General features: G+C 40.6%; 1 long non-coding RNA gene across 1 annotated transcript; it reads left to right on the forward strand.

The window, feature by feature from the left end:
* The first annotated feature begins 22,477 nt into the window (after positions 1-22,477).
* Positions 22,478-51,129, forward strand: LOC121140266. Its single transcript, XR_005877057.1, has 6 exons — positions 22,478-22,564; positions 22,663-22,730; positions 25,080-25,127; positions 28,305-28,381; positions 49,759-49,901; positions 51,026-51,129. It is a non-coding gene; the product is annotated as an uncharacterized LOC121140266 (long non-coding RNA).
* The last annotated feature ends 20,960 nt before the right edge of the window (positions 51,130-72,089 follow it).

Consider the following 72,089-nt stretch of genomic DNA (forward strand, 5'->3'; position numbering starts at 1 on the left):
CATATATAAACATGAGATATGTAAGATAAACATATAAAGGAACTAAGTGTGGTAATAGCAAGCAGGCTGCTGAAGCTCGACCAGAGTATTGAAATCTCAGCATTGCTGTTTTCCAGCTCTGTAATTTAGGAAAAGTCACAATTGCCTCAGTGCTCACAGTTTTCATCATATAAATAATTATAATGCATTCTCCATAAATATTGTTTTCATTTTTTTTCGAGACAGGGTTTCTCTGTGTAGCTCTGGAGCCTGTCCTGGCACTTGCTCTGTAGACCAGGCTGGCCTTGAACTCACAGATATCCATCTGCCTCTGCCTCCCTAGTGCTGGGTTTAAAGGCATGTGCTACCACTTACTGGCTTTAAACACTATTTTCAATACATTAAAGCTTAATAGCTGTGAACACACAAAGTATCATACACATAACAATAGGATAAAGTTTGCTAGAATCCTAATTTTAAAACCCTTTGAGAGCTGTTAAGAGGGCTCAGTGGGTAAAGACTTTTGCTGTATAATTCCAGTGGTCTGAGCCCCATCCCTGGAATCCAAATAATGGTAGAAGAAGAGAACTGACCCACTAAGCTGTTCTCTCACATATATGCTGAGAAACACACATGAACCTACACGCACATTTTCACATATCCACACACACAATACTAATACAATTTTTTACAATCCTCTCTGTAGATGTACACAATCATGGCATGATGACAACCTGCCTGTCTCAATCACCTGCCTTCTTCAGTTGCTCATGTGCTGCTGATTCATACTTTGCTGTCCACAGACGCACTGAAGGACTTGTGAATTGTTGGAGGAAAGAGCACAGTCTAAACTGACTCATCTTCCCCAGCATCTGCAGGCAGAGCTCTCTGGGGACACTGCAGCATCTGAAAGTCTGATGTTACCAGTTAGGATCTAATTTCTGAGTCCTGTGAGATAAGGTCTAGTGACCCAGCCGTCATTTTCCTGGGGTTCTGGGTGTGCTGGCTCTATGAGCCTCTCAGTGGAACTCAGTTTAAGCAAAATGGAGCTTTCTGCATGATTTTCTAGTCTTACCTGGTATCAAGATGACACTTCTTGCTAAACAATGTGGCTGCTAATGCATTCATCTTTAGAAGCGTTTCTTCTCTTAAAGTGGCAAGCAACCAGAAGGCGTGGCTTCTAGAGGGATTTAGAAACTAGAAAAATAAGGTGGTGGATTTTCATGCCAAAGTCCAGGCACGCGATAATAAACGTTTGTGTCCAGATGAGAGGAGATACTCTATGCTGTTTTGAAGTAGACTTTTTCATGAGGGTGGGGGATCAGCTTTGGGGGCTTTACAGAGTTTATTGTGATAGCCAACCTAGGTTATAGATATGACTCTGTTTCTAAACCACAAGTGAACTGAGGGTGTCACCAACTCAACTGACTCCCTTTTTCTGATTTAAAAATAATATTTCTTTTTTATGGGTACATCAGTTTTACTTAAATGCCCTGATCAGAATTACAGAAAGTTGTGTTATGCCTTTTGGGTGCTGGGAATTGAACCCAGGTTCTATGGAAGAGCAGCTGAGCTGTCTATCCAGCTGCCCCTATCAACTGACTTTCAATTTCATATTTTTGAGGTATAAGTTATACATAGTAGCAATCTCTCCTTCTGGTTTGCAGTTCTGAGTTCTGATGCATGTGCATTGTCCTTCCTCTACCACAGTAAGACATAGAGCACCCCATCTTCCTGAAAGCTTTCTTGGATCCCAAGTATCCAGCTGTCTTCCCACACCCACCCCAAGCTGGTGACCATGGATGTGAGTTCCATATCTGTGGTTTTTCCTTTTCCAGGATGTTGCATACATAGAGACCTTAGGGTCTACAAACAAAATGGTCTAATAAATGGTGCATGCTGATGGTCATTGCTTTCTTAATTAAAATGTCTAATGGAGCAACATTGTGGGCTTTCTTAGCTTCAGCCCAAACTACCCTCCTGTGCTTCTGAGCGGTTCAAGCAGTAGTACCTAGTCATCTTGCACTCCTAAGCAGTTGATTCCTAATCTGTAAAATGGAGTGAAAACATGCATCTTTGGAAGTGAGCAGACAAACAGAAAGCCAAATCTAGGAACATAAATGCTGTATACTTTCTTTATGCTTAAGCTTCTCTGGTTGACAGCTGAACACTGGCCTTCAGTGACCCTGGACAGATGACTTAACTTCCTTGTGCCTCAAATTTTATCATATGAATTTGAGAGAAAGTGTATACATTTCTTTTATAAGATTATAATCATTAGATTCAACAAAACACACTCAATATGATGTCCTGTGAACAACCTGAAGTTCTTGTGAATAAAAACAACACAATGTGCCAACTTTAAAGTTTGTATTATACCTTTGATATTCATTTAGGAATGGTCCATTGTCATATTGTTGAATTATGCCAATTAACTGCTATATCTTTTAAATTAATTTTTATTTATATATTTTTGTTTAATTGTGCTTTATTTGAAATTTCTTAAAATTAATCGTTTAAAGTATGAATGAAATGACAATCTATGGACACCCCCATGGAGGGCCTCACCCTCCCTGGGGAAATAAGGGAATAATGGGGGAGTTGGAGGGAGGGCACCGGAGGAGGGGAGGGAAAGGGAGAGGGACCTGGAACTGACTTGTGAACGAACCATGTTTCTAATCTAAATTTAAACTTAAAAAAATTTAATAATAGCCGGGCATTGGTGGCACATGCCTTTAATCCCAGCACTTGGGAGGCAGAGGCAGGTGGATCTCTGTGAGTTCGAGGCCAGCCTGGTCTACAAGAGCTAGTTCCAGGACAGCCTCCAAAGCCACAGAGAAACCCTGTCTCAAAAAACCAAAAAAAATTTAATAATAAAAAAAAGAAAGTGTAATCATTCCTATTTAGAGTGACTGCTGATAAGGTGAGATTTACTTCCTGTCCTTTTATTCCTCTACAAATCTGTTGCTAACTTCTTCTAAATTAAGTAAATACTATCATATGCAATTTTAATTGTCTTGTCAGTTTCCTGTGAATTGATCTTTTAACGGTTCCACCAAGAACTACCATTAACACCTAATTTTATAAAGATATAGCTAGATTAATACCTCTTCATTGTCATAATCATCATCTTGATTATTAAACTAAGGCCTCAGGCATGCTAGGCATGTTCTCTATCACTCAAGCATAATACCAACTCAATTTCAAGTATATTAAAACTTCACTAATTTAATTTTGTAGGGCTGAGGATTGAACCAGGATGTTATGCAAACTAGGCAAGCTCTCTACCTCTAAGCTATATTTCCTGGCACAACTTTATTTTTACATTGCTCCATTATTTTGTGTTCCTTCTCCTAAACTGTGCTATTACTATAATGTAAATTACAGCATTTTATGCTATAAGATTTTTACCATGGTTTTGTAATAGCTGTCATATGTATTTGTATTTTAAATCTAATATGAAAAGGTATCATAAGCATAGTTATTTTTGAATTGTAATATTTACCTGATTTAGCCAATAGCTGTGTGCTGCTTTTCTTCATATAGATTTTAGTTACTTCCAGGTTAATTTAACTTCAGCATAAGGATATATATTTGTTTGTTTACTTTTCTTATAAGATTGATCTGTTGTGATTCTTCTGTTTTTAAAATAAATATGGCCATATCAACTTCTCACTCATCTTTTAAGGACAGTTTTCCTATGTGTAAAATTCATGGCAGACATGATTATATTTTCTGTATTCTGAGCACTATGAAAATGTCATTTAACTGCTGTGTAGCTTCCATGGTTTCTGTTCTGAATTCAGTTCAGACTCTTATCCAGGGTCCCTGTCTATAAGGAGTCATTTTTATCCTTTGATTTTGAGTTTCTCTGTCTTGGAACAACTTGATTTTTTTTTCTGCAGTGCTCTCCTCAGGCATGGGGCTGTGGTTTCATATCCTTATTCTGGAAATGCAGTCCTTATTGTATTCTATTTGCATACATTGCAGAATGGCTTCCAGTTCCTAAGCTTCTTTTGTTTGGGGCAAGAGTAGAGAGACAATTATGGCACCATTTGAATTAAAATGAAATCAAAGAACAATGATACATTTTTACTTTTATTTGTTCATGTCATCCAAGGAGTAAAACAGGAGATTTTTTTTGTAGCCTTGTTTTCAGAACAGGACATATATCACTTTAGAGCTAAATAAAGGGCTAAGTAGGCAGCAAAGTTGATAAAGTACTTGCCATACCAGCACAAGGACAAGATTTTAATGCACATAATCCATGTTAGAAAAAACAAATACAAAATCCCTCACCAGATATGTTGGCATGTATTTGCAATCCCAGAGCTGATATCATGGAGACAGATAGACCCATGTATCTCTCTACCCAGCCAGAAAGAAAACTTATTTGTTGAGTTCCAGGTCAGCAAGAGATCTTGCCCAGAAAAATAAAGGTAGAGATCATCTGAGGAAAGGCCCCAAGCTGTCCTTGTTCTCCACTCCGCCACAGACATGTGTACTTGTATATATGTATGCGCACGTGCATGGACACACATACAACACACACACACACACACACACACACACACACACACACACACACCAAAATAAAAGATGAAGTGAGGAGGAAGGCAATTGGAATGATTGAGATGATTTGCTGTCAATCCTGGCTACCTGGTTGCAATCCCTAGAACCTAATTTGTAAAAGGATAGAACCTACTACTGAAAGCTGTCCTCTGACCTCCATGTTCATGCCATGCACAGAACACCCACATACATATATACAAATGTTAAAAACTTAAATAAAAAGAGAAATATTTTGTCATTAAACTATGATAATTGTGTGTTGGTCAAGATACCTACCTACAAATTCCTGGCACAGTTGAGTCTTAGGAAAAGGGCCTGTGGGAAAAAAATGACTGTTTTTGAAAGACTATCCTTCTTGAGGCATCCTTCCCTTTTCTACAGTTCTTTAACATGAATTCTCTAAAGACAAAAATCCTTTAGTTCAGAGCCTATTCCTATTTGTACATAAAATACCATTCCATTTAAAAAATTGCATAGACACACATGAGGTAATAGAATGAAACATGGTTTGTATAATGAAAAATGCACCAATGGAGGCTTCTGCCCACCTGGGGCCTAATTTTCTATGTAGCCTTTCAGTGACCAGTTGTAATTTTGGGTTCTAAGTATCCATTCCAATTACTTTTATCAGCATGAGACAGTCAATAACCCGACATTTCCCTAAAAATGACTTTAGATAGATTTAAGGGAGTCTCTTCAGTTATTGCGACTTTGTGACCTATAACCAGGACATACTATGCAAAGAAACTGTAACAAAACTATATATTTCTATAGATGAAAGTTATGGAGCAAGTAATGGAGAAATAGCTATTGCTACATAACACATGTTCAGGCTCCTAAATATTTTTTGAGTGTCAGAACGCCCCCAGAGACTTCTCAGACTGATGCCCTTCACCAGAGTATGGAAGGATCCAAAATGCTCACCTTCCACCAATTCTTGGATATGCTGCTTGTCTAGCCACACATTTTAACAGTTAGTAATGACATATGCTGTTTGGTCACCAAGTAACTTGGAAAACCCTTCTGCCATTTACTCATTACTCAGTGTGAATCTGCATGAGAACATAGATTAGATCCAAAATCCTACCATGTCCATGGATTTCCTCTACAATTGTCCCCCTGTCAGGAAATGATCATGAATTCTAAGCTGGATGAATTGTAGGGTATACTTATGAGCAGCTCAACAGATGTTGCAAGCAGGCAGATGGGATTATACCACCCATTATGAATTATTCCTGGACTAGTTCTGCCAGAGGAGATTTTTGCCTGAGTCAAAGGAGCCAGTAGCTAATAATTCACCTTGAATTTGCATTCTTCTAAGGTTTCAACATGTAAATGGAGTCACTGAGGTGTGAGACTGGTTTTCATGGGCTACCAAACTGATACATGGACAAATAAAAATGTGTCTACATGTGATTTACATCTCCAAGAACTAGAGAATAACTGGTTTAAGATGACAAGAAAAATTATCCACCAGACACTTCTTAAGAATGACTAAGAGTATATTGTTGTTATTTTTCTGAGAATAATGTCATAGGGAAAAGTAATTGAACTCAACACTGAATAGAACAGGGACACACAGAAATTTATATCAAGGAGCAGGGAAGGATCAGGGTGGAAACTTGCTTAGATGTTAATGTTGGCAGATTCTTGCTCCTACATTTGCAAATCAAAGGAATTAAATAGCAAGGGCGAACAGTGAGGAATTTGATCAGATATCAAAGGGTCAAATATTCTTAATAAAATAACAATAGCAGAAGAGACTTCTTTGCCAAAACAATATTGAAACGAAGGCTTTGTTCAGAAGGGGCCTCCAAGAAGTATAAGGATTCTTTGTAAGGGTTAAAAAACTGTGTACATATATATTTTGACAAATATGGAACCTTATCAACAACTTTCAATCCTAAGTTTATGAAATTACAGGAAACGTTAAATTATCTAAAGGAATATTTAAAAATTTGATCAAGATTAAATCTAATTTGCCTGCAACAAAAAATGTGAAAACTACATTTTTCTAGATAAATTTTTTGAGATTGATGACAGATATAGTTAAATCAACTCAATGACAGCATATTAAAATTCCAAGAAAAATTTGAAATTAGCAAGTAACAATGTGACTTGAATTATACTGAGCATTCTCAAGTGGATATTAACCCTTTGAGACACTGCAACACATTAGATTGGCTCCAGGGTGTTTTCTGTGCAGCTATAAATGTGTACTTATGAACAGTCTGAGCAACAAAGTAGAAATTGCCTTATGAAATTTTAGAGAGAAGCAATTTGGTCATGATGACTGGCCCTTTGGAGAATGGAGCTGGCTTTTACAAGGCCCAAGTGAGGCAGTCATACAGAGTATAGATTTTTTAAAAAGGCTATGTAATGGACTAAGCATGGAGGATTCCCCTTGGTAGACAATAATAAGTCCAAAAATGATATTTTGGTAACAATGAGTCTGCTGTTCCTAAAAGAAAAGATCTGTGGAACAAAGCAGGTCACAGAAATTTCTGAAATTTGGAGTTGTTAGAACTCCACCATGTGATGATAAAGATTATTTAAGTTGGGGTACTGTGGAGAAGAGAGGAAGTGTAGGGGAATCATCGTCACTCACACTGAAATTTCCAGGCTCAGCATCTGCTCTGTATTCTGCTTCCCCTTGTCCTAGACAAGGGATATCAACATTGTTGCTGTCTTTATTGCAGCCGTGAAGGAATGCCAAGACTGATTCACCTGAAGTGATAAGAAGGAAGCTGGACTGACTGAATAGAAGTAGAATCTGAAGCCACAGGACACACTAGAGCTACACAGACCCTTTATAGACATGGCAGACAGGGTTACCAGACTGAGCTTATACACCCCTGGATCACTGAGTCCTTGCAGTGGCAAGGCCTCCATACCTACCCACCACTAAACCTTTGGGTGTGAGCTGTGAAAAAGCCTGGCTGTCTTTACAGAGTCTGGCTCCCTACCACCAGCTCCCAGTGGGTAGTACCCTCCTTTGATATGTATCTGGCAATACATCTCAGTGGCAACACCAGGGTTCAAATTCTTCCACTTTTGAAGTCACATTGAGCTCTCAGCACTTCTAAGTGCTGCTGCACCCCAGGCATCTCAGTTTGATGCCAGTTGTGTCTGATTTACTCATTTAATCATTTTGTGAATTGGTCTTGGTCTCTCTGTTTAATTATGTTTTCTTCTTTTGTTAGTTTCTTTTTACTAGACAATCTGTCTTCTGAGTGTGTGTGTGTGTGTGTGTGTGTGTGTGTGTGTGTAGGTGAGAGGTCAATCTCAGATATCACAGCTCAGGTACTGCCAACCAAGCTGTTTGTTGTTTGTTTGTGTTTAAGACAAACAAACTTACTTGGCCCGTAATTCATCAATTAGGCTGACTGGCAAATGGGCCCCAAGAAGTTACCTATTTCCACCTCCCCTATGCTGAGATTACAAATGTATGTTACTACATCTGTCTGTTTTTCATGGATGCTAAGGATCCAATTCAAGTCCTCACTCTTACAACATAAGCCATTCATCAACTGAGCTTTGTCCCAAGCCCTCAGACTCTCCACCTTTTAAGAACCTAGCTGTGCTTTCAACTGTGATTCTATCCATCAATGCAGTTCTGTGTGGTGTAGGGTTTACTCCATTAAATATTTACCCTGGCATCTACTTTGCCATCCCCATTCCCCACCACAGTGGGGGAGAGAAGGTGATACATTAAAGCTGAGCAGATTGGCAGGTAATGGATGTGGCAGATGTCCCTGTGAAACAGGTTGCTCAGCTCAGCTAAGAAATAGATGGCTGCTAAAATAACACTAGCTTCTCCTGCGATTTCTTGCTCTGGAGAACATTTTATCAGTATCTAAGATAGACCTGCATAACAGGCAGGAAGATATGATTAATAAGTCACATGAAGCCAAAACAATGAACACTGATTGCAGGCCTGTCTTGTCTCTGGATTTGAGGAAGATGAAGCTCTCCAAGTTCTCTCTAAGTGTGCACTTCAGCACACGGCTTGATAGGGTCATGCTATGACAGGTGATGATGAGCTGCCCAGCTGGGATTTTTCAGACAGCTTCTTAGACAAGTAATATCTCTTTCCAGAGCCAAGGAAATAATTCTTTTCCAATGCCTTTTGCTACAGTAAAGGGGCTTTGGGCATCTATTTTGCATTTTTCATATATTTTTAAGGTTTGGAAATATTTTAATTCTTGGTAACATGAAATTTATATAAATCGGGACAGAGAATGACAGATTCCTACATCTCCTCCCTGGGATGTGCTCTGTCCTAGGACTGCTTCATGCTTTCTAAGACGCTTGCCCTGTGAAGTTTAAGGGCCTCCGTGTTCTGTGGTTATTATCTTTCATACTGACTGAGGGCTATGATTACATGATATTCAAAGTCCTGTATAGTACTGATGCTCCACAGTTCTCTCATTGTCATCCTTTCCTACTCTTAACTATATTAGACATGTACAGAGCACTTGATATTTGCTGCTACAGTATGACCCAGAGTACTCATTTTGGAAGAGTATTCTGTATTCCAATGAATACAGCAAACCTAGCTTAAAAGAGTAGCCCCTGTCTTGCTTCTACCTTCCCTCTACTGCCAAGTGTGTACATCTGCACACATAAAACTTCTTACTTGCTCACATCAAAAGATGATATTCATGACATGGGGAATACACAAATTCCTCTGACTGCAGGCTTCTGGCCCATGCTGATGGGGCTAGGGGAGACACAAGAGATTTTTCATTGTCGTTTACTGAGGATGAGACTGGTTTCTCATGAGTGATACTTCCCTGTGTGGCTGCAAGAACCAGTACCTACCTGCCATCAATTCTCGTAAGCCTTCCTATTCCTGGACTGAGGGACCAGTTAAATATCCATTAGGCACTCATGATTCAAAAGTTGGTAGCTTGTGGCCCATTCAATTATAGAAAACTCTGCAATTTGGCATCTATTAAACAGAACTTTCTGTTAATGAAGTCTTCTGCTTAGCAACCAAGGAAGGATAATTGATGTTTAAATGATAACCCAGAGGGCTAGGGAACTCTGAAGAGCCTTCTAAATTATCAAAGTGAGATTAATATTCCTATAGTGTCCCGAAATGCATTTTTGCAGAACAACACAAAGAATAGAGAATAAAAATAAGTGTAAAAATGCTTAGGAAACAAAGATGATGTTAGTTATTAGATTCAGAGCTCTAGAGATACAGTAGAGGCTTGGAAAGCAATATATAGAATTTCAGAGGAGAGACAGTGACTCGTCATTTGCACAGAAAATAAAGCCAAGTTATGAGCCCCTGGTTCCCATTTCTTCTCAACTACTGACCATGAATGTCATCTAATTCACTCTTCAGGGAAAAGTTAAGAGACAGTATAATAAGTCTGTGGCATATCTTGAGTTCTCTTCTTTCATTTATGTTTCCTGTTAGCTATGGTCCCATTAGGATAGAAACTCTGACTGTAGAGCCATGATATCATGGTATCTGTGACACAGAACATGATGTTGGAGGGCCCAGGCCCAGGCCCCAGATTCTCGGCTCTCTATCTATGGGAAATAGAGTAAGTTTATGGACTTCACTGGGTCTTGAGAGTTCTTCGAAACATGAGAAAACTAGGTCTTTGCAAAGTGACTAAAGCAGGACATGGGGTAGGGAATATTTGATAAGTGTTAATTTGTAAAGAAGTCTTCAGTGGAGTTCTCTCCAACTGTTAGAGAGGAGATGAGGAAGTTTTGTTGTGGCAGAAGCATTATCTTTCCTGCAGCCCTTTACCTTCCTGGAGATTGCATAGGCCTCCAATCTTGGGCCCATGCTTCACTACTCATCCAGTCTCATGCCCTACAGCAGATGACTCAGGCTCCAATTCTAAGGGAAAGCTCCATCTTTCCAATGAGGACAGCCTCAAATTATTGATTGGAGAGAGACGTAGGAAACTTTAGTAAAAAGGAATAAATGTTTTAGAGGAGGGCCCTTTAGGATTGTTCAATAACCCAGGTCTTTGGAGAATGTAAGTCAGACTCTCTTCTGCCTTTGACAGTTCCTTTAAGTTGTGATGCTACATCAGCATGCAACATGTCCTTCCAGGACCCAGTAAGCTGGGCCCTTCTTCTGTGTAAGGGAAACTCTCCAACCCACAGATAGATGACAGCCACAGTTCGCCCTACTCTGCAAATAAGGACTCTGCAACTTGTCAAGTATTTAGGACTTTGTGTCATAATGCCATTGTTTTTATTTTTACATTATTGCATATTTTATAGAAAATTGTCTCAAAATCTTGCAACTTGGTGAATCTACCAGTTGCTTACTCCATGAGGAACAGAACAAATACATTTTAGAAAAGGGTTTTTCTAAATGACTACTCTTGAGACAACATTAAGACCAGAAATTCTGTAGTGCAGTCACTTTGTCAGACAGAAATACCTCCTTTTTACACTGTTTCTGCACAAAAAATGTGCTTGCAAGGTAGGTCTTCACATCTAGTGAATTTCCCATATTCCTTCTACTTATTCTTCTAATTAATAAGTAATTTCTTGTAATTACTGAGTAGTGATGCATTTGTTTGATGTTTCATTGTCAGTGCTTTGTTGTACAGTAAGCACAGGCAGATAAACCCAGTAAGCAAACAAAATGGGTTTTTGGAGTGTTCAGTGAACTTTCAAATAACACTAGCTCTGGATTCTTGCCAATGGAAAGATTGTCCTAATTTTTTTGTAAATACAGCCTGGTTCATAAGTCTGAGAACATCATGTCAATGCCACTGAATTTCTTCATTTCTCGGCTCCACTCTTTCCCATCTCTGTTTATTAATGAAATGTACTCTCAGTGCAAAAGAATCCATGACTGATATTGACAATGTAACAATGGCCTAGGTTTATTAATTTTTTTCCTAAAGGACATCACAATGCTGCATAGGTACTGACCATTCCAATTATCCAACAGTATTTAGGCAAGGATTAATTGGGATAAAACTCACTTTGCCAAGGTTCTGGTGAAGACAGAGCTTTGTTCACAGTCGGGGCTGGATGGCTGGAGAGTTCTTAGATGAAGGTCTTGGAGCATCAGACTGAGGGGATGCTGTGAATCAGTGAACCAGTCAGGGCAGTGTGCCCTGTCCTCAGTTTCTCTAGCTGGACACTCATTCCTGGTAGTCACAAGGAGGAATGTTTCTGCTTTAGTTGAGTTGCAGTAGAAAGATGGTTTGGTTTTGTGTCTTGTGTGGTGATTTTCTTGCTGTAACTTCTGTTAGGAGGTAGTTCCTTCCTAGTTAGAACTATCAAGTGTCTGACAAAAGAAATGAACCATTCCACTCTTGTGTTTCAAAACTCATTATCAAGCCAGACAGGGAGCAGACAATATGATCTGTACAGCTGTGCTGCTGGGAGGCATCACACCTTATCCCAGACTCCTAGATGGTTGCACTAGCCCATTGCTCTGCAGAGTGCACTTGAGCAAATGCAGATATCATTGTTATACTTCCCTGAGTGAAGTTCTTCAGGACTATTCACTATTACAAGATAACAGTCTAACACCCTGAAATTGTTACCCCAATTTCACCAGGTACAATTTTTTACCAACATTGTGCCTCCAACTACCCCTCAGATGATATTAAAATTGTGACTACTGTTTCTTCTCTACTGGAATATGTAGGCTGTCTTCAGATTTCTACATTTTGGTATTTTGTTTTGACTTTTGGAGTTTATGCTATCAGATTTATTCATTGCCCTTAAGAAAATGTTTTTGTTCAGCAAAGTAATTTCCACTCTTACACTTCCCCTTGCTCCCTGTATTTGTACTGAGGATGCACATTCAGTGCTCAGAAGTACCTTACATACAGCTTGCATGTTAGGTAGTGGGCACGAAAAGTTGCATAGACTCTGACTACCTACTAGTTGCTGGTCCCAAATCATGCTCATGGCCCTTTGCTTCTCAGTACTGAACTTGAATATTTGTCCAATTGTAGATATCACTCAGAAGTTAGCACATTTATCGGTCACTGTGCCCCACACTGGAGTCAGCAGCAAAATTTCCAGAGCTTGGGTTTCTGATGTATTTCACTTGGTCCTGAAGCTGCTGTGTTTTGTGAGCCATGGTTCCTTTCTCATACAAGGGGGAAAATAATGCCACCTTACAGTATTTTATAAAAGTATGGTGAAGCTCTGTTTGCAGTGATAGTCTAGAGTGATTTTCAAAAGATTTATGTTATTATTTATATGATTGTGTGACTCTCTGTGGGTTCATGTGGGTACAGTAAGGAGGAAGAAGAAGGCATTGATTCCCCTGAGGCTCAAGTTACAGGTACCCTGCTGAAAGATACCCTATGTGGGTATTGGAGATCAAATTCTGGTCTGAAAGCTCTCTTGGCCACTTAACCCTACTTCCAGTCCCTACAGTAAGTTCTGACTGTTAGTTTCACATCTCAATCAAGTTTATTCTTTCTTATATTTTCCAACATTAATATGTCTTCATCTTTAACCATCCTTTACCATCCATACAGCACCAATTTATAGCCACTCATTTAACAAAGCATCCCTCCTCCCATCCATCCATCATCTATACAAGCTGTTTATGTACCATGTAATCACTTACTCATCCAGGTTGGATCCTTGGCAGTGCACAAGGCACTAAAAGATAGATGAACAACTCAGGATAAATAAAGTGAAGTCTGAGTCTCTGGAGTAAATAGGAAGGAAAATATGGAATTGAAGCAGATGAACAGCCTTATTTTCTATGCTATGTAAAGTGAGCATCATTGTAAAAACCAATATAAGCCACCGGATACTAAACTGATTTGACTGTTGATGCGATGCTTACAGACAACATATTTGTGAAATGGCTGTTTCATCATTAATTGGGCAAAGGAGAACCCATTTGACAGATTATATCAGAATAGACACCCAAAGTCAAAGAATATGCAAGCAGGAAGACTGACTTCTTGAATCATACTCATAGAGATTGGTACTGATGTAAGAAAGGAAATGCAATGGGGACAATGATGGAAAGTCACAATATTCGATATGAGAATGGAGAAATGGAAATGACTATGCAAGAGCTGTACAAGAGATCAGGTGTGAGTAGGTTAGTTGCATGCCTATCAGTCAGTAGTTGCCTGGATGACGCATGGCAGTTACTCAAACCCACTGTGTTTTGGCCACCCATCTTGTAGTAAGCAGTCTCTATGTCTGGGCCTGGTACCTTTTAAGCCTTCCATAGAGCTAACCAAATTAACAGCAGTCGTCACTTAATGAGAGCAATGCATTCTGAAAAAGTGCATTATTTACTGATTCTGTAGTTTTATAAACACAACGCAATGAATTTAAACCAAGATGCTACAATGACTCTAGACTATAAGATAATATGGGACTACTGCTATATATGTGTCTATCACCAAGCTGCCAGTATTCAACCCATAAATCTCTCTTACTAACTATCTATAAATGAGAAAGAGGGGATGTTAGCCAGCTCCAAATGGCAAAGGTTTATGGCTTCAATGATACTGGATAAAATGTGAACTCCAGAATAATCAAGAGCTGTCTTATGTATGACTGGGTGAGTCAGTTAAAAGAGAGTCTTGGAGTTTGGAGATCCCCTGTGTATTCTGCTCATGTTTAGGTATTTGACTGGATTCTAAGTCAAATATGATCTGGTATGGGATCCAGACAAAAAACAATGGGTTAGATCTATATATTATAACTTGGAATAGATGGATGGGTGGATGGATGAATAAATGTGTAGGTAAGAGGAGGAATGGATAGGTGAAAGGAACAATAGGTGGTTAGATGAAGAGAAGGATGGGTGGATAGATCATTAGTCATACTAAATGGATGCTGTGCCATAACTGGTACTTGTGTTCATTATGATATTATTTATTAAATAATCTGTTACATAAAGCCATTCTAAGGTTGGTGTATTATTATTACCTTGTAGAGAAACAGAGGCACAAGTGGGTGTTGTCAGTAAATTAGCACTGGGACAATCAACAGAACTTACCTCAATTTCATAATTTTTACATGTTCATTTGTACATATGAATGTTGGATTATAGTTCTTTGCAAATTAACCACATATGTAAACATCACAGCAATCAAGACACTTAATTAGATAGCCACACCATGGATCCCGAGCCCATCCCTATACTAATCTCTCTAAGTCTCCAATATATTATTTAAGATTCAAAGTAATATTATTTCTCAAATCCTACATAAATGGAATCATATCTCACTGTTATTTTCAAGTTATCTTTTCCCCTTCATTTCATTTCTGTAACACTCACCCCAAGTTTAGATGTATTAGTTTTCCCTAGTATGACACACAAACTTTTTAAAACATTTATTGACCATTACAGCAGAATTTACATAGTTTTCTTTTTTTACACTTTTCATTATATATTTAAATTAGAAACAAGCTTGCTTCCCATGTCAGTACCAGCTCCTTCTCCCTCCCCTCCATGCCCACTCCCTCCCCTCAGTCCCCCCCCCAATCCCCACTCCATTCCACAGGGAGGGTAAGGCCCACCATGGTAGATCTCTAGAGTCGGTCATTTCTGTTCCAGGGAGGGCCCAGGCCCTCCCCCAAAATGTCCAGATTGAGAAGGCATGCCTCATTATGGGATGGGTCCCCAAAGTCCATTTGTGTGCTGATCTACTGCCCCAAAACCCCATAGATTGCCTGAGTCTCCTCACTGACACCCACATTCGGGGGTCTGGATCAGTCCCATGCTGGCCTCTCAGCCATCAGTCTAGGGTCCAATATCTCCCCCTTGTTCAAGTTAGCTGTTTCTCTGGGATTCACAAGCCTAGTCTTGACCCCTTTGCTCATCACTCCTCCCTCTCTGTCACTGGGTTCCAGGAGTTCAGTTCAGTATTTAGCTGTGGGTGTCTGCCTCTGCTTCTGTCTGTCACTGGATGGAGGTTCCAGGATGTAAGATAGTCATCAAAATCATTATTAGGGATGGGCATCTAAAATAGTCTCTCCTCTACTGCTTAGTTTGCCAGTTGATGTCATCCTTGTACATCTCTGGAATTCTCACTAGTGCCAGATCTATCCTGCTCTCCTCTATTCTTCCCCCCAACTCAACTTTCCTGCTCCCCCATGTCCTCCTATCCCTTCCTCTTGTCTCCCTCTCTTTTTCCTGGCTCCCTTTCCCCCTCCCCAACCCTGTGCTCACAATCTGCTCAGGAGATCTTTCCTCATTCCACCTTCTCTGGGGTACCATGTATATCTCTCTTAGGCCCTTCCTGTTTCCCTGCCTCTCTGGCAGTGGGATTGTAGACTGGCACTCCCCTGATTCATGTCCAAAATCCATATATGAGTGAGTACCTACTATGTTTGTCTTTTTGTGACTGGGTAACCTTACTCAGGATGGTTTCTTCTAGTGCCATCCATTTGCCTGCAAATTTCAAGATTCCACTTTTTTCCACTGAGTAGTATGACATCGTGTAAATGTATCACATTTTCTCTATCCACTCTTCAGTTGAGGGGCATCTAGGTTGCTTCCAGGTTCTGGCTATTACAAATAGTGCTACTATAAACATAGTGGAACAGATGTCCTTGTTGTATGAATGTGCATCTTTTGGGTATATGCCTAATAGTGGCATTGCTGGGTCTTGTGGTAGACTGATTCCCATTTTCCTGAGGAATCTCCATACGGATCTCCAAAGTGGCTGTACAAGTTGGCACTCCCACCAGCAGTGGAGGAGTGTTCCCCTTTCTCCACATCCTCTCCAGCATAAACTGTCATTGGTGTTTTTGATTTTAGCCATTCTTACAGGAGTAAGATAGTATTTCAGAGTTGTTTTGATTTGCATTTCCCTGATTGCTAGGGATGCTGAGAACTTTCTTAAGTGTCTCTCAGCCATTTTAGTCTCCTCTATTGAGAATTCTCTATTTAGTTCTGTAGCCTACTTTTTAATTGGATCCTTTGGTGCTTTGTAGACTTGCTTCTTGAGCTCTTTGTAGATTTTGGAGATCAGCCCTCTGTCAGATGTGGGATTAGTGAATATCTTTTCCCATTCTATGGGCTGCCTTTTTGTCTTGTTGACTGTGCCCTTTGCCTTGCACAAGCTTCTCAGCTTTAGCAGGTCCCATTTATTAATTGTCTATCTCAGTATCTGTGCTACTGGTGTTATACTCAGGAAGCAGTCCCTGGTACTAATTTATTCAAAGATACCTCCCACTTTCTCTTATAATAGGTTCAGTTATTAATCTCTCTTTTAAAAATGTGGATGCCTTTGTATTTGGGGCATAGATGTTCAGAATTAAGACTTCATCTTGGTGGATTTCTCCTGTGATGAATATGAAATGACCTTCTTCATCTCTTTTGATTGATTTCAGTTTAAAGTATAGTTTGTTAGATACTAGGATTGCTACCCCTGCTTGTTTCTTGGCTCCATTTGATTGGAAAATCTTTTCCCAACCCTTAACTCTGAGGTAACATCTGTCCTTGAAGCTGAGGTGTGCTTCTTGCATGCAGCAGAAGGATGGATTCTGTCTTTGAATCTATTCTGTTAGCCTGTGCCTTTTTATGGGCATGTTAAGACCATTAATAATGAGGGATATTAATGACCTTTGATTGCTCATTTTTGTTTGTTTTGGAATGGTTGATGGTGGTGGAATTATGTGTAGATTTCCACTCCTTTTCTCTTTTGGCTGTTGGTAAAGTGGGATTATCTATTACCTATGTTTGTCTCATTGTAGCTAACTTCCTTGGATTGGAGTTTTCCTTCTAGAACTTTCTGTAGGGCTGGGTTAGTGGATATGTATTGTTTAAATCTAGTTTCGTCATGGAATATCTTGTTTTCTCCATCTATAGTGATTGAGAGCTTTGCCGGGTATAGTAGTCTGGGCTGGCATCCATGGTCTCTTAGTGTTGGTAGAATATCTATCCAGGACCTTCTGGCTTTCAGAGTTTCCATGGAGAAGTCAGGTGTAGTTCTGATAGGTTTGCCTTTATATGTTATTTGGCTTTTTTTCTTAGCTGCTCTAAGTATTCTTTCTTTATTCTGTATGCTTTGGGTTTTGATTATTATGTGGCGAGGGGACTTTTTTGTGGTCCACTCTATTTGTTGTTTTGTAAGCTTCTTGTGCCTTCATTGGCATGTCTTTCTTTAGGTTGGGAAAGTTTTCTTCTATGATTTTGTTGAATATGTTTCCTGACCCTTTGAGTTGGGTTTCTTCACCTTCTTCTGTACCTATTACTCTTAGATTTGGTCTTTTCACAGTGTCCCATATTTCTTGGATGTTTTGTGTTAGGGATTTGTTAGACTTAAGACTTTCTTTGGTTGATGAATCTATTTCTCCTAGTGTGTCTTCAACACCTGAGATTGTCTCTTCCTTCTCTTGTATTCTGTTGGTTATGCTCTCATCTGTAGTACCTGACTGTTTCCCCAGTTTTTCTATTTCCAGTATTCCTTCAGACTGTGTTTTTTAAATTGTCTCCATGTCAGCTCTCAACCCTTTCACTGTTTGAATTGTTTCTTGTAATTTTTGCTTCCTGTTTTCCTCCCTTTCTTGCATTTGTTGGATTTTTTTTGTTTTTTTCCTTCCATTTCTTTAAGGAATTTTTCTTATATCCTCTTTGAGGGCCTATATCATTTTCATTAAGGTATTTTAAGGTCATTCCCTTCTGCTTCATCTGCACTGGGTTGTTCCGGTCTTGCTGATGTCTAGATGCTAGTGGTGCCTATTTGTTTTTCTGTTGCTGAGTGTGTTCTTATATTGCCTCTTTACCATCACTTCTTCCATTGGGGGTAGTAAGATCCTCTTCCTCTCCTGGTGGGTAGGCAACCAGGATTCCCTTTCAGTGGGTGCAAGCAAATCCAATACTCTCTGGCCTTTGTTCCTCTGCTCTCTGTCCACTGTCCTGTGTCCTGAGTGTAGGCAAGAGTGAACTGGCTCTCTCTGCAGGCTCCTGGTAGCTTGGTCTTCAGTCCAGGGGGCAAGTTGACCTGGCTGCAGTCCCCAGGTCAGGAGATCTGAGAGAGGGCAAGTGGGAGGAATTAGGGTCTAAGATGGGGATCCAGAGCTCACCTCTGTCCTCTGCCCTGAGTGTGGGGGGAAGTCTACATAGTTTTCTATAGCCTCATATGTACTTGACTTGAGCCAAAACTCCAAAGTTCATAAAATGTTGAAGTAATCAATCAGAATTGCACAAGTGATTTCTTTTTAATGTTCAGTGCTTGTTCTCACTTAGGTACCCAGACCTGACAAGAAGGACATGCTCACTGGCACAGACAAATAAATGAGACTGTGAGTTTCAGAGTTTTTATTACACATGTGACAGAATGGGGAGCCTGTCCCAATAATTTAGTGTTGGCTTCAACGGACGCTGTAACGATACGCGACACACAATTACTGAAAGTAACGCTAAGTATTTTATGTAGAAAATTGCTCACAAGTTACCAAACCCAGAGAAGCCCAGCAGATCTCAGCTAGCGACTGGACCGGAAGCCGAACTCCAGGAAAAGAGAGCGAGACTTCCTGTGCGCGGTCTTTTATGCCTTCCCCCGTAACGCCCCTAGCCATGCCCAAAAGTGGGCCTGGCTAGTGACGTAGTTCCGCCTACGTACGTATACGTCTTTACGTCCAGCCGTATACGTCTTTAGTCCTGCCTAAAGTGGGTGTGGTTAGCGGTGTGGTAAACCGCCCTTTTATTACCTCATCTGTATGCGCCTCTAGTAAGTCACATGTTTAATGGCGGCATCAGACTTCCTCCTACAATTTAGAGTGGGGGAGTAAACACAGCTGGGTGACTGGAAACATAATTATTCATGCCAGTGATGGATGGAAACATTTGTGCTTAGTTTCCAGACTTTTTGGACATTAGAGGACCTATGTAAACTAAATATGCAAGCAACAAAAATTAAAGCCAAAATCAGATAGTCAGGCCATCGGTTGAAAAATAAAGGACAGTCTATTAGAGGGCACAGGTCCAGTTTTTACTCAGAAAAATAGTTGACAAATGTTAACAAGGCTACTGTGGGTAGTCACGTTTGTCATGGAGGAACTATGACTGTAAGGGATAGTATGGAGTCCTCAATGTGGATTACATAGACTATAGTGTCAGCAATTGCTCCAAGTAAGACAGAAGCCTGATACCACAGCCCCATCAAAAAAGAATTGATTTTATAGCAAGATTTCTGTAAGTTAAAAGGAAGACAAACTAAAAAGTCAACGGAGAATGTCAGTTGGCATCAAACAGGGAATAACTGTCAAGTAAGGGAACTCTGGGATAATGACAACTCACCTTTACATGAGTGGGGTGGACCAGTTTAAGGGTGATTTGGGGTTTGTTGGTTCTCTAGATATCCTGTTCTAGGAATAGGACAAATTCTACATTAAACTGGTTCAGGAATCTGGAAAGGAGAGAGAGTGTAGCCTGTAAGTTAAAGTACTGTTTGAATCTACTACTGGGACTTGTTGCAGGAAATGGCATGACCCCTACTATTTCAGAAAACGTTGAGATAAGAGAAAAAAGGGTATCTGTCTGGTCTTGTAACTAATCCTCAAATACACTGAAAAGTCTGGAAACTCAACATCACATCATTAATTTTATTTGTGGCACCAAAAATTTTTCATATGCACACATACACAAAACAAACAAACATTTCAATGGTTAACCATGGTTGTGAACCAAGCTTAGAGAACCAAGATGTTCTCCTATAGGAAATTAGTAAAGAGATCTTCATAGCTATGAGTGTATTTGGATATTATAAAAAATTTGGAAATTTCAGAGCAGCTTTATCAGTAGCTAAAGCAAAGAAATTCTAAAGACTTCCTTTCTGGTTCTCACATCCCCAAGTTTATAACCATCCACTCCTCTATTGTCTTTTCTGGTGATTGTGCAAGGTGGTGGGAAAGATACTGGGAAATTTAAAGCAAATGCCAACAACATTCTAAGGAGTTTTTCTTTCTCTTCCAGCTTTGGATTCTGTTTATAACTGAATTAGAGTTAGTTTCCATGTCTTTGCATCTAATTCATGAAGCTCATTAGGTCCAGTTCCTTGTGTGACAACTCCTGCTCTAGGTAAAACCACCTGTGATCTTTGATTCTACCATCCACTTTGGTAGCCAGAGGAACGTGTTTTATAGGTGTGTCTTCTTTTATTGCAGTACCTGTGTGTGTACAAGTCATGTGGGACATTATGAAAATGATACTATTTTTGACCAAATCCATGCACTGGGTCCCCATGGAGCAGGCTAAAATCTATAATGATCTCATTCACAGAAAATCAACAGATTCAAAATGAATAATCTATTGGCCATTAGAGAAACCAGGACAAAATGTCGACTTTCCTAAACAAACCAGTTTCAATAGCATGATGATGAAGCATGTGTTCTTATCCTTATATAAAGTAACCTGAAGGAATCTGACAAGCCACGATTATCTTCCCAGTGCTCTGTCTATTTTTACCTTAAGAGGCAAGTTACTTGAAAGTGGTGAGCCTCTGTTCCTGTTTCCATCTAGAGCTTCCCTGTCTGTAAAGAAAACTCCCTGGCTCTGCCAATGGAAAAGTGTTCTGCTTTGTGACACAGTGGTTCTAGACTCTAAAAGCATAAAAGTAGCTAATTAAAGTCTTTGACTAAATTATAAAAGTAGCTACTTAAGGTCTTTGACTAAATTTGTTGTAATTTTGCCTTTTATTAAAACAAAAATACTTTGTGAGATGACAGTAAATCAAAGTTTGTCTATTTTTCAATTTCTTTGCAGATCTGGGACTGAAACCCAGGTCTTCGCATGTGCAAGGCAAGTTTAGTTAATTTTTTTGTCTTTGTCATACCAAGAAAGAAAGCAAAGACATTGGAGCTATTGTGGTTATTAGATAAAAATGTAGGTCCCAATGATGGTCAGGAGACATCGCATACTGAGTATATTTTAAAACCAGGCCCGAAAGTTGAAGCCTTGGCCTCTCTTTTTTAGTCACCATGTCCTCAACAGTCTTTGTTCTAAACCTAGACTCATCCTTATTCCCACAGTTATGCACAATTCCTACTCCTCATCACCTGAGCTCTAGCAAGGACACTGTCACCAGCTCACACATCCACTGACACATTACTTTCATGAGATGCTGCTTACAGGTTCCTTGATCTATGATCAGTTCAGTCCTCTGGTGGCTGTTTTGGGGTACATTTTAAGCTTGTGAGCAAAGGAATTAAAGCACTTGTTTCTATCCCCTCTCTATCCATGTGACTGTTCATTTCCTTATGAGCACTGCAAACTCTAGCTGCACTAAACAAAAAGCTGCCTACAGTTTTCCCCTAGTATTTATCCTCTTCCTCCTAGAGTTCTTTCCAGTGATCATCATGTTAACTTTCATAACTTTACTCCAGAATATCCTTTCAGACCTAGAAGACTGAATTTTTCCTTGATCTCTTTCCAGTGTAGTCTTTACTATAATACATCCTCCCAGCACAGTTGGACTCAGTTGAGGAAGTCTGCTTCCCCAGCTAGAAGGAATATTTGAGGACATAAATCAGTACCCATGCACAACCAAGAGCTCCACTCTCACCTGGAATGCAAGTACCCTGAAAACACATCTGTCTGTGGAGCTAATGAACACCTGGGTCCACTGGTAGAAATGTGCTCTTAGGGTTTCAGTGATCTCTTGTGTCAAATCAGGGAGAGATTCTTTGCTAAACTTGAGTTTCTTCAGAAACCAGCAGCATCACACCGCCAAGGGCCAGGCTCAGAAAGTGGAGGCACTAAAGCTGACAGAAACCTCGGGTCATTCCATTTCCCCAGGTGAATTAATTTTGAAGCAAAACTACTTTACCCTCCTGCTTGTAAACAAACATTCTGAATTCTCCATTGTACACCCTCACCTACTTCTAGCTGTGGAGTTTGGTGTGTTTTGTCATAAAGGAAATGGCAGTGATGACTGAACTATTATAAAGCATCTACAGTGTTCCCATGGCAGCATCTGTGGTGCATGGGATATCTCGCCCAGCCCAGCATTCTTTCTAAGTGGATCAGAATACCAGAGCCAGAAATCTGTATTTCCTGAAATCCTTCTATGTGGTAAAAGATTATTAAATTCTTAGTACTCAGGGCCTGATATTCTGTTATACATTGATTATTGCTGCTTGAAAGTTTCCCTCCTCTTTCCCCCTACCTAGAGTATCTTTTCTATTGGTCTTTGCCAAGATCACAGATGTTCTTCATTCATTAGCGTAAAGTGTCCAAGGTGAGTCAATTGTATGCTATGAACTGTGGGGCATATTGGCTTGACTTCTTTGGGGTCCTTGGAATGTCCCATCATCCTATAGAATACCAAGCCATGATCCTTCCCAAAATGATGGTGTCAGAGGTGTGAGATTGGGACAATGGGAGCTGTCCGAACACTCCCTAGCCTATAACATATTTTCTTATGCTGTATGAAATCCAGGAAGGCCAAGGCTTAAAGACAGGAAAAGATGGCTCATTTCTTGCAGAAGAAAGGTCAAGATCACCTTGCAGAGTGGAAAACGTCCACAGGTGCCTGTAGTGAATGATGTATTATAACACATTTGCTGGAACCTGAGAGGGAATTAGAGATATCCATGAAGCCACACTTAACAGGAGTGGTAGCTGCTATAGTTTCAATGTTGCTTTTTTCTGTGAACTCATACCAAAATCTAATTTCCAAGGCTGTATACTAATTTTATTGAGAGAGTGTAAAGTTAATTCCCCTGTGTTACTCTGGTGTGGGGGAGACTTGAAAAATGATTAGGATTATGTCTTCAAGTGGAAACCCATGATTGAAGCCTGGTAGTTCTTTGAGGACAGTAATCATACACACACACAAGCACACACACACACACACACACACACACACACATCCTTACAAAATTCCTATTTCTTTCTATATGATTGCATGTGCTACTTAAGGACTTTGCCAGACAAAAGGCCATCAATATCCACAGTTGTCATGGAGGGACAGAACCTCTCTGTCTGTCATGGCATGGGGCCACTGGACAGGAGACTAAAACACCTGTACCATTCATGACATTATGTAGGAGTGAACCCCACAAAGCTATCTGTCCATGAGGGCGGGGACAAGTAAATTAACACAGGTAGATATAAAAGGAAGTGAAAGGAAAAGGACCCTTCCCTTTTCTCTTGGAAGCCAGTCACGCTTCTATCTTCTAGCTTGTGCGACTCTCTCTCTGGTATATAAATATATTGTTTTCCCTATAGCATTGACTATCATCTATATCTGGTGGTAGCGGTGGGATATGAACCCATGCCCCCGAAGAGACTTGTAAATAAATATATTGTTTTCCCTATAGCATTGACTATCATCTATAACATTATATATTTTGTATTGGGGTAGGAAAAAGAGGCAGTGGATAATGTCTTCCATGAAATAGGACACAATGAAAGACCCATTTGCAAAATCATAGAATGACTATGGTGGCTACATACAACATGTATGAATCTAAAAAAATATTATTTGGAGTGAAAGAAGTCAGATATGAATATGCATACTGTGTGACTCTACTTATATAAAGTTCTAAAATGCAAACCCAGATTATAGTACTCAAGAAGATACATAGTGACCCACAGAGTGAGCACACGTGTGTGTGTGTGTGTGTGTGTGTGTGTGTGTGTGTGTGTGTGTGTGATGATAAAGATCCTGGAAACTTGTATATTAAAACCCATGAAATTGTGCCCTTAAAATTGACATAGTTTGTTGTATGTATATCTTTCCTCAGTAAAGTGGAATTTTAAAGTTCCCTAAAATCTGTTGGAAAATTAATTCTTGTTAGGCAAAACATATAAAGTCATTGGTGTCTCTGTAGTGCAGAGCTCTGATCAATTGGTGAGAGCAAGGGGTGTGGCTCTGCAGCTCTGTCTCCACTTTTCTTAATTAGGCATGGAGCTTCTCTCTGCCTCTATTTCATCTCGGTTTCCCATTCCTCTCAGGCAGAAAGCACTTTACTAATGGGATTAGATCTTCTCTGTTAGATGTCAGTGTGATCAAATAATTCCTCCACGATTAAATCAGACATAGTCTCATCCTGAGTTGAAATATTGATTGCTGCCAAGTTCACTTCTGCTCAGTCCCCAGAAGGCACTGTTCCTAACAAGAAAACACCACTGGCATTTCTTTACTCTGTGTCAACCCAAAGACAGGGAGACTTTTCCTCAAAATTACTAAAAGCAGTGTCATCTATACTGCATGTTTAGAGATTAGCCACCTATACAGTTAATCTGGGCTGGAGCAATCTGTCAGCCATATTAGTGGGGCTGAACATGGTACTTGCTAAGCAATGATTTTGCAAACAGTAGGTGGTTCTCCAATACTCTCTCAGTTAGGCATAAAGACAAAAGTCTGTCTTCTTTACTGCACCAGCTGAAAAAGTAAGGAAGAAGTGTTGTGAAATTGAAATGGACACTTTGGGTCACGATGAAGTAATAGTACACTATCACAAGGAAAATCACTTTCCCAAGAAAAGTTTATATTCTGCACCACAATTGATACTTCCAGTGGTGCCTCCTATAATGAAGTCATTTCTGCCCATAAAGAGCAACTTATTAACTTTCATCGCAGGTGGACCCATCCTGAACAAGGCACAGGGGAAGTTTCATCTCTTCAGAGGTAAAGTTGACTGTCTCTTTCACTCGAACCACTTCGTCCAAAGCAACCCATTTTTCCCCCCACAGGATGTAAGAAAGGTCAGGTTCATATCACAGTGAGGACTTTTTCAAAATGGACGGTGTACTTTTGTCCCCCTCTGAGTCTGGTGGCAAGTGGCACTAAGTTGTCAATTTCCAGGTGCAGAAATTGAGTTCCCCCAGCAGGCATTTCTTGCAAAAGCACCAATCAATAAGAGGGAAAGAAGGCCCTGCAGCTAGCAGGTGAGGACTGCGGGCTCTCACTGCCCTGGACCTCAGTCCACCTTGGATCATGTCAGACAAAGGATGGAGGACTGACAATGCCAAGCGTCAGCAGTCTGCGTTTCCATTAGATGGAATCCTATGGTTTTGGCTTTTTGATTATTACTTTCCAAGCTGGAAGAGCAAAAATACCAGCCAGTATCCTGCTCTGATACTTTCTCCTCTGACATGGAATAGTAATTTGTGTGCTGATAGGTGAGAAGACCCTCACTTTCAGGTGTGGAGACTCTGCACTGTGTATGCCTCATTCTCTGACACTTCAATTTTCTTGCAGAAGACAGAGTGTGGGAAGAACTTGAGTTCATTCATCACAAATTTCTATAGTGTCTAAAGTGTAGACATCAGACTAGTTGCATATGTGACCACACTGACCTGATTGACAGGTCATAGCCAGGGCACCTCCAAGTCTGTGACTTTTTACCAGATTCATGTTTTTTTCTCAATATGTGTTTTTATTTAAATTAGAAACATAAATGCTTCACATGTTAATCCCAGCTCCCTCTCCCACCCCTCCTCCCTTGCCCCTTCACCAGCCCCCCCATCCTCCACCCCATCCCCACATCATTCCCCAGGGAGGGTGAGGCCCTCCTTGGGGAGGGGGATCTCCAAAGTCTGTCATTTCATCCAGATCAGGACCTAGGCCCTTCCCCATGTGTCCAGGCTGAGAGAGCATCCCTCTGTTTGGAATGGGCTCCCAAAGATCATTCATGCACCCATGGTAAACACTGATCTACTACCCAAGGCCCCAGAGATTTCTGAGGCCTCCTCACTGACACTACTTTCATGGAGTCTAGATCAGTTCCCTGTTGGCTTCTCAGCCATCAGTCTGGGATTCAAGAGCTCCCTCTTATCCGGTCAGCTGTCTTTGTGGGTTTCACCATCATGGTCTTGACCCCTTTGCTCATCACTCCTCCATCTCTGTCACTAGGTTCCAGGAGTTCAGTTCAGTGTTTAGATGTGGGTATCTACCATATTCATGTTTTATGACAGAGAAAACAATCTTTCTAAGGAGTTAGTTCTGGTAGGTTCACAATTTAGACTGGCCCAGGAGCTAGGGAGACAATCATCCAATAAGATAGCTTGTTACAAGGGTGCTGTCCACAATATTTGAATGGTGAACCAGAGGTGTGCTTTCAGAGTGGGTGGATTCAGGGCAGAGACATGAGCAAGAAGCAGAAGTAGAGAAAGGAGAATTAGGTGGAAAGCAAGAGGTGCAGGTAGGGGTGGTTCTAAACCATCCCATGCCATCCACTTGTCGAAAGCTTCCTTTAAGAAAACCCTAACAGACTCTCAAAAGGGAGAGAACCAAACTGCCACTCTTTGGTGATACTGTTGTTTATGAAGAAAAGTCAAGAATTCTACAGGCAAGTTACAAGAAACAACATGACCTAAAGTCACTCAACACAAGGTCTTTAGAGTGACATTTATGGCCTTCTGTAGTTGAACAGCCTTTAGGAATGGTTCACAAAGTATCTTATTTAAAACAGCTCACAAACTCAAGAAACCCAGAGATAAAGCTTTAACTGTGGAATCTTTGTTTTTCTTTAATTGAGCCAATTCATGAGATTTTTTAAGAAACTATTTCATTTTACATATCAGTCCTCCCATTCCCTCACCCTTCCATCCTTCCATGCTTCAAACCGAGCCCCCCCCAACCCACCTCCTTCAGCTCCTCAAGGATAGTGAGGTCCTCCACAGGGAGCCACCAAAGTCTGGCACATCATTTGGGGCCGGGCCTAGGCCCTCTTCTGTGTATTTGGGCTGCAATAGGATCCCTCCATAGATAATGGGCTCCTTTGATGTCCTTCCCCTATAATGAGATTGATGACTACCTTGGTTGCCATTCCTAGAGCCTTTATCCAGTATTTGATCAAAGCAGAAATAGGCACCTACAGCTAAATACTGAGCCATACTCCTGGAATCCAGTTGTGAAGAGGGAGGAGGGATGAGCAAAGGAGCCAAGTCCATGTTGGAAAAACTCACAAAAACGGTTGATCTGACCTAGTGAGAGCATGGAGACCCTAGTTGTAAAGCTGGGGAGCCAGCATTGGACTGAACCAAGTACTCTGAATGTGGGTGCCAGCTGGGAGGCCTGGAGCCAGTGTTTATCCTTAGTGCACAAATGGACTTTGGGAGCCCATTCCCTATGAAGAGATACTATTATAACTGTGGAATCTTAATGTAAAAGAATATGACAGTTTATTGACAAGTTGAGAGAGACACTATATTTGTGAACAGAAACAATCAATGTTCTAGAACTGTTGACTGTCTCCATATTGAATACTCACCTTAGGAGAATTTTAGCAAGTTAACCATTGTTCTTCAGGGTCTTGGTATATGTGGGGTTTAGTGTGTGTAGAAGGGTAAGAGATGGGAAAAGAGGGTTCCTCTCTGATTCTCCTCAGTAAGGGCAAACTGCAACCACCAGAAGGCCTTTTATGGGTGTGTTGATGGAAAACACCCTTATATCTCCACCCCCAGAGGTATTACAGGGCTGCAAGGAAGCTTGACTTCCAGGCTAGTTACACTGAAGCACATGTATCAGATACTAATAATCCTCCATCCCGCTCCTCAGGCCACAGGGCTGTGCTTCCAGGGCCAATACTTCTTTGACATAGCTGATAGTAGATTGGTCTCCTCTGTGCTCAGCCTTAGCCAGAACATTCTCTAAGAACAGGGGTGTCAAGAGAGCCTTTATGATCACTTTGCTGCAATGCCCACTGTGAAAAAGTTTGGGCCATAGCTGGACTCTTGGGGCATGTTGCTTATCTCCTCCTGCTCAGTGCCACTCTGTTGTGCTATGAAATGAAACAAAGTATGGGGGACAAGTTCTTGAGAAATCTGGGGTCACAATATTTTTCCCTTGACCTTCCTACAGGCCTTTCTTCACCATTTGGCATATTTACCAGATACTCACCAAACTGCAGCCTATGGAGTCTACCACACAGACATGTGGTAAGAAACCTAGGAAGTTACTGGGCCTGCCCAACATAGAGCTAACCCTTCTGTTTGGAAAGATCTGTCCTTCATAGCCCCTTGTCTGACTCCCTGGTGTTAACAGAGACTGCACACTTGTTGAGAGTCCACCTGCTTCACATATGGAGAAACTAACACTCAGACAAGGGGTCAGATGGATGCATTTCTGTGACACAGAATATTAGAACTCTTTGAGTATGTACCTTAGAGATTACCTGATCCTATAGTATGGGCATCTGACTCTGTTGCCAGGACACCAACCTCCAACAGAGCAGGAAGCCACCTGTTATTACCAAGCCTAAGGGTCTATCCTATGAGGACATTTAATGGTGACCCCTAGAGACAAGGCAACAAACCTTGGCATTGTTTATTCATGTGTGTACTTTTCTTCTCTTTATTCTTCAGCATTTCAGTAGAATTTCCCTCTCTCAGTCACCATTTCTTGGGCCCATTTGCCTTCTAAGTGTCTTCAGTAGGATCCTGAAATTCCTGTCTACAAGAAGTTCCGTGAATGCTTATTGTTAATCAGAGTAACAAGTTTCCAGTCCACATGGCCAACAGATTTGCTGGTAGAAGTAACCAGCAGCAAATTGCCCGATGGGCTCAAAACACTGAAGGTCAGCCTAATTAAAGTGTGGGCAAACATGGATTGAGGGAAGGAGAAGGCTGTCACAGAGAAGGATGCTGGGGAGTAAATCAAACAGCTTGGAGACAGCCTTGTCAAGAACATATGACTCATTTGTGACTTGATATTCCACCCTGACCCAGCAGGAGCTCAAAAGATGTGATTTCAGAATGGATGTTGAGGGAGCTGCAGCACAAAACTAAGCTGCTAAGGCAAAGAAAGGGGGAGAGAAAAAAGTATAGAAATAAGGAGTGAAAGGGGAAAAGGGGAGAGAGACAGACAGAAAGAGACAGAGACACAGAGAGAGAGAGAGAGACAGACAGACACACACACACACACACACACACACACACAGAGAGAGAGAGAGAGAGAGAGAGAGAGAGAGAGAGAGAGAGAGAGAGAGAGAGAGAATATGCTACACCCTACCTCCTAACACAAGTCACCCAAGTCTGCATACCCAACATTGCCTGGATAACCAGGAAGTGGTGACTGAAGAGCACACCGACCTAGGAGAGGAAAAAAAATCAATAAAATGATTCCTAGTGGTATTGTGCTATAATCATAGAGTGGTGCCTAGCCCACCTGTCATCAGAGATGGCAGCTGATGGGAGCAGATGCCAAGACTCACAGCCAAACACTAGGTGGAGAAAGAGCTTAAATTGGAGATCTCCATCAGGTCCATTCAATTGGAATTCAGGAAACACCATGAAGAGGAGCAATTGTAGGAGCCAGAAGATTGAGGACAGCAGGAGAACAGGACCCACAGAATCAACTAAGCAGGGCTCACAGAGGCTTTTGAAACCTGAAGCAGCAAACGGGGAGTCTGGATGGGTCTGAGCCAGGTTCTTCCTCTGTACATATGTTGTTTGTTAGCTTGGTGTTTTTGTGGGACTCCTAAACGTGGAAGGGGGTGTCTTTGACTCTTTTGCCTTCTCTTCAAATCCTTTTCCTCCTACTGGCTTGCCTTACCCAGCCTTGATATGAGGGTTTGTGCCTAGTCTTTTTTTTTTTTTTACGAGACAGGGTTTCTCTGTATTGTTTTGGAGGTGGTTGGACCAGCCCAGGCTCAAACTCACAGAGATCCGCCTGCCTCTGCCTCCCAAGTGCTGGGATTAAAGGCATGCGCCACCACCGCCCGGCTGTGCCTAGTCTTATAGTATCTTGTTATCCCTTGTTCAGTTGACATGCCTAGGCAACCTGCTGTTTTCTAAAGGGAACGGGTGAACTGGGGAAGAGGAAAAGTGGGGACAGGAATTGGGAGGAGTGGAGGGAGGGGAAACTGCAGTTGGATTATATCATATAAGAGAATACATTTTTTATAAAGAAAAATAAGTGAATAATAGTAAAAAATATTTAAGAAACCTTAAAAAAAAAAAGAAAAAAAGAGCAGGCTGAGCAAGCCTTACGAAGCAATGCAGTAAGTAGTACTCCTCCATAGCCTGTCAGTCAGCTCTTACCTCCCAGTTTCTGCCCCGTTTGAGTTCCAGTCCCAACTTCCTTCAGTGATGAACAGCAATGCTGAAGTATAAGCCAAATAAACACTTTCCTCCCAAAGTTGGTGTTTCATTGAAGCCATAGAAACTTTAAGACAAGGAGGAAGTGCCTTCTGGTCTGACTATCAGAATTTAAGCCATGGCAATCTGAATCAGGAAAGATCTTCTTTTCTGCCTTCAATCAATCAGCCTGGTTCCTGGGTCTCACTTGAAGAGACCAGGAGCCTGGCATCATAGGCAAAGAACCAGAAGTCAAAACCAGGAGGACTGGGTTCTAGTTCCCTCTCCATGATAACTTGCTGTTCAGTTTTGTTCAAGACACTCACTTCATTACTAAAACTCTACTAATTGATTTGAAAAAAAAATCACTTGAAGCAAACCAATGACTGGAATTGTATATTCACTATGGAGTAAAGACAGTGACTCAGAGTTGAGTAAGCCTGGGCAGGAGAGAGCCCTTATGTCCTAGGATAGGGGCCAGTCTCTGAGGGTATTATTGACACCACTCATTAATGGTTTTCTTCCTTCAGACTCTAGGCTGGAACATTACAAACTGGACTTGTTTATTGAAGACTTTGGGTCGATACTTTACAGGTTGATTATCCCTAATCCAATATGTTCCAAAATCTGTAACTTTCTCAGTACCAACATGATGCCACAAGTGGAAAATTCCAATCATGAAGCTGTTTTGCTAATAGAATTATTTAAAATATTGTGTAAATTTACATTCAGAATGTGAGTATGAGCCAAATATGAATCTCAAATGATTTTTATGCTGAATTGGCTCCCCCATATGCATACAAATAAAAATACATACACATACATACATACATACATACACACTTCTGATTCCAAGATTTTCAGATAAGTGATTTCTAGATTTCCTATGTAATCCTCAGAATATAACAGTAATTCCCAGACCAGAAGAAGAACTGATGATATTGCTGGAAAGAACATTTCAAGCTGTTCTCTTAGAGGTTTTGGTGGTTCTCATGCCACTCAAGCTGAAGAGACAGACACATGGGCCATTGCTGGGACTGACTAATTCACTTGTTCAGATGCTTCAAACCCACATGGCAGGGAGGAAGGGAATAGTTGATGGTTACTATTAATGATTTGGGTCGCCATGAATGAAACTCTCCTATAGACCCTAGCATATATCAATGTGGAGACTCTTGGAGCCAACTCTTTGCTGTAGTTGGTTGTTTTTACTCTTTTCTCTTTGGGGGCCCACTACCCAGCTCCTAAATACACAGGGAGGCTTATTGTTTGTAAATGCCTGGCCTTAGCTTAGTTTGTTTCTTGCCAGCTTTTCTTAATTTAATTTATCCCATCTACCTCTTACCTCTGAGCTTTTACCTTTCTCTGTTTCTGTATATTTTGTATTTCCTTCTCATTCTGTGTCTGGCTGTGTGACTGGCTGGTTGTCCCCTTCTTTTCTCTTTGATCTTCTCTCCAAGATCTCTCCTCCTATTTATTCTCTCTGCCTGCAAACCCCACTTATTCTTTCTCCTGCCTTGCTATTGGCTGTTCAGCTCTTTATTAGACCAATCAGGTGTTTTAAACAGACAAATGAACACAGCTTCAGAGTTAAACAAATACAAAATAAAAGAATGTAGCACATTTTTACATCATTAAATATTCCACAGCATAAATAAATGTAACCATCTTAGAATAACATTCTACAACACTTTGGAATCATTTTCACAGTCACGAGTTCTAGAGCTCAGAGCCAGTTTCTCAAATGCATTTTGTTAAGTAGAAATTTGACTCAAGCGAATCATGGTTTTATTTCTGTTCTGTCCAACTGTTTCCTCTATGCATGTGGTTTTCCCAAAGGATTTGGAATCAACTTGGACTTCTGCCAGTCTCAATATTTTTTATCCTAATATGGATAAGTAGGAAGATTTAAGATCATGTGTTGGACTACTGCAAAGATTAGACTTGGTGTGTGATTGGAACCTAATAGAAGCTTACCTAATAGAAGGACTAACTCTGAAATATGTCACTTGTGTCAAAATCAAGGTAAAAAGCATTAATTTTTGGAAAATGTTAACTTTTTTCCTGGAACAAGATGGGGGATATTTTAGTGATCCAAAAGACTCTATTGATTTCTTTGATGTTGGAGGGAGATTAGATGAAAGGAGGAAACTGTCACAACTGTCTACATTTAGCAAACTCAATTTGTTAATGCAGTTTAGGATTGCTTCAGGTAGGGTTGGGGAAAGCAAAAATGCATGTGCTCTCTGTTTTCACCCCCAACCCTTACCTGCCACTACAGGATGATCAGAATTGTCCTCCAAAGACCCATTTGTTGAAGGTTAAGTCTCCAGCCTGTGGAACAATTGCAAAGTAATTGAAGCTTAAGGGCGTTAAGTTTCATGAGAGAAAGATAGGTTAGTAGGGGAAGGCTCTTGAAAGAGTACCAAGACCCTGACCCATTCTTGCTCTGTTTGTGCTTCCTAGCTGCTTGAAATAAGCAGATTTACCCCATCACATGCTGCCTACCATAATATTCAGACTCAGCACGGGCCCAGACACAGTGGAGCTAAAGGACCATGGACAGAAACCATGAGCCAAAATAAGACTTTCCCTCTTTAAGTTGTCTCAGGAATTTTCTAACACTGATGCAAAGTTAACTAAAACACACCCACTTCCATGTTCGTGGAGTCTGTCTGTGTGTACACACCACATGTACATGTACATTCACATGTACATATATGAACATCACATCTTCTTTGGCCTCCTTTCAGACCTTCAGTTGGAATGAAGCAAAATAACATTGTAAGAAAGGTCAGAAAATAGTTTAAATTTTTATAATAAAACATGACTTCTGCATTAAGTCATGGAAACTATATTTAATTTTTCTAGTGTACTCTTTCCATTTGTGGTATAGTCATATGGTTTACATTAATAATACCTCATTAGTAGCATCCATACATGTGGCTTGTGTTGGGGCCATAAGACTCTCCTTAAATTGAATATAGGATAAAATGAGACTATGCAACAGAGTTCTGTGGTGAAGACACAGCCCACAGGCACAGGAGGAAGGCTGTATTCACAAAATTCCATGTTTCAAGGCATCTATTCTTCCAAGGTTGTTAGAATATATATATGGAAGTTTAGTCCTTTTTATACACCTTTAATTTCTTTTCATTCTTCCCTTACCTGCTGGAACTCTTCTCATCAAATTCCCCTCCTATGTTCATACCTTAGTTTAATTTCTGGTCCAATGGGTCTAACTAGAGTTTCTTGATCAAACATGGGATGCTGTTTAGGGGAGGAAGTACTACTTATCAGTAGATACAGTACTGGGGCAGGATGGGGCTGAGTGTCCCTTACCTATCCATGCTGAAATGTTGACAGGCTGAATGCTGCACCGATCTTTTATCCTTTATAAATGTTTTAATTTTTTTGAGAATTTCATATACACATAAAATATATTTTAATCTTATTCACCCTTTCTATTCCTTCTCCTAATGTGTCCTATATCTACTCCCCTTTCTGAACTTCATGTTCTCTTTTTATTTTTATAACCTACTGAGTTCAATATTTGCTCCCATATACACTGAAGAGTGGACATGGGACCATCTACTAGCGTATGAAGACCTATAAGAAGACATTCCCTTAAAGGAAATTGACTTCCTTGGCAGCTCTCATCAACAGCTTCTCAGCTCTCCTCCACAACTCCCCAGGTCTCATCAACAGCTCCTCAGTTAGGTGTGGGTGTTCATGAGACCCTTCCCTCCCCCATGCTGGAATATTTACTGATTTGATCATGTTTGGGTTTAAGCTGGCAGCCTCAGATGCTATGAGTTTATGAGTGCATCACTCCTGCCTGAAAAACACTGTTTTACTCTGATTCTTTCAAACCTGTGGTTCTAATTACCTTTCCACACCCTCTTCTGTCATGTTTCCCTAAGCCTTGGGGACTATAATGTAGGAGTTACATTTATGGCTGAGTACTCCACAGACACTTAAGTCTCTACACTTGAACAGGTTGTGAGTTCCTGTGTTAACCTCTCACCACTATACAAAGCAACCTCTCTAATGAGATATGACAGTTGCACTAATCTATAGGTACAGAAATACAAACTTAGTTTGGCACTATATCAGGCTAAAAAATATAGTAGTAGAGGGTTTATCCCTGTAAGTTTCCAATCATTGAGTTTTGGCCAGATACACTGTACCAAGTGGGTATTCTTTCCTATGTATCAGACCTTAAATCCAATTAGAAAGTAGTTGGTTATCTCATAACATTCATGCTACTATACCAACAGGCATATCTTACTAGCTGGCCATTATTGTAATTCAAAGGATTTATAGCTGGGCAAGACTTTTCATCCCAAATAGAAACACTTTTTGGTACTATGAAATTTAGTCAGCAAGGAGGAAACTTCCTACTCAATTTCTTGAAATCCTGTAATCAAAGTATGTGGTGTCTTCAGCAATAGGGTCTTATCAGATTCCGGTAGACAACCAAGAATAATGCTGATAGCCTTTATTTAGGAGGGAGTCTTCAGGACATTCCTGAAGGGAGGCATCTCACACCTGACACTGTGCTTTGTTGTTGTTTTCTTGCTGACCTATGGTTCCTCCTAAGAGCATTACCCTTTATACAGGTAACTCCAATTAAACGTGTGTGTGTGTGTGTGTGTGTGTGTGTGTGTGTGTGTGTGTGTGTGTATAGTAGGTTCCCATACTGCTTTTCAAGTGACCTTAGCTAGTGATCCTTCCTCCCTTGTCATTATTTTTAATTACATGACATGAAATTTGCTGGAAGTATGCCTGTTTCAGTTTTGGTTCTGAGTTAGTGTTCTGCTTCAGCCTACTTTTTATACTCTCCTTTTCTATTCTGTGGCCTTCATGATGCTTCCAGCTATGAAAGTACAGGATATATATTGATTCTAGCAGCATCAAACTCCTAAGGTTGTGGGTAAAGGGGGGGAGTGAGCACCCACTGCTGGGAACCCCTGTGTGCAGGGTTATTAACAGTTGAACAGCCACTTGTAAGTTCTTTGCAGTTCCATTCCTCTCTCCCTCCATAGCTGCCTGACGGAGGTTCTCAGACAAAAATAAGGATTAGTTTGGGAACCCATGTATGCTCTTGCTTTTGCCATTCACTAGTTAGTGTTGTAGCCTTGGGGACTGGAATTAATCCTTCTGAGGTTTGCTTTCTCCTAAGAGAGAAGAGAGAGAGAGAGAGAGAGAGAGAGAGAGAGAGAGAGAGAGAGAGAGAGAGAGAGAGAGAGAGACTGTGATTTACATTTCTGACATCCCAAGAAGGTAAAATAGAACACACAGTTCTCACTTAACCCTTTGTCTTGTCAGAAGAAGTTCATCTCCACCCAACATAAGCAACCTTTGAAGAAGTAGAAAGCTCTTTCTGCTTTCCTGGTCTTTTCCTGTAACCCATAACACTACCAGCCAAGTTCAGATGGTATTAGAATCCCTGAATCTTTGAATTCCCAGCCAATCTGTTCTTTAACCTATTAGCAGTACAGTGGGTGAAATTACTGGATGAGGACACAGTGTGTTCTCTTCTGCCTTTTCACTTCCAAATAGTGATGACCTGTTAAAAAATGAGTCTGAATGGGGGGAGTCCTCAGGAAAATGACCACATACCTCTAAGCACTTCAGCAAAGCAAATTTACTTCCTTAGAAGAGTGCCTTAGCTGCAATTCAATCAGGCAGGCATACCTAGTGAGAGTCCCACTGGGCTTTTATTCCTAATACAAAGGGGTCCTGTCCTCACCCTGGGTGATCAGACCTGAGCCTCACATGCAACATAATCTTATGACAAAACACATTTTTTTAAAAAGCCAAGAACACTTAAAAGCAGAACAATTAATGAGCAAAATGTAACTTTAAGGACAGGATACAATTTTGAACACATCCTTTAATCTTAGGTTATGAGCCTACAGTCCCCTGCTGAGAAGAATAAATCTGAGATAAAGGAGATGCAGGTAGCTACTGATTCTGGAAAAAGGCTAGTTTCCAGCCTGGCCCTAGCTCCTTTCTCAGCTCAACACTAATCTTGGGGGAAACTCAAGTGGAAACCAGTGGAACCTTTTGCTTATTGGGTGAAATCCAGTTGTCTCAAAATGGTTCCTCAACGTGGTACTTACAATTCACATGTGTCCTTTTATCAGTTGTGGTTGCTCAGCATGTCACCTATTTCTGTGGCTGCACAGAAGCCTCTAAATTAAACAAATAGAAGAAATTACCAACCACAGAATTTTTATTTCATGGGCTGCTGGCTAAGATAATTACAGGCAGGTGTGTAGAGTGTGAACTTTATTTATGTGTAAGTCTGTTGTTTATTTCCAGAACTTCGATTTTTGATTGATTGTGCCTAACAGGCATCTGCCTCTTTGTACAGTTTGAATTCTCATTAAAATCACAGACAAGAGCTGCGCATGCTTCCTCTCCTATTGACATCTTACTTCGATGCTGTCTAGATTTGGCATTGAGGTGACCTTGTGAACTAATTGAAATAGTGACTAAAGCACATGTTTTACTTCTCCAGTGTACCAGGTATTGAGATAAGTGATGGAGGGTCAGAAATAAAATGAGTATGATGCTTGTTGGTGAGGACTTCCATAGGCAGAGTGGAGCAGATGTGCAGGCAGAGGCTGAGTGCTATCTGTAAAGGGCCAAGTGCTGTGGCAGGAAGAAGCACAGAAGTATGGGGCCCACATGCCTCATGTGAGGTCCCTTGACTAGCTGCATCAATCTCCCTAGGTATTATTTAAAGAGCAGAAGTCTGGACCTGGAAATCTGTAAGTCAGAATCTATATCTTACAAACTGCCTAGGTAATCCATGTGCCCATTAAAGGTTGAGAAACCATGATTTTGATATTAGTGAGCCCAAAGTCAACATTTATAAGATGATTGCAACTGATGTCTCTAGAAGGTGAGGTCGGCAGTACAGTAACCACTGAGCTGGAGAAGTAGGCATTTACCAAGCCCAGAAGGAAGATAACACCATATCGAAAAAGTAAAGATGATAATGAAGAGCCTTGGACTTCCTGGGAGAATTAAATGAATTTGAGGCAACAGAACAGAGCTAGTTTTATAGTGAGTGATATCCTGAGAAAGGAAAATGAGTAGGTCGTACCTGGTCCTCACTGTGTGTAACCTGTGCTGATGTGAGGAAGTGCCTTTTGGTTGGGGCAGAAGCTCTGCAGCCAGACTGCCTATTGCCCTGCTCTGAGGCTGCAACACTGGTCATGTAAAATGTGCAATATATGAAGCCTTAATTTCCTCTGATGTAAAAATGATGGTCATAGCCACCTGCCCAGAGAGATTGTTGGGAATTCAGAGATTTACATAGAAACCTTGCACATGGTAAACGCTAAACATATGACCAGTTCTATTAGGGATGGCTAGTGGTTACTATGTCATGAACATGTGGGGATCTTTGACTGTGTTCTTCTTTGTGTTTCTTTGCAAAGGGAGTTCCAGTAGTAATAAAGATAAAGGGGAAAAGGTTAAAGATATAAATATGGTTGAGTAAGAAATGAAGCAGACAGTAACCAGTGATAGGTCCATCCTGGCATTCCATTTATGAAAGAAGGGGGCCTTGCAGTCCTGACCACCTGTCTAGAATAAAGAATGAGTGACAATATTTCTAGTAGCGGCTTTTTCCAAACTCCTCCAAAATGTCAGCAGATATTGGACCATTGTGAAAAGGGATCTTAAAAGAGAATGCCAGGTCTGAGTACAGCAGGACAGAGTTGAGAGCTGTGTCACTGGATGGGATGACAAAGGATCCTGAAACTAGCTGCATTTCATTTTTTACTGTGATCATTATGATAGAATGCTGAAAGGACAAGTGCTGAATAATTATATATAACAGCTACAAATGGTGCTGGCTTGGACTAGTATGGTAGAGTTAAAAGTTTAAGAAGGAGAATGGATAGAGGAAATGCAAAGATATAATCACAAAATCTAGTATGAGGTCAGTTGGCACTGGAGATGACAAAGAAGGATTTGGGGTGAATATTTATACCATTTGGTTAAAGATAAGTGCTTTAGGTAGGGAATAATGTATTATCAGTTATGGTGAACTTGAACTATGGGATGGGATAATCCATCAGGGGGACTAGGGGCTTAGTAATTATAATAGTTGACACAACTTGGAATCATCTGCAAAAGGAGTCTCAACAAACAACTGCCTACATTGTGATGACCTGTGGACATGTCTGTGAGGGATTATGGTCTTTGATGTATAAAGACTTAGCACACTGTGAACAGTATTTCTTTCTAGTTAGGGGAATCTGAACTATCTAAAAATGAAAAAAAAAGAGCTCAACACAAACAAGCAAGCAAGTGAATACACATATATTTATTTCTCTTCCCCTAATTATGGATATGGTACGACTAGCTGTTTGAAGTTCCTACCCTGAATTCCCCCACAGTGATGGACTGTAACTTAGTATGCTGTAAGAAATTATGCCACTTTCTCCCCTACATTTTTGTCTTAGTATCTTATCACAGAAACAGAAATGAATCTGGAACAATGAGTTGACTATGTTGGCAATGTAGAAGAGATGATGAGCTGTGGAGTAAGTTTTTTGCTTTGTTTTGGTGGGGGGGATGATAAACATCCACGCATTTTCTGTTTGTTTCAGTTCTGGGAATCAAATATAGTGCATTCTATGCAAACACTTGACCACTGATATATTCTTTTATACTAGGTCTCACTATGTACCTCAGGCTGCCCTTAACTATGTGGGCAACGCTGTCCCTGAACTTGTGATCTTCCTGTCCCAACCTCCTGAGTGTTAGGATTATAGACAAGCACCATGAAAGCAGGCTTCACGGATACTTTCTGATGATCAAATTATGTGATTTTATGAAGAAAGATTATAGCATAAAACTATCGAGACCCTTGAGTGACAGCTCCCTGTCAAACTAGTCTCTGCTGGGTCACTTCGTCTCTTCAATTCTCATATCTATGTTAAGACACTGATTCTTAAACTTGAGTCTACCTACTCGTTTTTTTGTGAATAACCTGATGATGATAACTATTAACTTGAGGTTAATTAAAGAAAACCCAAACTAACTACATATTTGGAGTAGCTGCACAGTTTCAGGGAGCTGGTGTTCTCACCACTGCCTCCATATTTGAAAGATGAGAGCCTGTGGAAATGATGATATTCAGGAGCTAAAAGCTTGAACAGGGTAGATAAAGGACATATATAAAACTTTCCCTTTGCATATGACTGGGGAAGTTCAGCATAGAGTAAAGACTCTATATTAAAGAGGCATTTTGTTATTGATCCTCATATTTCTGTCTTGGTAAAAGCAAATTCCAAGCACCCACATTGGACAAGTCACAACTACCTGTAATTCCAGTTTCATTGAATCCAACACAGTCTATTTTCTCTGGGCACCATACATATGTGTTATACAGACAGATATTCACATAATTAAAATAATAAAAAATTTGAAAACAAGTATCTTTTATTTGAATACAAAGTATGCACTGAGGACAAAGGAATGGGTATCCACAAGCCACACTTCCAAACTCCCATTTAAATATCTCAACATGATAAACACATACTTTCACATCATTTTCTATGTGATAAATTTTATTTCTTTGAACAATTTAGTAATATCTATTTTCCACTGTCTTCATTTTTTACGGTCTTACATGCTCTGTTGTTCATCTTGCATAAAACATAGAGGTAATGCTGATCTATTTTGTAAAATGATACTTATTACATCATGACATGGTGGTAAAATTCCTGGTATGACTTCTCACCATATTTCTTCTGTGTGCTGTCATCACACAAAGTCATGATATTTGCAAACAAGAATGTAAGAGTCAAACAAACCCCACTCTTATTCTAGACACTGTGCTAGGCACCACAGATGCATTATCTTAAGTGTGTTCAAAACTCTGCAACCAGGAGGAGATACTAGAGAGTAGCAGAGATAATCTGTGAGATTTGGTCTCTAACACATCTCTCAGGAGATGCTAATCCCTGATCTTAGCATGATAACATTGGGACCTGAGCCTAGACACTATCCTGAGTCCATGTGGTTTTTAGCTCTGGTCAAGTCCTCAGTCATAATCTGTGAATGAACAAGTGAGAGTACAAGCAGTAGACAACCTACTGACCATAGTTCCTGCAGCTGATTTGGTGTGTATTTTCAAGCCACATTGTTGCAGTTAGCATTGCTTGTGACACACTGTGTTCCTATGTCAGGAGTTAAGAAGAGCCCTGTCTGCTGTTACAGGCCTTGTCAAGTACTGGTGAGCTCCACATTCCTGCATAGTTCATCACAGTGTTCAACAGGAATTCAGTCTTGGTCATTGGTGCTTGTTCCTTGGGTACAGAACTACTTTCTAGCTTAAGAACGGGACCATAGGCTATGGGAGAGAGAACAATGGAAGGAGAGAGAAGGGAAGGACTGAGAATGTGCTGCTTGAGTTTCAATTGAAAGAAAATGTAATTTGATATTTATACATTTGATATTAGATGTACACTTTTAACTTTCTAATGTACATGTGTATGTGTGTGCATATGTGCCTGCATCTGAGTACTTTAATTGTGCATGTATACATGTGTGTATGTGATCTATGTGTATGTGTGTATACTTGGATTGGTATGCATGCAAGTACTCATATATATATACATATATATGAATATATGTGTGTGTTTTCATGAATACATTCATGTGTGTACATGTATTCATGTGTGTACATACTTGAGTACATGATCCCCTCAAATTCACACTAAATTGGGTCTTTGCATGCCCACCTTGACCACAGGATACGTCCAAACCAGGATGAGCTGCTTTCTATGTTGTTCTCTAAGCAACTGTAAGTTTCCACTCCTGTTCTTCAGAACACTACCTTTTGTGAAACCATGAGTGTAATGTGAAAAGCAGACTGCTTTGCTAGAGCAACACACTGAAACCCTAGATACACAGAGAGGAGAACCTTGTTGGACTTCCCTTCTATGTTCCCCACTAAGGTGCCAGGTATCTTAGGTGCCAGGTATATGAGGGAAGGGGTTTAACATGTTGATCTGTTCTGCCACCAACTAAAAGATGAAACCAGTTAGTAAACACCATGGGAACAGAAGAACTGTCATGCTAGGCCTTGCTCCCATCAAGATTATGATTTTTAATAATATGTTGATTGTGTGGCATCTACTTGGTTGGGTTTGATATTGTGACACATAGATAGCTGGAATCCATGAGGATCCTGGAGCCCATAAAATATCTAAGAGTTGTCCCACCTGTGTCAGGAGACTAGGTTCTTTTACACCACATTAATCCATAATAGGAGACTAATGTCAGAGGTACAGCTCCATGTTAGACTCTCTCAGCCTGGAGAACTTCTATATCCACCTAAAGCAACTGTCAAAGGAGAAGATGATCAAGAGAATACAAGAAGTCAATAGACTATTGGCAATAACCAATTACCTCTGCCTTGTTATGTGAGGAGAAACAGCATAGGACATTGCACATTGCCTTAGGGCACTGCATCAAGATTTTCCCACTTATAGCCAAATCCATTTCAAACTTATCATTACAGTAAGAAAAACCAACAAACCAGGAAGCAAGGAACAGGGAATCTACCTTCCTACAAGAGAAACTATTCTTCTACAAAACAGATAACTTTCCTGTAATTCTCCTATTGTTGCTCAAGAGTTATCTTGCAGAATGACATTTGAGATGCAATTTGCAATACTGACTTGATTCAGGGATACATTTTCCCCTTGAGTCCACGTTTCAAGTTGGCATAATACAATGGAGAAATCAGCCGTACCACTTCCCTTTGTCACTCGAGGACTTCCCCTCTTCTTTTAAAATTGTTCATTGTCATTTTCATAGATGGAACTGAATCAAACTGTCATTCCAAAGCGTGTAAGAACTAATAAAGTTTCATTTCAATCTTATTTATCATTATCCACATGATTCTGCTCTTTATTCCTCTTTATGAATAGATTTTTTGAAAAGACACAGAGTCGATGTTAAAATAATTTAAGTTCCATATCAAGACTGCCTCAGGTGTCTCCCTTTAACACACAGCTTGGTACATATATTTCCCTCTTTTACATCAAGTTCCTCTGGGTAGCCATAAGCTGAGGTCCAGATATAAAATTCTTGTCATGTGTTATCTCCATTCTTTTGTCAGTTTGTTCAAGTCCTAATGCACTGTGACAGTTAATCTTCATTGTCAACTTGACAGGAGTTAGAATCACCTAAGAGACACACCTCTGGGCACTTATGAGGGTATTTGCACAAAGGATTAACTTATAGGGAAAGATACACCTTGAATATAAGGCATATTATCTGGGTAACTGATGTAGTTCCGCCTACGTACGTATACGTCTTTACGTCCAGCCGTATACGTCTTTAGTCCTGCCTAAAGTGGGTGTGGTTAGCAGTGTGGTAAACCGCCCTTTTATTACCTCATCTGTATGCGCCTCTAGTAAGTCACATGTTTAATGGCGGCATAGACTTAGTAAGTCACATGTTTAATGGCGGCATCAGACTTCCTCCTACAATTCCCCTTTTAGTCTAAAAAAGGACAACTAACTTGTGTCCATGAACAAAATGTATCAAACATCTATTCTATCTAAACCTAAACTTATCTTAAAGAAACACCCAAATATGAACACCTCCTTCCAATCCCAACTCTAAAATAATGGAAAACTAACACTAACAGGTGTAAACTTATAATATCAATAGTAGGGAGAGGGGGCGTGGAATTCTCAAAACTACTTCCTGCTGAGATGGGACGATGATAATCTCATGGGGACCTGTGAAAAGAAAACGTTAGTATAACAAAATCTGAGTAGATCAGACAGTCTCAGTATGGCAGGAGCTGCTTGATTGAAGTTCCTGACTGAGGTTCTAGTGTTGATTGAAGCTCTTATCTTGAAGCTCTGGTCAGATTGTAGAAGATGTGCTATTTCTGTTCCTTGGTCTGGAGTTGTGTCGAGTGATGTTGTTTCAAGCCAGTTTCAGGATAGTGCTTGTCAGGTGGAGTCAATGATGTGGGGCAATTCAGATGCCTCCAGTCGAATCAGGTGAAGTCAAGGAAGTGGATCCTCATTCTCTTTCGGAAGCAGTTGAAGATTGCTGTCAGGAAATCCCTTGTTCTCTGGAAAACTCGAACATTACTGTTAACAAAGAAATATTTTAACTTTCATATGTAAGCATACAGAAGAGGTGACAATAGGGAAGATGGAAAACCTGGAGGAAATTAGACTGTTCAGAAAAAGAAATCCACAGATAACAGTCCCTCATTTTATGTCTTCTGTCTTATATCAATGGCTCTTTGATATAATACAGAAATTCTGAATTGTATTTAAATAATATGCTTGGGTTTAGAGTAGGAGAGCCAATCCAACTCCAAAGCCAGCTTCAGTTAAATGAATGGGAACTGAGGTATGTGAAGAAATAAAGATAAAAGGGTACTATGAAAAACAATATAGAGAGATTTAGACTTTGATACCACACAGTGAGATACTGTTTGTTGATGGTCCTCAGGGTAGCTATTCATTCTTCTACAGGAATCCATATGTCCAGTATTCCTTGCTGAGTTTACCTGTGAAGACAAAAACAAAGCACTTCTCTTTCCTTTTAGGAGGTCACTTTACCCATTGTGGACTATGAATTTGTAGATGGGCTGTTATCTTCCTCCTCCTGAGATGTTTTCTGTTCTGATCGAATTTTAATTAATTTTGATGGAACCCAAACCTTTTCTTCTCCTGTGGAAACAAAAGCATAACCCCTTCCCCAACGTAACACATATCCTGGTTTCCAGACTGAGGTCATAACATCCTTAAAATACACCGGTTGGTTCAGTTCAGAAGTCTTCTCTGTAGTCCAGTGTCTTTCTGCTGCAGTTTGTCCTTTTTCATCAGCATTAAGAAAATTCAACGTTAGTAAAGCATTGTGTAACCTGTGTCTAGGTGTCTTTGTTTTCCCTGGCTGTTTATGAAGCATCTCTTTTAAGGTTCGGTTAGACCTTTCAATTATTGCTTGTCCTGTGGGATTGTAAGGTATACCAGTTACATGTTTTATATTATAATATTTGAAGAATTGTTCCAATTTACTGGAGACATATGCTGGACCATTGTCAGTTTTTATTGTTTTAGGTATACCCATAACAGCCATTACCTCTAAGAGGTGTGTAATAACAGAGTCAGCTTTTTCAGAGCTGAGGGCAGTAGCCCATTGGAAGCCTGAGAACGTGTCTATAGTATGGTGTACATATTTCAAACTGCCAAATTCTGGGAAGTGAAATACATCCATTTGCAAAAGTTCATTTCTGTGAACACCTTTAGGATTACAACCTGCTGGTAATGGAGTTTGATTGTACAATGAGCAACTGGGACAATTTCTTACTATTTCTTTGGCTTGTTGCCAGGTGATAGAAAAATCCTTCTTTAAACCTTTGCTGTTAACATGGTGTTTCTTATGAAATTCTGAAGCTTCCAACACATTACCTACTAATAAACGATCAATTTCATCATTGCCTTGTGCCAGAGGACCTGGCAGACCTGTATGGGATCTGATGTGTGTTATATATATAGGATGAGTCCTGTTTCTGATGATTTCCTGCAATTGTAAAAACAATGAGGTTAATTCTGTATTATCAGGAACAAATTCTGCAGTCTCAATGTGCAGGACAACTCTTTCTGCATACTGAGAATCCGTGACTATATTGAGAGGCTCTGTAAAGTCTTTAAGTACCATGAGAATGGCATATAACTCTGCCTTTTGTACGGAGTTGTAAGGGCTTTGAACTACTTTACTTATATTTCCTGATTTATACCCTGCCTTACCTGATTTGTTTGCATCCGTGTAGAAGGTAAGAACTCCAGAAATAGGTGTTTGCCTCACGATACGTGGAAGAATCCAAATTGTTTTCTTTATGAATTTGATTCTCTCTGTTTTGGGATAGTTATTACTAATACTTCCCAAAAAGTCACTGCAAGCTATTTGCCAATACTCATTATCCTTCCATAAGGAGGAAATTTCCTCATTCGTTAAAGGTACAATAATTTCAGCTGGGTCTTTCCCAGTCAGTTGACGAAGCCTTAATTTACCTTTTAATATCAAATCAGATATCTTTTCTATATATGTTTTCAATTTTTTATTTTGTTTATGTGGCAGAAATACCCATTCTAGAATGATGTCGTCCCTCTGCATTAATATTCCTGAGGGGTATTCTCTAGATGGTAAAATAACCAGAATACAGTCCAGATTTGGATCCACACGGTCCACATGTGCTTCTAATATTCTCTTTTCTACCCATTCTAATTCTTTTTCAGCCTCAGCTGATAGTACTCGTGGGCTGTTTAGGTCTTTATCTCCTTTTAAAGCCATTTTCAGGTGTTTTAAATCATGCCCTTCTACACCAATAATCGTCTGTAATTGAGAGATTTCTCCTAATAGTTTTTGAAGATCATTAAGAGTCCGGTAACGATCTCTTCTGATCTGTACTTTCTGTGGTCTAATTTTCTGAGCATCTATTTTATAACCTAAATAGTTAATAGAATCTCCTCTTTGTATTTTTTCTGGGGCAATTTGTAATCCCCAGCGAGGCAAAATTTCCTTTACTGCCTCAAACATCTTTTCCAAAGTATCCTTATTTGAATCAGACAATAATATGTCATCCATATAATGATATATTAACGAATGTGGAAATTTTTTACGAATTATTTCTAGAGGTTTATTCACAAAATATTGACACAAAGTTGGACTGTTTAACATACCTTGAGGTAGTACCTTCCACTGGAATCTCTGTACCGGACGGGAATTATTATAGGTAGGTACTGTGAAGGCAAACTTTTCTCTGTCGTTTTCTTGTAACGGTATGGTGAAGAAACAATCTTTTAAGTCTATAACTATAATTGGCCAATCCTTAGGAATTAGAGAAGGTAACGGCATCCCAGGTTGTAGAGACCCCATAGGCTGAATTACCTTGTTGATGGCTCTAAGATCAGTAACCATTCTCCACTTACCAGACTTCTTCTTGACAACAAAAACAGGCGAATTCCACGCACTAGTTGATTCCTCAATGTGTCCAGCATCTAGCTGTTCCTGAACTAACTTCTCCAAAGCCTCTAACTTCTCAGATGTCATAGGCCATTGACCCACCCAGACGGGTTCATCTGTCAGCCATTTTAATGGTAGAGCTTTTGGTTGCTCTGTAGGTTTGGCACTAGCATCTTGCTTCTGCACAGCCTGTACGTTTGGCATCTGTTTTCTGTACTGTCTTACTATATTCTTACTACCACTAAGAGCTTGTCTATAATTCCTAGCTGATACAGGAGGAATTTTAATCTGCGTATTCCATTGCTGGAGTAGATCACGACCCCAGAGGTTTATAGCAATATCTGCAACGTATGGCTTTAACCTTCCTCTCTGTCCTTCTGGCCCAATAAAGTCAATCCATCTAACGCTCTGTTTAACTTCAGATAGGGTTCCAATCCCTAAGAATTGAACATTAACCTCTTTTAAAGCCCAGTTTTGTGGCCAGGACTGCTGATTAAGGATAGTGACGTCACTTCCGGTGTCCAGTAATCCGTAAATCACCCTATTATTTACCTTAACCGGAAGTTTGGGTCTATGATATTGTATAGAAGTTTGCCAAAATATATGTTTTGTATCTCCTCCTGATGTAATTGATTCATCCTCTGGAGCTAATGTATTATCCAGTGCCGTATTATTTACAATGGGCAGTGGATCTTCTAATTGTCCTGGGAGAGGCTGTCCTCCACTGTCACTGGGAATGACCGGATAATCTTCCTCTTCGGGGCTCCATGGAGCCCCGGAAGCCCGTTTCCCTGCTGTAAAGATCTACCTTGTCTGTCTATTGTGGAAAAGCATTCATCAGTCCAATGGCGCCCCTTCCCACACCTCCTGCATAGACCAGGAGGCTTAGGCCTTCTGTTTGATACATTCCTGGTAAAAGCATTATTTCTAGGAATGCGTTGTCTACAGTTCCTACTAAGATGTCCTATTCTACCACAGTTAAAGCATTTTGCATCTTTACGCCTATTTAAATTCTTTGAGATTGCCTTCCCTACCCATGCCTCTATATCATCACAGGTAGGGTATTTGGCATCCTGGTGCCTCCTCAAACCTGTAGAAATAGCTTCACCTACCCAAGCTCCTGTATCCTGACTTTTACATTCCAGGTTCGCTGTATGCAGAACCCATTCCTCCAATGGCGCTGATCTTATTTTTAATGGCCAAATTACCTGCCTGCATTGAGGATTCGCGTTCTCATACGCCAAAGATTCTATAAGAAGACGCCTGGATTCTGGGTTCGCTACCTGTACCTCTACTGCTCTGGATAATCTCTCTAAAAATTCAGTGAACCTTTCCCTTGGGCCCTGTAATACCTTGGTGTAGGGTTGCATTATCTCTCCTGTTTCACAAACCTTATCCAAGGCATTTAAAGCAGCTGTACGGCACAATGGCTAGTGATGTAGTTCCGCCTACGTACGTATACGTCTTTACGTCCAGCCGTATACGTCTTTAGTCCTGCCTAAAGTGGGTGTGGTTAGCGGTGTGGTAAACCGCCCTTTTATTACCTCATCTGTATGCGCCTCTAGTAAGTCACATGTTTAATGGCGGCATAGACTTAGTAAGTCACATGTTTAATGGCGGCATCAGACTTCCTCCTACAGGTAACCAAGTTTCCTAACAAATAAAAAGCAGAGAGTAGAGCATTTGTGTTCATTTCTGTTGTTTTCTGACTGTGGGTACCATGTGAACAACCCACTCACTCTCCTGCTGCCAGTCATAGAATCCCCACCACAGTAAACTGCATCTTCTCAGATATTAGGACAAAATACATTCTTTTCTTTAAGTTGTTTTAATCAGATATTTTGTCACATCAATAAGAAAAATCCGTTATATATACAGTCTCAGGATAGAGTCCACATTACCTCAGAGTCTTGTGTGTTGAGAACACCAGTATGCAAACCCATTTCCAGTTTCTTGGTTGTGCTTTTTCAGCAGGTCAGACCTGTAGGCAGTTGGAGTTCATTGTTGCTGGGCTTACCTCTGGAAAATTCTGTGGAATGTGACTCTGAACTACCCACAGGAGAGAAGAAAAGCATGTCCCCTACGACTTCTCACCCAAGCCATCAAGGAAACCCCTGACACACCACCTCCCTACATTTTGAGGGACTTCATGTATACCCCAAGTGATTCTGAAGCAGGAAGCAAAAGATATAGGGTTCCAGTTTGTCAGTTGCTCCAACTTGGTTCCTTTGCAAACTTTTTCTATGTAGCCAAGGTTGGAGGAAGGGCAAGAAGAAGACATGAGATCATCCATGGGAGAGGTCAAGAGGAAAGGCATAGATGATGCTTCCTGCAGAAAACAACCTCACAGAGAGCAGAAGCTACAAATAAACCCAGGAAAAGTGAAAGGGGATAACACAACTGGAGAGAGCCAGGAGAGAATAGCCAGAAAGTGATGAGACAATAGAGAAACAAGGCAAAGAGGCAGGGAACATGAAGTGCTCTGAGATCAGAACTGAGAGAAGAATCAGAGTGATCCCCAGGGGAGGCAGGAAGGGAAACAGAACTATAAAGAACCTGGTGTCAGAGTGGCTTTATGTCTGCACTGTTGGAAGAGAGAAAAAAATGAAATGATGCCTTCACTCTCAGGAAAAAAATTTCTAACCAATGATTCTATTCTCAGGCAAACTAGCAATAAACACAAGAGAAAAGCTTCACAAGATGCTGTTGTCAAAAGGTGTCTGCCTGCCATCTATCTATTAGATCCAAATGAAATCCAAATGGCCAACTTTGGTGCTTATTACAATACCAAAGCACATGCTGGCCTCCAAGCCCTGGATCCTCTCAGAATCTCAAGTACCAGTTGCACAGTCTATACTGGCATCCTAGCTCTTCTCATCCTGCTCCCTAACCCAAATTTCTCCAACTCATGAGCTTCTCATTCCTATAAAACCCAGGCATTTTGGCCATGTGCTCTTAGTTCTCTTGGGTTTCTCTTGGCCTCTATTGCCCCCTCTCTCCTTTGTCTTCCTTTCTCCTCTTCCTCCTTGACCCCCTTCTTGTGGCCCAATTCAGTCGACTGGTAATGTTTAGTCTATTCCTTTCTCTCCATGCTCTGGACTCTTCCAGATGACTTTGGCTGTGCTCTCCTTCAAATCTACAGTTAAACATGACCATGCCTGGCAGTGGTCATGTTCTCACTTCATGCACTACCTTTTCAGAGAAAGCTGCCAGCAGATGTGATCCACTGACACAAGGGGCTAAATCAAGAAACAGAAGAGGAGCCACAGTATGAGAGAGGCAGTGCAGTCCTATGACGGCAACTATCCCTCAACCCCAGAAAACAAGGAGACAGAAAGAACAGGTGAAAAAGTCTCTAGATTTGATCAATGACTTATACATATAGAGATACTGTACTGACATCATTAATATGTGTAACTAACATTTTAAAACACAAAAGTAGAGTTAGTGTAGTAATCATCACTCTTGCATGATTTCAGGAAACACTTTTTTTTTCTTCAAAAGGTTAGAAAGCAAATGGTCTTTTGTTTTTTTTTTTTTGTTTGGTTTTGGTTTTTGGTTTTATAGATGGTACAGCATCACTGTACTTTCAACTCTGGCATTCAAGGGCAAAACCAGCCTTCAATGTTGTGTATGTGGTAACTCTGCTCTAATAAAGCTCTTTGCTAAGAGGGAAGCAGGAGCGCTTTGACCCACAGGTCATTGCTTGCTAAGTCCTGTTTTAGATAATTGAGTCAAGGTATGATTTATTAGGACCCTTATCAAACAAAAAGCCAGGAAACTTTCAGCTCCATGGAGACACATTTTTCAAATAGCACAAACATAGACAGACAGGCAGATAGATAATTGTACACATTATGTGATCTTAATGCAATCACGTTTATGTAAATGTTGAGTATTCATAATATAAGGGACTTGGAAGGCAGAACTCATGTAGTGATGGTAGAAATAGCATGAAAAATTAAGTCATACCCTGAGAGAGGAATCAGAAAGGTGAAGCCCCAGCATGAAAATAAAGAAGCCATGATCAAACCAGATCCATGTCAGAACTTGTCACCAACAAGGTGTTCAGGGATAGAAGAGTTAGCTCTGGGGAGAGAAGAATGGGGGAATGGCATATGGTTTGAACAGTGTCTTCCTGAGCTCCTCCATGTTTTCTTTCAGGCCTTCTCAGAGCACACCCTCCAGGCTGGATGTAACACTCTAGCTCTATGCCATATACATCCTCAAGATGGAGGGTCGTCATAGGACATGAGGCATAATGACATACATACATGTGCTGAGTACAGGTAGAATTTGGGGCAGGGAGAAAAGAAGAAAAGTCCCTGGACTTGGAGTGGCCCTCTACATTGTCACATCCTAGTATGATAGTCCCCAGGATATTTGACAATGAATTTGTTAAGTCAGAACAACAGTCAGTTCTATCTCATCATTTCTTAATTTGACTTATAAATCTTACTTGTGCAGATTCTTGTCCCAGACAAGCAGTGACCAAGTTCACATGTTACTTCTGTCTTCATTGGTGGGGGCCCAGCCTGCAGCTGCTGAATCAGAAGGAGCAACTAGAAAGAACCCTGAGAAAGCTCTGGGAAAATTTTTTTATAAAGATGCATCCCAGTATCTATATGACCTTGACTTTGCTGTCTAGTTCATTGCTGTGACACTCTCTCTACCCATTGACAGAAATGGGAACCGAGGTAGATTATATCAATAAAACTCCCCAGCCGGGGCCATGAAACATCCCTGAGTCTGAGGATAGATGTGTCAAGTGCCTGATCAAAGGAAGGATGCTTAAGGAAGCCTTGTATAAATTCCAAGGGCACAGGGAGCTGCATCCAGCAAAGCCTAAAAAAGGGTCTGTGTAAACAGAGCTAGATGCATGCCCTTCACGCCTGTGCCCCTCTCTAGCTACAGTTCAGGAGCTAGACCTGTGCCTCTCTCGATGAGCTGGTGGTTTGGGGAAAGCCAGTTTCTGCTAGGGTACAGTAGATTCAGGTGGCTGCTTGTGGAAGGTTTCTCCTCTCAGAGCTGGACACCACTTCTGTTTGTGCCTTCTACTTTCTGTTTAGCTTCCTGCAGTCTCTTTAGTCAGTCACTCTGATTTCAGTAGGAGTTTGGGTAATCTCCATGATAAACTGCTTTACCCAGAACCTCAAAGAACTCATTTACACATCTGGATCTTCTGTTAAGGAACTGGCAAAACCGATGTTCAGTATCACTGGGGAAATTAAAGTGGAGGAATACAAAGTATCTCACACGAATTCCAACAGCCAACCAGGGAGTAAATGGAAGTGAGGACGGTGGGCCCTGTGAACTCTTCATAGCACCTGGCTGGGAGCCAACACTCCTGAACAGCCAGCAGCATTTGTCCCTGTCCTATCTCTGTAAGAGTGTTGACCTAGTTTCCTGTATGATTGCTAGGGACAGAAGTGGTAATAAGAGATCAGAGTTTTACTCAAGTATTTCACAGAACTCAAGAGGGCTGGGGATTCAAACCAAGTCACACAGTCTATGGCATTCAGCAGTATCCCTTTACTAAATTATAAAAGGGACTGTGGCACCTTGTGTTAAGGACACAGAAATTCACAGGTGGAGCTGGTAAACTGCCTCCCACTGTTTGGAACATAGGCCTAACAAGCTGGCTTTTGGCTGCTTTGCCCATTTCCAAGCAAAACCAGAAAAAGATTATGCAACACTAGGCACTCCTGGAAGTGTACTCCTTTTTTTTTAAATAAATTTTCATTTAAATTAAAAACAATCTTATTTTATATACCAACCCCAGTTCCCTCTGCCTCCAGTCCTCACGTGCCTCCCACACACCAACCTCCTCATCCCACCTTCCCCCATCCACTCCCCAGGGAGGGTGTGGACTTCTTTACCCAACCCCCAGTATGAACAGAAGGGAACTGCTTGCCAAGAGTGAAGAGCAGAGAGGAGGCCTCAGTGCAGTCCCATCTACTGCCATGACGAACAACCAGGAACTATGGAGTACTCAAATATAACCAACGTCACTGAGGGGCTGATTCCTAAAAGCTTGCACTACTTTGCAGTTTATAAAACCACTCTTGGGCAGTGACCTGTCCTCTGTCCACTGCACGTCTAGGTGATAGATGTAAACAATGGTGCATTGAGTAGACTCTGCCTTTGTCATTCTTTGAATTTTAGTCCCATTCCTGAAAATTCAGATTCAGTTCCTTTCAGATGACAGAACAACTAACCATGTCCTAGCCATCTGCTGCAGAGCAGGTGTGCTGACTGATAAGTTAGGCAGAATGTGAACCCACAAAGGGTGTTGGAGCATGTGTGTGTGTGTGTGTGTGTGTTTGTCTGTGTGTGTGTTGTGTCTCTTTGTGTTTCTGTGTGTGTGTTGTGTCTCTGTGAGTGTATGTGTGTATGTGTCTGTGTATGTGTGTCTGTGTGTGTTGTGTCTCTGTGTGTGTCTGTGTTGGGTCTCTGTATATGTGTGTATGTGTCTGTGTGTGTGTTGTCCTGACACAGTGCCCTGATCAAAGAGAGAAGGTGTGAAAAATTCATAGAAAGCATGAAGTGTTGGGAAATATTTGTTACCAGGATGAATAGTAATTGTCATGGTGACCTAGTTTTGTCTCTTTCACCATTTGTATCCCATGTCATTGTCATATCCCTTTGGTGAAGCAATCTTCAGTGCAGAGAATTACAACTAGACTGGGAAAGGAGGATTCAAGTGAGAATGCCTGACAGCTGTTATAAGACTTGGAGAATATAAATCTCAGTCCCTAGAGCTCCCATCATTGTGGATAACAGTGTATGCGTCCCAAAGTCTCTGCCTCCTCCTCCTTTACTTCTGTTAGCTCCACGGCAGCTATTCTTTCTCAGGGCAGCTGGCAAGTTTTCCTTTTGCTTTTCTTTTAATTCTTATCTCTTTGTGTGTGTGTGTGTGTCTGTGTGTGTGTGTGTGTGTGTGTCTGTGTCTGTCTATCTGTCTGCCTATGCCTGTCTGCCTAAGTCTGTGCCTGTGTGTGTCTCTCTGTGTGTCTGTGTGTGGTGTGTGCGTTTGCTGGGGATTGAATCCAGGGACTCAGGGAGTGTATATCAGCGCTCTACTTCTGGACTTTAGTCACATCTCCTTTCATCTTTGAAGACATTATTTGAAAGAATTTCTTCTAATTCCTTAAGATCAAAATATATTAAGCCCTTCATGAAAAAAATAAAAGCAGGGATATGTAGGTGACCCAAAGATCCTCATATTTTAAGTACTTAATGACATGATGTGAGCTTAAAAGCACCAATTAGGTAAGAGGTCCTTGGCCTGTGACTTTAGAAAATTTAAGGTGAAAGATTCAGGTTTGACATTTTTCATTGCACTAGTTAGGTCTCTTTGCAAGCTACTTTCTTTTAAATTCCAGTATTCAGTCTAAAGCTTAGCAGGTGTGGTTAGTAATTTTTATGCTAATGTGAAACCTACTGTAACATACTTGCTGGAATAACTGGAGGGATAAAGGACTCACGTTGACTCTAAATTCTCAGTCCGTGTTTGCTTGGTGCTGTTTATGGGGTGAGTAGACATTATGGTGGTGGGAGCCCATGGCAGGGGCAGTCCTTCATGTCTTGGAAAACAGGTAACTGCATGCAACAGGAGGAGGCCAAAGATGAGAGGGCAACAAGGACTGCAAATACCATGGTATAATTTTCTAGCTAGGCCCCATAGCCAAAAGTTTAACAACCTCATAAAACATACCACATCTGGAGACTAGATATCAAAACATGAATTAGCTGGTTCATTTTATGTTCCAACCACAATAGCAGACATAACATAAGTGAGAAGTGCGTGTTTCATATGCAACATCCATTCTGGCATCCTCTTGTTGGCATACTAGGAACAAGGAATGGAGTCTGTGGTCTGTTTTGTTGTTGCTCTCCATGAATAACATGTTCTTTTTGATTACTTTGGACCACACTTCTAACAAAGTCATCATCTTCTATACTTGTCTTAATGAACTACCAGGGCTGCAGGGTTCCCAGCCCACTATGCTTCTATATCTATCATCATAGCCTCAGAGGTTTTCCACCAGTAAATGCATCGACATCCTCAGGATAGCAACAAAATGAAATGTGTTGCTTCTGTCACAGTCTAGCTACCAGGTCAGAACCAGCTGACTGCCTACTGATTTCTGTGCCCCTCATCTGACAGAGTTGGACTCCATCTTAGACTCAGGACTGGATTTTTTCTTCCTTTTGTTTATGTCCAGGAATGTCTTCAAAATCCAGCAGTTGCCTAATAGAGAACACAGTGGCCACTTTAGTGAGCTCCTTCTCCAGTATAGAGGACAATGCAGTACCTGTAGGAAACAGCTCTGAGTGAGGCTAGTGGAGACAGAAGAGGAATCAGAGAAATCCAGATCCTTCATTACATTCAAGACAGCCTGAATCTGGACATCGTTCTCACACCTGGAGCTAGAGGAACGCCAGCACACTAAGTAAGCTGGCAGTGGAATCATGAATCTGCATCTCTAGCCCTTGTCATGCTCATGCTCTGGGCCTGAAAGCTACCACTGGAGTCCAGTGGGTAGTTTCATTGCTTTTGGGTAACTTATTACATAACTCAGAAAGGATACTGTGTGATTGCTTGAAGATTACCCTGTGAGTGTCAAGACTGGGAAACACAGAGTTAGTTTCAGGCTGTATGTCCCAAACTAATCTTTATAATATGCCATTATATTAGTCATGGCTTCATTATCACAGTCTTGCTACGTAAATAGGAGTATCAGTGTCTTTCTCTAAACCTCCCACACAGGGAATCTTACTCTTTGAACTCAACCACAGAGTCCCTTCTCAAACCCTGAACTCTTAGCTGTTTCCAAATTACCCCATGATCTTATTTTGGTTTTGGATCCTTTGCTCCAGGATAGGCAATATTCTTCCATTTCAGGTCTCACATCTCTTCCCTCCTGACTGCCCTGAGGTGATGTCTTTCATAGACATTTTGTCTTGTCCTTTCAGAAATGTCATAACTCCTAACACCTGTGTGCCCAGTGATGGTTTGGATTCTGTGACTGAACCACAAGCTAACCTCCATCCTAGGCATGGTGTTTGCTTGCTATCTGCCTGAACTGTTGTGCATACGGAAGTCCTTACACTTGGAGGTAAATTCATTTCTCTTCCCAGGGATGAACCTTCATTCTGTAGAATCTGACCCAGAGGTAAAGGCATGACCAAAGAGGCTGACATTTCATCATCTAATGGAAAAATGAAACATCCTCCTCTAGAAGCAAGTACAGTGCTGAGCCTTTGGTACCTCATCTAATATCCACAGTAATTCCAAGGGTTCTAAGTAGCCATGCCAGAAGGGAGGGGTGGTGATGCATTTTGTCTCCTATTTGTGTCCCTTCCATATAAAATCCATGTCAGTGCCCAGAAACAGGACTGAGGACTGGTTTCCTTGTCTTCCAGGTATAACTATAGGGTTGAATTTTTCCTCTGCTCTTTAAAATGTGATGGCTGTGCTTGTCTACTGACCATACTTTGCCTTAATGACTCTCTAACACACAGGATCTTGCCTGGCCCAGAACCAAAATTCTATGGATTTTATGTCCCAAAGTTCACTCTCAACTAATGAGGGACAAACATACTTGAATAAATGAATGTTGCAGAGATTCTAAGGTGCTGTTGATGTGGGTTTTCAGAGATCTCAGTGGTATTAGGCACAACTGGCCACATCGGCAGCGGTATCACCAATTTTGTTTTGGGAAATCCAACTGAAGGCATGCTCATCAACACTCACATTGGAGTGTGATTCCCATGTTGAGAAGCATGTGAGCTTTAACAGAAAATTCAATTGTGAGAAGACTGAAAATACTGCCACAAATACCTTGCTATCTCTCAAGAGATTGGATAGAAAGAGTTGGCTTCTCAGGATCAGGTTAATACTCAAGAGTAGGTGGTTATAAGATAAGGCTGCCCTTGATTAAGCAAACCTCTTTCCCTTATAACTTCCTCAGTTTCAGTTATTCTGTTATAAAAACAGACAACAAACTATATTTATATGTGAATATTTACTCCTTATACCACTTTGCATCTCAGTGTCCAATTATCATGGGTCTGAGTGAAAAGGGGCAGTAAAGGACATCATTTCTGTGGCCTTCCACTAAAGTTAGTATCAATGAACCAGGACGCTGCTTAGATATATTGTGTTTAGTCTCTTTCATGGCTCATATCTCTCTGGAATCTAAGTATATTAGTAAACTGACAATGAAAACTGTACATGCAAATTATAAATATTACATATAATTTGTAGGTATTCTTTTTTCTCTCTCACTTTTACTTTATTTTTAAAACAATTTTATTTTACATACTCATCTCAGTTTCCCTGACTTACTGAACATATAAATGAATTGAGGCCGAGATTAGAAAAGACTGGTCCATATCAGCCCTTTAGCATGTGGACAAGACCCAGTTATTTTCAGCATCATGTCGCTGTCCTGATTCTTCCTTCCTCCAAGTTCTTAAGATAAATGAGGTGGTATTATGCTTGGGATAAATTTATTACATTTTATTGATCGTAAGGAATAAACGTGCTTTGAGCCCAGCTCCTCCATTCAGCATGAACTTGCAGCTCCTGCACAGCACAGAACTCAGCTGCTCTGTCAGAAGGGCTCCATTATCTTGCTATTATGATGCCACCCACATCCTTGCCTCCTCCCCAGTTAATCTGACAGGCATGCTCTACACCAAACCTTGCTTCATTACCCCAGCTCTTAGCTGTGATCAAATGCATTTTCAGGGTGCTTTTCTCACCACCTTTCAGCCATCCTCACATTTTCTGCTCTTCTGGGGCTGTATTTTTTAATTTCAAACTAAGTTAGTCTCTGCTATTTACAACTCTACTGCTTGGCTCCTAGCTACAACACCTAGAATGTATTTTCCTTGCCACAGTGAAGGCCAGACCACAGTCTGAGGAGCCTCAGGTTTTATTTAGTTTTTTTAACTATCTCTGAAGCACTTTTTCTCTAAATTCTTCTTTTCTCCAAGAATATAAGCCAAGCTTTGGTGTCAAGTGACTTCTTTTCCAAAAAAAAGTATATGATTTTAATGAGTAAATGACTAATACCTGTTTCATGCTATCATTGTTAAGGTTTTTGTTTAGATCTGCATTTTTCTGATAACATGTATAGAGATTTGCTTCTCCTTAGACACGCATGTGACTAGTGGCACCTGATGGGACAGGTAAGCATAGTCGTACACAGAATTAATCCTCATGGCAAAGGAAGGGCAGATGTAGGTGGTCCTTTCCAAGGGTGAGGATGCCCAAGACTGGGATACATGTAGTAGTGATTCTACAATGTGAAACATCTGGAGAATAGCATCTATGTGACCCGGGGCCTTTACATCATGCCAAGTGATACAGCATGAATGGAACCTCAGCCCACAGAGTGGCTATGATTGAGATCTTGTATGTGCCTTAAAGGCCTAGACATTAAGGCTTGGTTCAAAGCAACCTACCTATAAAACTACTTGATGGGAGGTGGTAAAACTTCTGATAGGTGCAATCTGGCAGAAAGAAGGGAATGTTGGGATCTAAGTTCCTCCTCTTTCATTCTTTTCATTTCCTACTTCTTAAGAAGTGAGTTCCCTCCCCTGTGTCAACACTCCCACCTTGTAATGCCTTAAGATAGATCAAAAGGCAATAAGACAATGAAACCCTGAAAACGTCTCTTATTTTGTTACAATGATGAATTGCTGACCAACACCAGAACTTGAACATGCTGTATAGGCTTTGGAATTTAGTAGTCCTGCCACACCAGAGGTTCCCGAAGCCTCTCAGAATTCATGGTCCTTAGAGCTCAAGTGCCAAGCACCTAGTTAATTAGATTATGCTTGAACTTCTCAAGAGGCTTTTGTCCTTCCTTACCTGGGCATCACTTTGCTACAAACCAGGCTGACACTAATGAACAACCAATTAGTCCTGGTTGATACTCAGAAAAGAATGTGATAAATTTTAGGTTCAAATATTCTTCTTTTCTCAACATATCCTTTGATTTCATCTTGGTCCTTCAGTACGGCTCTATTGAGGGGGTAATATCTTTAAGAGATGAGGTCTAGTGAGAGATTGTTATACCCCCCACATACATACCTTTCCAGCTGTTCATATCGCCATGCAATATATACTCTGTATACTCAATCCACCATCTATGATACCAGCCACATAAATTCCTCACTGGATCCCAGTTCAGGCTAGTTCTTGTTCCTCTCATGTTCCTTGTGAACTCAGACTGAAATCTAAGTCTGGTAATTAATTGAACCATGTTAAAAGAGACTGGAGGAAGAAATAGATATGTAGATGTCAAAATGATATCCAAATGAAGAAAGAAATGAGTAGAAAGCTTTAGGGAACCATCTGAAATTGACAGTTACTTTGTGATTCTACTCTTCTAAATTGTGAGGTTTTAGTGATCATATCTGTGGGTAGAAATTGGAGGATAGGAGCCGAAAAAAGGAACATGACTTCAGAGAATTAAAAATAATGCCTAGTCCTTAATTTAAGTATTTGCTCATGCACTTTGCTCTAGATAAGAAGAAAGTCCTGAAGGAACTTTTTTTGTTTTGCTTTGGTAGTCTCCCTATGCAACCTAAGCTGGCTTTGAATTTTTGGTCTTCCTATCTCATCCTCCCAAGTTCTGGGGCTGTGACTATGTACCATCACAATTCAGCTGTTCAGGAGATTTTGGAGAACAGGAAATCCAAAACATCAAATAACTGGATGCCTCAATGAGAGCTCAAAGAGAGGACTCTTAAAATGCGGTCCCTTATTGTGATGGTTTCTTAACCAGAACCAGAAAGAGAACATATCATGTTTTTGATTTGTGAAATGCAATATAAATACATTTGGCTCTTTTCTCAAAAGAATGGCATTGGATTTTTTTAGACTTTATATTTATGTTACCTTTTGAAAATTGTCTTCCCACGCTACCTGACAGCTATTTAAAAAATGGTAACATCAGGTGCTAGAGATCAAAGCAAGATGTCTTTGTGAATCCTTTTTGTCTTAATTTGCTTTCACATGCTGTGATAAATTCCATGACCAAAAGCAACTTAAGAGAAAAAGGATTATTTGTCTAGCACTTCCCACATTAATAGTGCATCATGGAGGAAGGCCAGGGCAGGAACTCAGGGCAGGAACCTGGAGGCAGAAAGTAAAGCAGAGGGCATAGAAGAATTCTGTTTACTGGCTTGATGTCCAGACAAACATGTAAAATGAAAAATAATTTTTAAAAGGGAAAAAGGAAAGAAAAAGAAATATATACAAGCTAACATTAAACTATTGTGTAGCTCCCAAGATCATATACCCAGTGGCAGCACTATCAATTCTAACCAAGAAAATGCTCCCACAGACTTGCATATTGTTCCAGGTGAGAGGCAATATGAGCTCCATGACAGGTCTTTTTCTCAAGAAATGACTACATTAAAGTCTCATTCAAACTAGAAAATATGCTTTTTTAAAATCATTTTTTATTTTAATTTTAAATAGCTTGTTTTACATGTCAATCCCAGTTCCCTCTCCCTCCCCTCTTCCCGCACTCCCCTTCCCCCTCCCACCCTATTGCCAAATCCTTCCACATAGGGGATATCTAGAGTCTGTCATTTTACTCTTGGTAGGGTCAAGGCACTCCCCTAAGAGTCCAGGCTGAGAGAGCATCTCTCTTTGTGCTATAGGCACATGAAGAGAGTTTGTATACCAGGGATAGACACTGATCCACAGCTCAGGGCCCCATAGATTGCCCAGGCCTTCTCACTGACACTCACATTTGGAGGGTCCAGATCAGTCCCATGCTGGCCTCCCCACTGTCGGTCTGGGGTCCAAGAGCACTCCCCTGTTCAGATCAGCTGTCTCTGCTGGTTTTGCCAGCCCATTCTTTGCCAATTTGTCCATCACTCCTCTCTGTCACTGGGTTCCTTGGGTTCAGTTCAGTGCTTAGTTGTGTGTTTGCCTCTGCTTCCATCAGTCACAGGATGAAGGCTCCCGGATGGTTATAGACATCAAGTTCATTATCAGGAATGGGCATTCGAGGTGGTCCCTCCACTATTGCTTAGCTTGCCAATTGATGTTATACCTTTAGATCACTCGAGGTCACTCTGGTGCCTGATCTGTCTTCGATCCTATGATTCCCTCTTCCCCCTATTCTACCCCCACCCCCTCAACTTCCTGTTCCGCCATGACCAACTCCCTTCCTCTTTACCCCCTCTATTATTTCCAGGTCCCACTCCCCCCTTCCCCTCGCCATGTTCCCCATCCATTCAGAGGCTCTTGTCTCCATCCTCTTCTCTTGGGTACTATGCATATATGCATATCTTTTAGGTTCTTTCCTGTTTCCCAGACTCTCTATCTGTGGAAGTGCAGACTGGCACTATCCTGATCCATATCTAAAATCCATATATGAGTGAGTACATACCATGTTTGTCTTTTTGCGACTGGGTTACCTCACTCAGGATGGTTTCTTCCAGTGCTATCCATTTCCCTGTGAATTTCAAGATAACATTGTTTTTTTTTCTGCTGAGTAATACTCCATTGTGTAAATGTACCACATTTTCTCTATCCACTCTTCAGTTGAGGGGCATCTAGGTTGCTTCCAGGTTCTGGCTATTACAAACAATGCTGCTATGAACATAGTGGAGCAGATGCCCTTGTTGTATGAACCTGCCTCATTTGGATAAATGCCTAAGAGTGGAATTGCTGGGTCTAATGGTAGATTAATTCCCATTTTCCTGAGGAATCTCCATACTGATTTCCAAAGAGGCTGTATGAGTTGGCATTCCCACCAGCAGTGGAGGAGTGTTCCTCTCTCTCCACATCCTCTCCAGCATAAATTGTCTTCGGTGAAACCCTACAAACTCATGGAGATTGAACAATGCACAATTGCACCATCCCTGGGTAAAGGAACAAATAAAAAAAGAAATTAAAGACTTCCTCGATTTCAATGAGAATGAAGACACAACATACACAAACTTATGGGACACTTTGAAAGCAGTGCTGAGAGGAAAGTTTATAGCACTAAGTGCCCACATGAAAAAACTGGAGAACAGTCATACTAGAGAATTAATAGCACAGCTGAATGTTCTAGAACAAAAAGAAGCAAACTCCCCCCAGGAGGAGCAGACACCAGGAAATAATCAAATTGAGGGCTGAAATCAATCAAGTAGAAACCAGAAAAACACTGAGAAGAATCAATGAAACAAAGAGTTGGTTCTTCGAGAAAATCAACAAAATAGACAAACCTCTGTCCAAACTAACCAAAAGACAGAGAGAGAACATGCTAATTAACAAAATCAGGGATGAAAAAGGGGACATAACAATGGACTCTGAGGAAATCAAGAGAATCATCAGGGCATACTTTGAAAATCTGTACTCCACAAAATTTGAAAATTTAAAGGAAATGGACAATTTCCTGGATAGATATCACTTGCCAAAACTAAATCAAGAACAGATAAATAATCTAAACAGACCTATAACCCCTAATGAAATAGAAGCAGTCATCAAAAGTCTCCCAAACAAAAAAGTCCAGGCCCAGATGGCTTCAGTGCAGAATTCTACCAGAAATTCAAAGAAGAGCTCATTCCAATACTCGTCAAAGTATTCCACACAATAGAAGCAGGAGGCTCACTGCCAAACTCTTTCTACGAGGCTACAATTACCTTGATACCCAAGCCACACAAAGACACAACTAAGAAAGAGAACTATAGACCAATTTCCCTCATGAACATTGATGCAAAAATACTCAATAAAATACTTGCAAACCGGATTCAAGAACACATCAGAAAAATCATCCACCATGATCAAGTAGGCTTCATTCCAGGAATGCAAGGATGGTTCAACATTAGAAAATCTATCAATGTAATCCACCATATTAACAATCTGCGAAAGAAAAACCACATGATCATCTCAATAGATGCTGAAAAAGCCTTTGACAAAATCCAGCACCCCTTCATGATAAAGGTCCTAGAGAGATCAGGGATAACAGGAACGTACCTGAATATAATTAAAGCAATATACAGTAAACCAACAGCTAACATCAAACTAAATGGAGAGAAACTCAAAGCAATTCCTCTAAAATCAGGAACAAGACAAGGCTGTCCACTCTCTCCATATCTCTTCAATATTGTACTTGAAGTTCTAGCTACAGCAATAAGACAATAAAAGGAGATAAAGGGGATGCAAATAGGAAAAGAAGAAGTCAAACTTTCACTATTTGCAGATGATATGATAGTTTACATAAGTGACCCAAAAAACTCCGCAAGGTTACTCCTAGAGCTTATAAACACCTTCAGCAATGTGGCAGGATACAAGGTAAACTCAAAAAATTCAGTGGCCCTATTATATACAGAAGATGAAGTGACTGAGAAAGAAATCAGAGAAACATCACCTTTTACAATAGCCAAAAACAGCATCAAATATCTGGGGATAATGTTAACCAAGGAAGTGAAGGACCTGTATATCAAGAACTTTGTGTCTTTGAAGAAAGAAATCAAAGAAGATACCAGAAAATGGAAAGATCTCCCATGCTCTTGGATTGGTAGGATCAACATAATAAAAATGGCAATCTTGCCAAAAGCAGTCTACAGATTCAATGCAATCCCTATCAAAATTCCATCACAATTCTTCAAGGACCTGGAAAGAACATTAATCAACTTTATATGGAAAAACAAAAGGCCCAGGATAGCCAAAATATCCCTATACAACAGAGGAACTTCAGGAGGCATCACCATACCTGACTTCAAGCTCTATTATAGAGCTATAGTCCTGAAAACAGCTTGGTATTGGCACAAAAATAGGCAGGTAGACCAATGGAACCAAGTCGAAAGCCCTAATTTTAACCCACACACCTATGAACACCTGATTTTTGACAAAGAAGCTAAAACTGTACAGTGGAAAAAAGAAAGCACCTTCAACAAATGGTGCTGGCATAACTGGGTACTGGTATGCAGAAGACTGCAGATAGATCCATGTTTATCGCCTTGTACAAAACTTAAGTCCAAATGGATCAAAGATCTCAACATACATCCAGCCACACTGAAACTTTTAGAAGAGAAAGTGGGAGATACTCTTCAACGAGTTGGTACAGGAGACCACTTCCTAAACATTACACCAGTGGCACGGGCACTGAGATCGACAATTAACACATGGGACCTTCTGAAACTAAAAAGCTTCTGTAAGGCAAAGGACACAGTCAAAAAGACAAAAAGGCAGGCCACAGAATGGGAAAAGATATTCACTAACCCTACATCTGACAGAGGGCTAATCTCCAAAATTTACAAAGAACTCAAGAAACAAGTCTCCAAAACACCAAAGGATCCACTTGAAAGGTGGGGTACAGAGCTAAATAGAGAATTCTCAGTAGAGGAGGCTAAAATGGCCAAGAGACACTTAAGAAAGTGCTCAACATCCTTAGCCATCAGGGAAATGCAAATCAAAACAACTCTGAGATACCATCTTACTCCTGTCAGAATGGCTAGAATTGAAAATATGCTTTTTTAAAAAAAAAATCAGCTTGATACAAGCTAGATTCATCTGGGCAGAGGAAATCTCAATTGAGAAAATGCCTCCCCCAGATGGCCTGTAGGCAAGTCTATAGGAGCATTTTTTCTACTAATAATAGTTGTGGGAGTGTCCATCCCACTATGGGAATGAGATTAAACCACTCATCTTCTTGGATGTAAGTGAGGTAGAGCCCAGATGCCAGTTGATTCTTTGTGAACACTTTTCTCTTGGCCACCTCCTTTCCTTCCCTTCTTGCCTCTTCCTTCCTTCCTTTTCTCTTCCTCTGCCTGTCTACCCATCTGTACCTACTTCCCCACTCTGTGAGCATGAGTCAATGGGATACCTTCTAAAGAAGTACTGAGGCAATCACATTTATCTCAAGTTCTTTTCTGGGGAGTACAACCAAGACAGACACACAAATTGTCACATCAACATTGGCCTTCCAAGAAAGCTTAAAGATAGGAAACAGGTAAGAAGATGCAGCTGCATGTATAATGCAACATTTCAATCTGATTGAAAGCAAACAGTCTGAAATGAAATGGCCACAATTGTAGTTAAATGACATTCATTCAAATGCAAAGAAATTAAACACCAGAAATTGAGTCTGCTTTATGAACATAAAATCAAGTCCCATCTGGCAAACAGCACAGGTTTCAAAACAGTGCTGGTCCTTGGAATGGATTGAATTCTCAGGATTGGACAGAAGGGTGAGGTACAGTAAGCCCACATCATGGGTACAGAGTGGGGGGTTCACATCTGAGAAAGACACAGTCCTCAATCTCACCCTTCCAAACATGTGCTATGACTGCAAAATGTTCCTTCATGAACAAATAAGCCCTGTCCCCAAACCTGGACTGCTCTGTGAACACTTTTTTTCTATCAGGAGCTCATCTTAACCAGGAATCTCAAAGCTAAGAAAGTACCAGGGCTCATGTTCTCTGCCCAGCACTGGATGGACTATTTTGGGTGCATTTGAAAGTGAAGCTAAAACCAGCATTGTGAAGTTGCTTTTCCTAGAAAGGACAGACTCCTCACTTGGACCAATCAGAGAGGATAAATGGCTGGCTTCCCTCCCTTCATTTTGTGACTTTCTGTTCCCTTTATTTTGAAGTTACCAAAGTAAATGATTGTCCTCAATCTTTCCTCTTGAATTACCTTGGATTTCTGACTTCTGGAACAGCAGATCCTCACAAGACATTACTCTGTTCCACTCCTCCCTCCCTCCCTCTCTGTCTCTGTCTCTGTCTGTCTGTGTGTCTGTCAGTCTCTCTCTCTCTCCCTCTCTCTCTCTCTCACTCACACACACACACACACACACAGAAATAGAGAGAGAAAAATATAGAGAGAGACTGATGCACACATGATCATGGATGCTTGTCCATAAGATCAAGACTGCACTGGAGAGCAGAAGAGATCAACTTGTAGGAACCAAATTGATTAGTTCAAGAGACGACCGTCTTGCTGAACCAGAGCTGCTACAATTGATCAGTGGGACAAAACCCTAAACAAGATTGTTTAATTGTACACATATTTTGTAAAGCACAAGTTCTTTCTCTATTCAAATCTGGAGTTCATTTGAGCTACCAGAATCCATTGTTTGTTCCTGTTCAATGTATTGCCCCCTCTCCTCTACTTTTCACTATTCCTTGTAGGAGGAAGTCTGTATGCCACCATTAACCATGTGACTTACTAGAAGCGCATACAGATGAGGTAATAAAAGGGCGGTTTACCACACCGCTAACCACACCCACTTTAGGCATGACTAAAGACGTATACGGCCAGACGTAAAGACGTATACGTACGTAGGCGGTGAACTACATCACTAGCCAGGCCCACTTTTGGGCATGGCTAAGGGGTGTTACGGGGGAAGGTATAAAAGACAGCACACAGGAAGTCTCGGTCTCTTTTCCCGGAGTTCGGCTTCCGGTTCAGCAGCAGAAAACCTCTTGGCTCATCTGGGTTACTTGTTTGGTATCTTGTGAGTAATTTCTACAATAAATACTTAGTTTTACTTTCAGTAAGTGTGTGTCGCTTATCGTTACAGTGTCATTTGGAGCTACAATTCCTCTTGTAGTTAATTGTTGTTTTGAGAGTAATGGCCAAGCCTAGCTTGTTGGAACTTTCACAGCCTGGGCTTGTGCCTTCCAAGTCTTTGGTTACAAGGTAGGCTTTCTGTCATCTATGCTTACCTATCTCCTTACTTTGTGGACCCCAAGTCTACTCTGCTGAACTACAATGTTTGTGATCTTTTCACCACTCTTCAAATCCCCCTTTCTTTATTTCTAAACATTACTGATATGATTAAGATTTGTAATATAAACATTGAGGGATAATAGCAGTAGGTTGGACTAGAAAAAAAGATAATATAGAGAAGTGTTGTAAGGTATTTGATTACACTGTGTAAAGATTTGCCACTTGATTGGTTTAATAAAGAGATGAATGTCCAATAGCTATGCAGGATCTCTAGGCACAGAGGACACAGGGAAGAGGAAAGGCAAAGAACCCTGAGAGGCAGAGCAAAAAGGATGGCCACAACAGAGATGAGATAATAAAGCCTCAAGGCAGAAAGTTAATTAATAGAAATGAGTTAATTTAAGTCATAAGAGCTAGATAGAAACAATCCTAAGCCAAGATTTCATAATTAATAATAAATCTCTGTGTCATAATCTGGGCCTGGCTGGCAAGACAAATAATCTGCCAACAACAAAGAACAACCAAGTGAGGAAGCAGTCATTTTGGCTTAGGGCTTAAGGATATAAAGTCCATAATGGCAAGGATGGTGTGATGGAGGGAGTAACATCTGTCTGAGGTGTCCAGAAGCTGTTTGCTTACACCTTGGTGAGTCAGAAATTAGAGAAGGATTGGAGCCAACCACATTCAGAGTAATATTTTCTTTCTTTGTTAATTCTCTCTGGGCACAACCTCACAGACAAACTCAAAGGTGTGCTTCGTCAATATTCCAGGAATTTCTTAATCATATTAACCATCATAATTATTTAAAACTCTTAGCTCTAAACCACAGGCATCACCTAAGACTTGTCTTTTGAGAAAACAAAAAAATTTCAAGTTAGCTATTTCTCATTTTCAATATTTCACTAAATTTAAAATTAATTTCTTTATTCAAGTTTTGGTAGAAATTTACCCATTAAAATGAAGACATTTTTCAAATGTATTATCCCAAAATTTAAATTTTCAAAAGCAAATTATAGGATTAAAAAATCAAATCATGTGCATCATTTGTATTCTTATCCCTGAATGTGGTTACCCAGGCTGGCCTCAGAACCTCAGTTCCCCTCCCACTGTCATATGAATGCTTGGATTACGGGGATCTACAAGTCTGGTGTGGTCTTTGGTGCCCTGGCCCATTCTTCCTCTGAAGCTAGAACCTGACTCCTTAACTGTATCTTCTTTCTCTCTATCTGTTTGCATATAAATCTATTCATCGGTAACCATTTGTTTGTTTGGTTGTTTGCTTTTTTTTTCCATGCCAAAGTTTCCCCTCCCTCCCCTCCTCCTAGTTCCTCCCTGTCCAACCCTCCCCACCACATCCACTCTTCCTCCACTGTTTCTCTTCAGATACAGGCTTCCCACGGGTATCAGCCAGCTATTGTAGATCAAGTTTTAGTGAGAATATGAACCTCCTCTTCTATTAAGACTGAATGAGGCAATACAGTAGAAGGAATAGGTCCCAAAATCAGGCAACACAGTCAGAGAGAGCCCCTGCTCTCGCTATTATTAGTCTCATATGAAAACCAAGTTATACAACTGTAACATAGATGTGGAGGGCCTAGGTCAGTCCCTGGTTGTTGGTTCAGTCTCTGTGAGCTTCTATAACGCCAGGTTAATTGGTTCTGTGGGTTTAACTGTGGTACCTTTGATACCACTGGGGCTATGATACTTCCTCCACTTCTGCAGAATTCCTAGGGATCCAACTAATGTTTGGTTGTGGGTCTCTGCATCTGTTCCTATCAGTTTCTGGGTGTGACCTCTCTGACAGCAGTTGGGCAAGACATCAATTTATGAATATCATTAGGAATTATCTTATGACTTTTTTGTTTTCCTGCTATTCATATTTGGTTCTATCCTAGGTCTCTGGGGTACCCAAAGTCTGTGTCCTGGTCCTCAGGTGTGAGCTCCATCTGAGGTTAAGGGTCTCTAGCTGTGCCAGTCATTAGTTGTTCACTCCCACGATTTCTGTACCATCACTACCCCAGCACATCTTATAGGAGAGACAAACTGTGGTTGAAGGGTCTGTGGCTGGATTGATATTCCATATTCTTCCCTGGAAATCTTGTCTGGTTATAAGAGATAGTCTGGTTAGGCTCCATATCCCCTATTCCTAGGAGTCTTAGCTAGGGTCACCCTCACAGATTCCTAGTCATTTCCATTTCTCTAGCTCATCCCAGAAAGGCCCATGATTCCAGTTGTCTCTCCCAGTACTCTCTCCCTCCATTTTCCCACCATCTGATCCCTCCTGTTCCAACCCCTATTCTCTCTTCCAGTTTGCTCCCTTCCACTGGCATGTCCATTCTATTTCCCTTTCACAGTGAGATTGATGTATCCTACCCACTCCCCTTGAGCCCTCATAGTTACTTAGCTTTTCTGGGTTTGTGGGTAATAGCATTGTTCTCCTTTACTTTACAGTTAATACTGACTAATGACTGAGCACATACCATGCTGGTCTTTCTGGGTCTGGGTTACCTTTCTCAGGATGATCTTTCCTAGTTCAAACCATTTGCCAGTAAATTTCCTGATGTCATTGTTTTTAACAGCTGAATAATGTTCCATTGTGTAAATATACTACATTTTCTTCATCTATTCTTCAGTTACGGGACATCTAGGTTGTTTCTAGTTTCTGGCTAATACAAATAAAACTGCTATGAGTATAGTAATGTGTCCTTGTGATATGGTAGAGTTTCCTTTGGGTACATGTCCAGTAGTTATATAGCTGGATCTTAAGGTAGAATGATTCCCAATTCTCTGAGAAACTGCCATATTGAATTCCAAAGAGTACAAATTTGCACTCTTACATGCAAAGGAGGAGTGTTCCCCTTGCTCCACATCCTCAACAGCATGAACTGTCACTTGTTTTCCATCTCATTGGAAAACATTCTGACAGGTATAAGATGGAATCCCAGTGTACTTTTGATTTGAATTTCCCTGATAAATAAACATGTTGAACATTTCTTTTTAAAAAATTGTTTATTTATTTTATGTATTTGAGTGTTGCATCAACTTTATGTCAGAAAAGGGCATTAGATCCCACTACAAATGGTTGTGAGCCACCATGTAGTTGCTGGGAATTGAATTCAAGACCTCTGGAAGAGCAATAAGTGCTCTTAACTGCTAAGCCATCCGTCCAGCCTCAAATATTTCTTTAAATTATTCTCGGACACTTGAGAGTCCTTCATCCCATTTTTTAATTGGCTTATTTGGTTTTTTGATGTCTAGTTTCTAGAGTTGTTTGGATATTAGTCCCCTGTCAGATGTGGCTATGGCAAAGATCATTTTCCCATTCTGTGGGCTGTCATTTTGTCCTTTTTACAGTATCCTTTGCCTTAGAGAAGCTTTTCAGTTTCACGAGGTCCCATTTACTAATTGATCTTAGTACATGCACGATTGGTGTTCTGTTCAGGAAGCTATTTCCTGTGCCGATGCCTTCAAGGCTATTCCTCACTTTCTCATTTAATGTTCAGTGTATCTGGTTTTATGTTGAGGTCTTTGATCCACCTGGACTTGAGTTTTGTGAAGAGTGATAGATATGACTGGATCTCTTTGAATTCTTATACATGCTGACATTCAGTTATGCCAGCACCTTTTGTTGAAGATGCTTTCTTTTACCATTGAGTAATTTTGGCTTCTTTGTCAAAAATTAGGTCTCCGTAGTCATGTAGATTTACTTCTGTGTCTTCAATTAGACTCCATTGATCAACCTGTTTTTATGTCAATGCCATGGTGTTTTTTTATTGCTATTGCTTTGTAAGACAGCTTGACATCAGGGATGGTAATACCTCTAGAAGTTCTTTTATTGTAAATGATTGTTTTTGCTATCCTGGGTTCTTTGTTTTTATATGAAGTTGAGTATTGTTCTTCAAGGTCTGCAAAGAATTGTGATGAGGATTACATTGAATCTGTAGATTGCTTTTGGTAAGATAGCCATTTTCACTATGTTAATCCTACTGTTCCATGAGGATGGGAGATCTTTCTGTCTTCTGATATCTTCTCCAATTTCTTTCTTCAAAGACTTGAAGTCTTTGTCATATAGGTCTTTCACTTGCTTGGTTAGAGTTACCCCAAGATATTTTATATTGTTTGTGCATATTGTGAAGAATGTTACTTCCCTGATTTATTTCTCTTAGTTAATTTATATTCAGACACTGCACTGAAAGTGTTTATCAGCTGTGGGAGTTCATGGTAGAATTTTGGGGGTCCCTTATATATACTATCATATCATCTGTAAATAGTGATACTTTAACTTCTTCATTTTCAATTTATGTCCACTTGACTTTTTATTGTCTTATTGTGTTATCTAAAACTTCAAGTACTATTTGAGTATCTATGGAGAAAGTGGACAGCCTTGTTTTGTTCTTGATTTTAGTGGAATCCATTTAGTTTGATGTTGACCGTTGACTTGCTCTATATTGCCTTTATTATGTTTACATATGTTCCTTGTATCCATTATCTCTCTAAGACTCCAATCATGAAAAGTTGTGGTATTTTTGTCAAAGACTTTTTCAGAATCCAATGAGGTGATCATGCGGGTTCTTTTCCTTCAGTTTATAAGGTGGATTACATTGACATGTTTTATAGGTATCTGCATATTTGGGTATTTAGAATGTTTAGTTCTAGTCCCTGACTTCTGAATTTGTCTTTGTTTGATGGGTGTTCTGTTCTTTGATTTCTGTTTCTTCTTTGTTTACTAGTTTTTGTGGCCTGGATTTCTGGTGGCTGGCATGACATATGTTCTAGTTGAGGGACCCTGTACAAGTTGGAAATTGGCCTTCTGGTGGTTATCTTGGCCTTTGGTGCAGTCAGGGGATGTGTGTTCTTATGCATCTGAGTAGCTGGAATCTGATCATGCTGGTGTTACTTATGCCTGTTTCAATTGGTGTGGCTTGAGTTGGAGTGGCGGAAGTATGCTGTGGTTGGGAACAGAGTCGAGCAGAGGGGTTGGGATGGGCTGTGGGAAGAGTCTTTGGTCCCTAGATCTGGTCTTGCCTCTGGTAAACCAGAGTCTTCTGCTGAAATTGTTTCTGGAATATGGAGCCCAAGGAAACAGGGTGCAGACTGTAGTTCTTGGGTGGGCTTTAAGGAGTGATAGAGGGTTGTAGGTGATATCCCTAGGACAAGCCTGATCTCTGGCAATGCAGTCAGGGATGTGGGCCAGGGTATGGAGTTCAGGAGGTGGGGCAGTCTGTTTTTTCTTGTTACTATTTATTTATGTATTTATTTATTGCTGACTTTTTATTGATACTCTGTGGATTTCACATCATGCATCCCAATTCCATTCATCTCTCAGTCCCTTCATATCTACTCTCTGCCCTTACAACTTACCCCCCAAATAAAATAAAATTTAATACAAAAGCAAAACACAAACAAGCAAAAAAAGTCTGGTGTTTTGAAAAAAGTCTGTTTTTAATAATATGTATTCACTCATACATGGATATAAAACAAAGGGTAACCAGGCTACAATCCACAACCCCAGAGAAGCTAGGTTAAAAGGGGGATGCTAAGAGGGACACATGAAGGCCCTAGGAAGTGAAAGTAGCTATGATCTCCTAGGTAAACTTGGATGGGGAGGTAGAAGGGTATGGATGAGGTATGGGAACAGGAGGGATCAAGAAGTCCAAGTTGGGGGAGGGACAGAGAGGGAAAGTAATAAAAGAGATATCTTGATAGATGGAGCCATTTTGAGATTAGAGAGAAACATAGTGCTAGATAAATTCTCAGGAATCCACAAGGATGAACCCAGCTAAGACTTGTAGCAATAATGGAGAGCATTCTGAATGGGCCTTTCCCTTT

This window comes from Mesocricetus auratus, unplaced genomic scaffold, assembly GCF_017639785.1.
Source record: "Mesocricetus auratus isolate SY011 unplaced genomic scaffold, BCM_Maur_2.0 Super-Scaffold_100004, whole genome shotgun sequence".
Lineage (NCBI taxonomy): Eukaryota > Metazoa > Chordata > Mammalia > Rodentia > Cricetidae > Mesocricetus > Mesocricetus auratus.